At 38.1% G+C, this 72,089-nt stretch overlaps 2 protein-coding genes and 1 long non-coding RNA gene across 5 annotated transcripts in view; all 3 read left to right on the plus strand.

Annotated features, from left to right (window-relative positions):
* Positions 1 to 1,293, plus strand: part of hspa9 (heat shock protein 9) — a 15,316-nt gene extending 14,023 nt beyond the window's left edge. The window contains exon 17 of the mRNA XM_066648842.1: positions 1 to 1,293. This exon is cut by the window's left edge and continues 943 nt beyond it. The gene's annotated coding sequence lies outside the window, so the exon portion shown is untranslated.
* A 5,738-nt stretch (positions 1,294 to 7,031) lies between these two features.
* Positions 7,032 to 32,857, plus strand: fbxo38 (F-box protein 38). Of its 2 annotated transcripts, none has more exons than XM_066649293.1 (21): positions 7,032 to 7,192; positions 11,921 to 12,152; positions 12,883 to 13,016; positions 13,450 to 13,613; positions 14,025 to 14,190; positions 14,293 to 14,568; positions 17,397 to 17,490; positions 17,568 to 17,698; positions 18,022 to 18,192; positions 19,439 to 19,581; positions 19,810 to 19,978; positions 20,061 to 20,168; positions 20,258 to 20,431; positions 20,526 to 21,089; positions 24,048 to 24,148; positions 24,230 to 24,332; positions 27,069 to 27,235; positions 27,452 to 27,597; positions 27,913 to 28,016; positions 28,513 to 28,626; positions 30,182 to 32,857. In XM_066649293.1, the coding sequence occupies exons 2-21, from the start codon at positions 12,019 to 12,021 to the stop codon at positions 30,358 to 30,360; spliced, it is 3,342 nt and encodes a 1,113-aa protein (XP_066505390.1). In that variant the 5' UTR covers positions 7,032 to 7,192; positions 11,921 to 12,018; the 3' UTR covers positions 30,361 to 32,857. The 2 variants fall into 2 exon arrangements, with proteins under 2 accessions (XP_066505390.1, XP_066505391.1); XM_066649294.1 differs by having other exon boundaries at positions 11,996 to 12,152.
* A 9,650-nt stretch (positions 32,858 to 42,507) lies between these two features.
* LOC136673877 (uncharacterized) lies at positions 42,508 to 52,439 on the plus strand. 2 transcript variants are annotated; one of them, XR_010795977.1, is made up of 3 exons: positions 42,508 to 42,665; positions 47,641 to 47,703; positions 50,197 to 52,439. It is a non-coding gene; the product is annotated as an uncharacterized lncRNA (long non-coding RNA). The 2 variants fall into 2 exon arrangements; XR_010795976.1 differs by having other exon boundaries at positions 47,641 to 47,700.
* The last annotated feature ends 19,650 nt before the right edge of the window (positions 52,440 to 72,089 follow it).

A 72,089-nucleotide genomic window follows, 5' to 3' on the forward strand; every position in this document is an offset into this window, starting at 1 on the left:
CATCTGTAGACCAATTAGGTGAGATGCTTAACCAAGGAGGTGGAGAAGCAGCCATGCTTCGGTGCTTAACAGATGTGCACCATGAGAGACAATGCAGAGAGTTTTATATGGCAACAACAATCAAAACAAATGTTTTCAACATTTAGATCCCTTTTACTGCCTGCCCTTTCCTTACTGCGACCATCTAAAAACAGGCAGGAAAGTGAGGAAGGTGGCCTCAGTCTACAGCCAATCAGGAAAAACTCCTTCCTTCCAACACATCTGGCCTTAAAGCGGAAGAGTACTGGGTTAGAAACGTGACCAAATATCAGAATAACTCTAGGTCCGTTAGAATATATTTCCTGCTTGCTGAGGGTGAAAAGCCATTTTGAGAGGTGCATGACATTAGTTTGTCAAGGAAGGTAAAATGTAGCCATTGAGCTTAGATAATACATTTTTTTTCCTGCAGTAAAATTATTCATTTTCCTCATGGAGAAGTTTGGGTCTTTGAAGATTTCAAAGAAAATTCCAAATAAAATTTAGAAATGTGCCTAAAATGTTTTGTTTGACCACTGTGGATTCATTTCAATAACTTTAAAAATTCTGAAGGCTTTTCAGTAACGTTACTTCGTAAAATTGCCTTATGTTTATTCACCGCCTCAAGATTTGGGAACGTAATTTCAGGCAGAAAATGGGGGAAAAAAATACCTGGAATGTCAAGAGGTTAAAAAACAGCATGAAAAAGAATCGTGATAAAATCAAGGTCCAGCAAAAAGAAATTGCGATAAAGTATTTTTGCCATATCGCCCACCCCTAGCTTGAATTCTTAAAATGTGTTGTAAATGTTAAAAATGTAGGGAAAACCTGTTTTGTTTCAGAGCAATTTTGAGATGGTTTGCATTTCTTACACTGTCTTTAATGGGGCTTCTCAGTGGCCCAACTGTATAATGGTTGGGTAAATATTTACTAGTGCAGGATTCTTATCTGAAATTAAGGATTATATAATGCAGCAGAGATGAGAAAATATATTAAATACAACACACTTGATTCTACAGAGATTTAAATGACATCGTTTCTACAGGCTTTGTTAATTTTATACGTTCCATGTTAGAGTTGCACTTAGTAGTTATACAGTTAAAGGCTATAGTCCATGTTACTCAGCATACTTTGTTAGCCTTTCACTGTTCGTCAGCATCACCAGAAAACAACACTTATCACAACAAAATCCTGTCTAATATACAACTGTAATAGCTGAAAATGTGACATTCCTTGAGCATAAATTATAATAAATGTGCAGAAGTACTTTTGAGCTAACCCAGCTAGCTCAGTGTCCGTTCCAAATGCATTTTTAAGGTTCAAATGTTATTTTCCACAAGTACAAATATCAAATATTCTAATATAGAGCAAAGGTGCTTGGTAGTTGCAACTTTTTTTTCCCTTGACTTTATATAGTCTGCACAAGACTTTCATGCTGAATCCTCAGTGATTTTAAGAGCACTGCATTTTCATTAACTGTTTCCTTTTTATTTAAAATGATAATATATCAGCCAAGCCAATGCCTTTGCATCAACAAAACTGGCAATTTATATTGCATCAGTAGAGTGTCTTATGTGTGTCCCCAAAACACGTGTCCTTTTTAGAAATCTTAGAGACTTTTGGGTAATGTTGTGTTTTGAAAAATGGGAAATCATGTCAAACAATATTCATTCATTCATTCATTATCTGTAACCCTTATCCAATTCAGGGTCGCGGTGGGTCCAGAGCCTACCTGGAATCATTGGGCGCAAGGCAGGAATACACCCTGGAGGGGGCGCCAGTCCTTCACAGGGCAACACACACACACACATTCACTCGCACACTCACACCTACGGACACTTTTTGAGTTGTCAATCCACCTACCAACGTGTGTTTTTGGACTGTGGGAGGAAACCGGAGCACTCGGAGGAACACACGCGGACACAGGGAGAACACACCAACTCCTCACAGACAGTCACCCGGAGCAGGAATCGAACCCACAACCTCCAGGCCCCTGGAGCTGTGTGACTGCGACACCGTGCCGCCATGTCGAACAGTAGCACGTTCAAATTCAATGTCTTTAACCTACAAAGTGAACGAATAGTGTAAATTACATCTTTCACATATAAAGGCTACTGCCATTAAATTGTAGTTATTATTACGTTCACAAATTGAAATCGCTTTCTTGTCTCAATTTTATGGCAAAAATGCCGTAAATCGAATGTTACATTTAAACAGCCTATCAGATTTCACCACTCTCTCACTGACTGTGGGGGTCTGTAGGTCAACGTGATTTACTGAATGAAATGTGGCTGTTATCCACGACGCTGAAGTAGGCTTCTTACACGGATTTTCTGTTCCACCTTGAATGGTGGTAATTACATTCTATTCACTCTATAACATATTAACATGACTTCCATACCGTAGAAATACACATTTTTTAATTAATTGCTTAATTCACAGCTATCTCTTTAGTTTCAAAGTGTCTCAAAAATCTGAAAGGCCCATTGAAGGCACAATATAACAGAATTTCAAAATCCTGAATATGAAGAAATTTTTACTGTGGAAATGTTTTTGTCATGGCCCTGGGAACATAGCGTGTGACATGATGGAAACATGAACTTTGGGTATATATGTCCTATGGCATTTTTATTTTTTAATAGTCAGATTATCAAAAATCTGTCATTTCTTTCCATACAAATGCTTGGGCTTTAGGCCTTGTACTTGCAAACTTAGCTTCATCGATACCTTAGCCTCACCGGGCCAGGCTTCCTATCATTGTGCTAATTCTTGCTGCTTCAAAGCACACTTCATTTATATATATATATATATATATATATATATATATATATATATATATATATATATATATATATATATATAAACACAATACACAATTTACATATTTAAAGCTCTCATTTTAAAATGTTGCCAGGCAACCTTACTAATTGCTATAAAATGGCCTAAAAATAATTATATAATAATGTTGGAAATAACCACACCTTTATGAATTAAACTCTACACTTTGGGATATTATATATTTGTCATAAGACATATATCCAAAGTTCATGTTTACACATATTCTATCATGTCCCACGCTATGTTTATAGGGCCATGATAAAATTTCTTCACATTCAGGATTTTCATAGAATGCTATACTGTATCTTTAATTAGCCTTTCGGATTTTTGGGACAGTTTGAAAAAAAAAAAAAAACAATGGCCAATTAATTTTAGCCAAAATCGTGTAATATTTTCACTGTATGGAAGTCATGTTAATATGTTGCCATCTAATGGTCATAGAATGTAATTACTGCACCATATAAGGTGGAACAGAAAATCTTTTATCCTTTGTAAAGCATAAATATCAGAATTGCAGAATATAAGCAAAACGAGTTAACAGTCCAACATCGAATCATGAGAAAAACACTGACAAGCAAACAGAATAAAAAAGCCCAAATGGCAGAGACACCATGGGTCGATACACGAGACGTCAACAACAAAGAGTATTCCGTATGGATCAAGAAATGACAACACACAAAAGACTAAAGAAAACTTAGATCATACATACATACATAGGATCGTACATAGTATGTGTTTCCATTGGCTGCTCTGGTGCAGAGGCCAGAATTTCATTTAAATTTCTCTGAGCAGGGTCAGTGCAGAAGCATAGCCAATCAAAAGCCATTGCTGAGAGAAAACAATACTAGGCAACAATCTATCCAATCAGCATCTTCAAATCTGACCCCTCTGGGGTGCTTCTTTTTGCCCCTAGCAGAGTGAGGTCACAGTAAATTAAAGACTTTTAGGGTTATGAGTGATTACTCAGGGCACAATCCGTCAGTCTCTAGATTCTGTAAGATCTCCATGCATCCATACATCCTCTATTAGTACCAAACATGGGGCATAACAATGTAAATTTTTGCAACAGTTCTATTGGACCAAGACTAGACTCTTCAAACTTTACAGTAATATAAAACCCTACTGTGACACATGCTAGCAAGCCCCAGCAAACTTATTTTGTATTTTTTTGACATGTTCTTCATTACAGGCATACTGTGACTCCATATTTAGTTTATTTTAGATGTACTTCAAGTAGCTGTTGATGCTTCCCCATTTATTGTGCTGTTTGGTGTACTCCCCGATACCCTTGCTGTACCCAAATACAAATCCAAATTGGTAGCATTTTTGACTCTTATAGCAAGAAGACGTATTTTACCATATTGGGGAAAAAAACACATCCTCCTTCCCATACACACAGGGTTAAAAATTTGCTGTATTTTATGAAAATGATATGATAATTCATATATTTTTGAAATAAATAATAAGATTTCCTTCCTCCAAAATCCATCCGAGAGGAGAAATTTTGTGAAAAAACTACAGGTTAAAAAACTTGAACCCAATTCACACGGACACACACACCGTTTTTTTTTTTTTTTTTTTTGTATATAGGTATATATGGCAATATAAAGCACTCTTCTCTTATTAGTATTAATACAGCTGTTTTTTTATTTCCATTTAAATGACTGTCTGTGTGCTGTAGTATTTGTTGAATTGTATTGAGATGAGTGTTCAAACTGACAATGAGACACACATAGCCTCACCTTTAATATTTTTAACCAGATGCCACTGGTTAGATATATTACTGCATCACGATGACCGTGTTATTTCTAGAAAGGGTTTTCAAAACAAAATTTGAATTCTAAATTTAAAACTTGTCTTTATTTGCTGCTTGAAAGTGAGGTTAAGATACAAACAAACTCCAATAATCAAAAATGGCCATTCTGGAAATCCTCAATATAAGGTTAAGGACAATGGTGGTTCTAGCTTGTGTGATGTCCTGTGATGTCACAGAAGCCTGACAGCATTTCTGCATAATATCGTGTAAAAGTTTCTGGTTGTATTCCTTGATCTTTGAACAATATTGTGCATAGTATGACAAAGCATCTAAACTGAAAGACAAATTATTTTTGAACTGTTTGGCATTTCTCTCACAAAGATTGAAGAGAAATAATAATGAGCCTATGTTGCTACTATTAAGCAGTTTACAGCTCAGTGTTAACATATTGATAGTTTCTTATGGTCAAGAAAGGCCATAAACAAATGTTGATTCTAACAGGTATTGAATATCACATCATGTATGTTCTTGTTCTTTATCAAATTGAATGGTATTTGAAGCACTACTATTGCACTGTTTTGGGTTGCAGCGGTTAAACATCTGCAGCATCACTTTAGCAGCAACAGGAAATTGAAATGCAACCTTATTACTGGCTTATCATCTTATAATAGGTGGTGAGTGTATTGGCCTCTCTTTTATTGTGTGTTATGTATTCATCATCCCATGCCTTGTTGTTATATCGGGACCAGGGGACTTATTAGATGTCCATTCCCTTAAAAATATTAAAACCTCCAGGAAGGTTAGTGCTTGGTGGAGGTCTTGACATTTTGCTTGGCTGTAGATGGTTTTGACAGCACTGTAAAACCCATGTATGACATTTGTATCAGCATAGGGCTGAATCTCCTGTGTCTCTTATCCACAATTTATTTGCAAATAAATTTCCTGCCAGTCTGCCTGCCAATACTAACTACTAGTGCTGGTTGAAGGATAATTTAGCATTTCCCAGTGTGTATTATGGTGTTCTTTATCAAAAATGAATTCATGATGTTTTATACTTTTTTTTGATTATGTGAGCTTTATCACAGTCAGACTGTGCTTAAAGCAGAGAATGAGTAATCACAGACCATTTGTGTGAGCCTGCCAAATATTTTGTCTGGCAATCATTGCATGCCATATCTTGTTCTGTCCCATGTGAGCATTCTAATCACCAAGCAAAAAGATCTTGTCTCTTTGGGGGACGTGGCAAAGAGCCAAACCTGGTGAAGTAAAGAAACATTGCCTAGCCTCATTTACAGATAACATTGTTAGGGCATAAATGCTGAGAATTGTGTAAATGCACATCTTACCTGGGGAATTTGAAGGGTCATTAGACCCTGTATTTTTGGACACTATGGAAGTGTACAGCACTGTATCTGAATATCATAGGGGGCTCAGCTTTCCTGTAAGCAGAGCTCCATATGGGCCCAGGCCAGCCCTTTGCAAGGCAAAACACACTCACACCTATGGACAGAGTAGCCAATCCACTTACAAACGTGTGTTTTAGAACTGTGGAAGGTAACTGGAGCACCCAGAGAAAACCCATGCGGACACAGGGAGAACACACCAAACTCATCACAGACAGTCACAAGGAGTGGGGCTTGAACCCACAACCCCAAGACTCTGGAGCTGTCTAACAGCGACACTACCTGTTGTGTCACTGTGCCACCTGCCAGAACAACATTCAAGTACTTTAAAAGTTATTGGCAATTATGTTCTTGAGTACTGGAATGTAATTTCAGCAGTGGAAAATGATGTCAAACAAGAATGTTACATAAAAATAACACATACCCAGTGTTTTACACATACCAATTGCTGTCTTTCCACCATTCCTTATATTACTCACTATAAAGTGCACTATTGTAGTGAACTGAATTTAGGAGGGTTATGAATGATGTCTCATACCACACACAGATTTTTACCAAACAGCACATTGCATTATGAGTATCCACTATCCACCAGTGTCAGCTAGTGTATTGTGCATTATGGGACTGTTTGAGTGCACTGCTACAAAATGGCGGAGCCCCCAAAATAGTGCACTATATAGTGAATTAGGCACAGTTTCAGACACAGTGATATTGAGAAACGACCCTTAAATATTGGGAGGATGACGTCAGGCAAGAACATGAGAACGTAAGGACACCCACGCTCAAAACACACACACACACACACACCCCAAAAAAAAAACATATAGAATAACCACCCAATGTCCACATTCCATGTTGCCAATTTATATATATTTAATTTACATATACATTCTTTCATGAGGTTGAGTGCTAAATTCATTGAGTTGAATTTGGAATCAGACTTTTATTTTGAAACGGTTTGTTACTATTTGCGATCAAACGTTGCCACAATCACAATATTGTTCATACCGTCTGTGAGATTTTAATGGGTTCGTGTTAACACGGACGTCATGGTAAAGCTTGGCTAACTAATGTTAGTTAAAGTTAATACTTGTGGGACAAAAGAAGCAGGTGAGAGTTTCCATCATAACAAAACTCACAGATGTCAGGGGCCTGCTGTCCTGAGTCTATAAGGAAACAGGTAAGAGAAACCGGGTTCTTACGCTTCCTCTGTGGTCTGGATGGGCCCAGCTCTCTTAACCCAACTCTTAACTGTTAGCCCCTCTGTGCAAACTACAGTACAAACAGCACAAACTAGCTCAATTGGTTATATATTACGAGAGACTGCTAGTTATTTGAGCTAACGTTACATTTCAACTAGCAACTCTTGTGTGTTGCATACGAAATGCATAAATGCTTCATCTTACGGAAAACAAAGCGAGCTAATTTAGCGATAGATTATTATAAATATATCATACTGTGTCCTTTGTCTATTTTAACACTTGAGACGCGATATATCAGCTAGCAAGCAAGCTAATGTTATAAATTCTAAAATGTCAGTCAGTTTAAAGACATCAGTTCGTTGGTTTATAAACATAGGCGTCACGGCTAAGTTATAAATGTCTTATTTTGCTAATACTTAAGTTAAATATTTTAGGCAGCAGAAAAATCCTTTTATCAGTCTTTCGTTTGTTGTTGCAGGTAAATTAGCTTAATCCTTATCTCAGCTTGTTTTTCTGGATTATTCTGGTTTTCCAGAAATTTTGGGCATTCTTTCAAGTCTTCTGTCACTGCCAAGCTTTTAGATTACTGAGCTGGAGGTAGTAAGTCTGCTTATCTCGTGTTTAAGGGGAGTCTGGTAATCGTTGTTTTCGTTGTTCAAAAGCTATTACATGTAATTCGCTGTAAAATGATTAATACGCCTGGATAAGACAACGTCAGACGTTCATCAGTCACGCTAATGCTACATTTGTAGATGTGGTGAAAAAACTAATAGGCTGGTTTGCGTTAGGTGTCTTTGGTACGTGTGTTAAAGCTGGTGCGCGAAGTCTCCTGTAGTACGCCAGATGACATCTGAAACTTTAATATATTCATCGAAAAAATAATTTGAAATACTGAAAATCTAACGTTTTCGTGTGTAAATTTCACAATCTATTTCCAGAGTTTTCATAATTATCTTTAAATAAAATTAATGTGTTTTACATTTTAAAAATTCCATGTGGGAAAAATTTAGCTTAAAGATCTGAAGAAGTGCACATCCTCAATAATAAATAGTGCCGTCCTTGTTCCCAAATGAGAAAAGAAACTTCTTGCCATACTAGTTTATAGATTGCAAAATCAGGTAAGTCAAAATTGCTAAAGTACCAAAGTGATGACAAAGACCAAGTATATTAACAAAATGGATGCTGTGCCAGATCTGTATTTAAATCTCACTGATCTAGTCGCTTTCATTGCATGGCTATCTTGTAAGGAGACCGAACTAGATCATATCAAAATTCTTAAGGGCCAGTCTCTCTTTCCAAATATTTTATTCATAAAGTATTTATAATCATACACAAGATATTATGTAAAATATCCTATGCCAATCCATTAGAGCTTCACATAGGGCCCACCCCACACTCTTCCTACTGGCAGCCACATAATTTCTATTGTTCCAATCCTACAGATACACCCTAAGTTTGCTGTGGCCATTTATGATCCGATCAGCAACCAGCTACCCTTAACATCTACAGTTACTTATTGAGCCCATCACATTAGTACCCAAACCACCCACTGCATCACTAACTCTCCACAGGGGTCATCAGGTAGGCACCTCCCCTGTCAGTGCTTCGCTGCATTAAGCACACCTCCAGAAGGCTCAACAGTGAAGTTTGGCATCCTAGACCCATCCCCCTCCAAGCTAGCTTTACAGTCCTACCTTACCATTAAGCATCAACAACCGTAACGTGCCTCACTGGCCTCCCCAGTGGTGACTAAGGCTGTACCTAGCCCCACTGGCACTGTTAATGCATGCCCAGTGCCACCAGTTCCATATGATCTTTATGGGCTAAGTATTTATAACAGTGTATTCAAACTATGGAAAAAACAAATGTACAAAACAGTTTACATTTATTAACTACTGAATTTAATTTTAGAGCATTGACTGGTGCAGGATATCAAAAGTTTAAAATCCAACATTTTACTGCAAATACTTCCCTCTGTCTTGAAATCGCTGGTTCTCACTGTCAACTTTGCTTCCCCCCCACCCCTCCCCTGCAGCCATCATCATATGTCATTCTGTGAATTACTTTGCTAGCCCAGAAAGATGAATGGCGTTGAAGTTTAGCTTAGTTGATTAAAGGAACTCAATGTAGTATTTGTACCTTAAAATTCCAGCTTCTAAATGATTGTAATATTCCTCTGAGCTGTAATAGGGAGAATACAGCCTCTGTAGCAGCTACGTCGGGTTCTCTGCTGGTTTACTATACTAAACAACTTATGAATCATATAGCTCACAGATGGATGGTTGCCTAGCTACAAGAAGAATCTAGCTCGGTTTTCCTGGTATGGACATTATATGGCAGAGAGAGCAAAGAGGAGAAAAAGAGAAAGAGAATGAACAGCCGTACAAGAGTTAATTCTGGACTGAAAATACACAGTTGAGTGAGCTGAAACCAGACCTAAGGACACAAGTTGGAGCAGTAAGTATTTGTTGCCCTTTTTTCATGTGTTGCGGTGCTGGTTAGTGATAATTTTGTTGATAGAAGTGTTATAATCAGTTTTTGAGAGTTACTGAGCAGTGAGTCAGGGTTTGCAGCTGCTACCTTTAGCCGGATTAGCTCACTTTTTCAAGTTAGACATTGATTGTGGTAATAAGTGCTTTTCGCCGGTTGCTGTGTGGATTAAATGACTGATGTTACACTTTGTGTTGTTGGAACACAAGCTTTGTTGAGGACAGTGTTATAATCCGGTTTTGAGAATTACTGATGAAAGAGGGCGAGTGGTAGTGGTTATAACGGTTAGTGTAACACCAAGGTTACACTTTATGGTTGTAATAACACGGTCCAATGTGTATTATGAGCGATATATGGATTTTATCATGTAGTAAACATTATTTTATTTGATTACTCACATTACCCCGGCTCAAAATCAGCTGGAGCCCCAGAGCCGTTTGCTACTTTTGTAAACATCACTCGATGAGTGAGTGAGCAAGAGAGTGAGAGAGGTGTGTGTTTGTCTGTGAGAGACAGGGAGAGTGTGTGCGAGTATTGTTTGGGTGAGTGAGTGAGCGAGGGAGAGAGAGATGTGGGTGAGACTTGATTTCACAATAGTACTGTAAACGTGAATTACACTCAGCAGCAGGTAGGGGTGAACAGGAATAAAAAAAAAAAGCCCATTCTTACATTGTGTTCCTATAACACAGTGGTGCTATATTCTATACGTAAGCACACTGCTGCTACTGTCACATGAAAGAAAAAAACTGCCAAGTACCAGCAGGCCACTAATGATGTATTCATTAACGTGAACCTGCGGGCCAATTGAAATCTTACAGCAGGCCGCATTTGACCCATGGTCCGGACTTTAGGCACCCCTGCTCTAAATGCACACGTAAACCTACAGCGTGCAAAGTTTTTGTTTGTTTTTGTGTGGGTGTTGCTGTTATATGACATATAGGTGGTACTTGAAGGTTTTGTTTTTATAAGGAGCGGTACATGGTCTAAAACAGTGGTTCTCAAACTTTTTAGACCAAGCACCACCCATTATCCAACCAAAACCTCCAAGTACCACCTTGGGGCAGGTGCTCACAGTGGCTTTCTGCACTTGTAGCAATATTTGAAAGAGGGGTGGCGCTGTGTTAAATCTTGGGTTAGGTCTGTAATGATGCGAAGAACAGCCACGTTTTCTTTCAGCCGAGTGTTTTCTTCTACTTTGTCTTTGTGACAGAATTCTCCTTTTTCTCTATTTTTGCCAATGGATTTACTCCTTCTGGGCTTTGGACTTTTTGGTCTCAGCTTGTTTTTCTAGTTTTTGCTTTGCCCTTTTTATAATAAAATTCAAATTGCTCACGTCTGCCTCTAGCCTTTGCATACATCCAGTAAGCAACTGAAACTGGGCTTTCTTTACACAGGTTTCTCAAAAAAACTGGGGGATCTCATTCCCTCCCTGGGGAAAAATAGTGGAGGAACGCTGTGTACCCCATCCACCCGCCGTTCCCTTAAAGATGTAATCAACTATGGTGTATGCATAGCCTGCAACACAAATTAATTTCATTGGGGCATAATTATGAAAACTGAAACATTATGTAATTTACACATGCAAACTTTAGATTTACAGTTATTCTTTAAATTCTTTAATTTTGTGATTTTTCCAGGTCATTTGGCGTACCACCTCTTGCTGCTAGTTTGAGAACCACTGGTCTAAAACATTTGATAGACACAATGCAAAACACTTCAATAATTTGCCTTGTAACTCACTCACGTAGACCTCATTCATTATTCATTCATTATCTGTAACCCTTATCCAGTTCAGGGTCGCGGTGGGTTCAGAGCCTACCTGGAATCATTGGGTGCAAGGCAGGAATACACCCTGGAGGGGGCGCCTTCACAGGGCAACACAGACACATACAGACACTTTTTGAGTCGCCAATCCACCTACCAACGTGTGTTTTTGGACTGTGGGAGGAAACCGGAGCACCCAGAGGAAACCCACTCAGACACGGGGAGAACACACCAAACTTCACAGACAGTCACCCGGAGCGGGAATCGAACCCACAACCTCCAGGCCCCTGGAGCTGTGTGACTGCGACACTACCTGCTGTGCCACCGTGCCGCCCTTCACGTAGACCTATTTAGCAAAATATTTCCACAAAGGGGTTATCTGTTAATAGTTAATAGTTGTGTGTGTGTGTGTGTGTGTTTAATTCTCTCTCATAAACAATTTTTTCAAACAGATATGATGCAGAGCTTATGCCAATGTGGATGCTGAAAAGGATCCCACACAGACGGATTGATCTTATTTTTCTTAGGTCAATATTTTACTACCCTGGATATGATGGGTCCTCGGCGGAAATCTACCAAGATACGGAGTGTTGGTGAAGGAACTAGGACTTGCAACTCTTTGCAGGAGGAGCCCAAAGATTATATGAATGGACTTTCACATGAAGTGCTCTGCCACATATTCCGGTTAGTGCAGAGCACACTTTTTGTTTCTTCTGTCTAATTTCTGATCTTATTGACCTTGGCTATGTTATAGAATCTTTCAAAACATTTTTTTTAACTTGTGTTACCATCCATCCATCCATCCATTATCTGTAACCGCTTATCCAATTTAGGGTCGCGGGGGGTCCAGAGCCTACCTGGAATCATCGGGCGCAAGGCGGGAATACACCCTGGAGGGGACGCCAGTCCTTCACAGGGCAACACAGACACACACACACACTCACACCTACGGACACTTTCGAGTCGCCAATCCACCTGCAACGTGTGTTTTTGGACTGTGGGAGGAAACCGGAGCACCCGGAGGAAACCCACGCAGACACGGGGAGAACACACCAACTCCTCACAGACAGTCACCCGGAGCGGGAATCGAACCCACAACCTCCAGGCCCCTGGAGCTGTGTGACTGCGACACTACCTGCTGCGCCACTGTGCCGCCCCACTTGTGTTACCATGCCAGCTTAAATTAGGGTCATATTTAGGGCAATATCGCTTACTGAATGTCTAATATGATATACACAGACATTCTGTATTGTATTTTATATTTTTATACGCATGCCAGTAAGACCATACTTACTTAATACGGTGTTAAGTACTATGATAGCCCAAGAAAAGGTTTTCAGTGAAAATAACACTATATTCTTGGCGATACTAGTCATATAAGTCTTGTGATATACTACGTTTTTTCTCTTTATAGATATCTCCCTATGCAGGACATTATGTGTATGGAGTGTCTGTCACGGAAGCTGCAGGAAGCAGTAACTCTGTACTTGCGGGTGGTGAAAGTGGTGGACTTATGTGCCAGCCGGTGGTGGGAGTACATGCCTTCAGGTTTGGAAAATACTCATATTTTGTAGTATTTATATAAGATGCTTCACGTTAGACAATAGGCTTGTACCAGTAGACATAGGGTTTCATAGACTTTATCCTTATTATTGGAAATTCATGAATCTTTATTTATACTGCTCTTTGATGGTTTGCATCCAGAGGATGTGTTCCCCTTTCGAGACTTTGTTCCTTTCAGTTGTTCTGCCTCATATTTTGAGATTATTTTTCTCTTCCTCTGTCACCTCGACAATGCACATTAGAAGCTGGTATCTAGAAAAATTGTAAAATTTAGATACATTTAGAAAAATAAAGCTATTTGTCTCAACAACAGCTGTGATAAGCCCCATAAATTAAATGATAATAAACTGATCGTTCAGCAGCACAAAAAGACCAATAAATCCACTTTAAGTAATTCTACTATTTGCTTTTAACACAGGATTCACAGACTCAAGTTTTCTCATGCTCCTGAAGAAGATGCCTGATTTGGAGCAGTTGTATGGCTTGCACCCACGTTACCTGGAGCGTAGAAGGGTCAGAGGTTATGAAGCATTTAGTATTCCTGGTGTTCTTGAAGCTCTTCAGACATGTCCTAATCTTCTGGTAAGTGATAGAGAAGAAACCTAAAGAAACATGATCTGATCGATTACAAGCCTTGTTTCAGTTGTAGTATTTAGTGTATTTCATATCTTTCGTATCACTTCTGTCCAATTAAAAATGCTTATCCCCATTTTTTTGTGAATTTTTAGTTTACTGCACAGCACACAGCAGCTGTCTCACACTGAAAATGTCATGATTAATGGACCAATAGGCACGCTCCAAAAATACTTGGAATAAAATCTTTTTGACATTGACTTCCAGTGTAAGTTAAGAAGGTTTTTCCTTCTCCTGTAAAGTTAATGTTTTGGGAGATTCATGTTTTCATTGGACAGTGATGATATATATCAATCACGTTTTTAATTGGTTTGCTGTTTTTAAGTCTTATTTTACTAATATAAAAATCATTTTTCTAAGGGTGTGGAAACCTCTCATTTGGAATTGGTTGAAGCAATATGGAACTACATGCCACAGGTGCACATCCTTGGAAAATTCAGGAACCGCAACGGGGCCTTTCCTATTCCCCCAGAAAATAAACTCACTATTCCATCTGCAGCTAAAATCCAGACCCTACACCTTGTTGGTAGGTTTTAAACATGCCACAAGGCAGTGTAATACATTGATTCCTTAGCATTCTGAACGTAATGAATGTTGAGTATTTATAGACACCTTATTTGATCCTCAGGAGTCAATGTACCAGAAATTCCTTGTGTGTCCATGCTTAAACACTTGTACATGAAGTGGGTGCGTCTTACAAAGCCTCAGCCCTTCAAAGACTTCTTGTGTGTAAGTCTGCGTACATTTGTCATGAGGAATTGTGCTGGTCCCACTAACTCCTTGAAGTATGTGCCATTAGTGACAGGCTTGGCCTCTGCCCGCAACTTGGAGCACCTGGAACTTGTGAGGGTCCCTTTCTTGGGGGGACTGATACAACATGTGGTGGAAGACAGCTGGAGATCAGGTGAGGACAGCCATCTACTAATGGTGCTTTTCCATTGCATGGGTCTGGCACTAAATGACTCGGCTCGGTACGCTTAAAGTTTGTCGCTTTTCCACTGGCAGGGCCCCCATTTCCCCCGCGAAATGGAGACAGTGATGTTGCAAAACCCTGTCTGTACCAGGAATTGCTAGCTCTGAAAAAAACAACGGCGGCAGTACTCAAATGTGCATTCGCGTGTTGTTCTTGTTTTTTGGACTGAACACCGCCCCAGTTCTCACAGATCAGTTTACTTGTTGCACGTTCTGCTTTCGCTGGAAATTTTCATCAGCCATTGGCCCAAGGAGCATATAAACTTCTTTAAAACACCTCAAGGTAAAGTTACGAGCTGCCGTTGTGAGTCTGATTAAAAATAGATCTGAAAGCTGCCGTAACTTAACAAGGGGCGGTTTGTGCTGGATTTGAATGAGCTCTGCATTTCATGGTGATAGACATGTCTCTCTGGCCATTCAGTGCTTTGCAGGGTTTACACGTCACCATTTAGTACCTACTCTGCCCAGTTGGGCCCCCGAACGAGCTGGGACTGAAAACGTACCCAGTTCCGGGGACCAGGTAATAGATTTGGCCAGTGGAAACGCAAAAGAGCTGTGCAGAATCAAGTAGAGTCGTGTGTAGTGGGGCATTCTTTTGAACGAACAGTTTCTGTTCTGATTTTTATCCTTATTTGAGGCTTCAATACAATGCTTACTTAGCTCATTTGTATCTTCCATTCCACCTTAAATGGTTGAACTCATTGAGCTGGTGGAGTAATTCTGTGTCGCAAACCACATGTGCCTGCACTTTCTAGACTACCAAATGGCCTTCTGATAGTGAAGCACTATTTTGATAGCCTATGTAGTGTGCTAGCATAGGGCTTGGGATAAAGTAGCACTGTGGGAATCTCTGTGGATAAATATTTGCTTTTTATTCATGTTTACTACAGTAACACACAAAATCTAGAACAGTCGATGTATGAGACTTGAGAGAGGTGTTATTGGATATAGTCCCTCGTGAACACCTGAATGTTAATACATGCATGAACACTGATGTTCACTGTTCATGACGCAGCTTTCACTGAAGGAGTGTGGTGTGGTTCTGGTAATGAGTTTACAGTTAAAATAAAGATTTTTTACATGTTTTGTGTTGTTTTGGAGTGATGGTAGTGACATAACTCAGCTGGTCACAGCCAGATCTGTCAGATCAGATTTCTTAAACTTCCTGTAATTGGTCTGAAAGTTACAACCATCCAAAAAAAAAATTTCACACTACACATGAACAAGACCTTGGTTCAGTTTGATAGGGGCCAAGACCCCTTCTTCTAGTTAGACCAAACTATTTGGTTCTTTGGTCCAGAACGTGATTCGACATTGGTTCGGACTAAACTGAAAAGTCTGAAAGTCCGGCGCAAACTAAGCATGTTTTAAAGCACAATTAGTTGACGTCCACACGTGTTTCTCATGCTAACTAGGAGCTTGTTGACATTACGGCTTTACTACAGAGTAAACATGAAATGGCCATTGGTTTCATTATAAAAAATTCTTAATATTACTATTTAATTTATAGTTAAAACTGCAACTTGCAAAACTCAGGTACAGTGTTAACCAAAAGGTAAATCTGACTGTTAGAATCAAAATAAATCTTTATACAAAAATAAATAATTTCATATAAGATTAAAAAGTAATATTAAATTATTGATATAAGGACTTTGTGAAGCGGTTTGTGTTTACTTTGTTATTAAAACAAAATTAAGCATCAGCAAAGGCAATTTCTTAATCAGAGATATTCAGTGTCAAGCAGATACACTAGGCTGAGTTTGGATGGTTGTAGCAAACATATTGGCATCCACTAGAAAAACAGCAGCATCTGCCAAGCAACAACTTAGTTACCACCTGGAATACCATAGCAACTGCCTTACAACACATTAACAACCATCTTGGACATCATAGCAAAAGCTTAGCGACCTGCGATACCATAGCAAATGTATAGCAACACCATAGCAACCACACACACACAGCATCACCAACATAACCTAGTAACACTTTACCTACCATGTGAATAATGTTAGCATCCACCTGAGATAAAATAGCAACCACATAGGATATTATATCAACTGTCTAGCAACCGTGTAGCAGTGCCTTAGCAATCAATTATTATGGCATAGCAACTGCTTAGCTACATTTTAGCAACCGCCTAGGAAAAAAGAGCAAGTGCTTATTGATACTATAGTAACCATCTATCAGCCATATATGAACACCTTTGAAACAACATGATATAACACAGCAACTGCTTGACACAAATTTTCCTTTAGGAAATATATGCCATTTTGTTCCTCTAGGATCAAAAACTGAAGGACATCTTTGTCCCTCTCCCTGTGCTCACTAGTTTCATATTTGTGTTTATGAGAGGGATATTTACACACATGAAGTGTTAAAACGTACTGTTTATGTTTTCCACCTGATGTTTTTGCGGCCTCTACATTTGACATTGGTGTGACGCCATACCATTTAACAACACTTTGACGGAATACCACAACAACTGTTTATTCACACGTGTTTTGAACAAATTAGCAGCCACTCAATATACAATGGGTTCGGCCTAGGATCCAGTTTCAACCACTATATATATATATATATATATATATATATATATATATATATATATATATTTATCTCACTTTTTTACTTTTTGCATTTAGGAACTATTTCTTTTAGGAAATACATATCTTGTTTAAATATCACAAATTTATAAATAAGAATTTAAAAAAATGGTGAAGAATATTATATTATTTTCACATTCATACATTTGTGTTCTAGGGGGATTTCGTAATTTGCACACTATTGTATTCGGTGCCTGTAAGAATGCACTAGAAGTTGACCTGGGCTACCTCATCATTACTGCTGCACGCAGGTAAAATAGTGTTTGCAAAAAAAAAATATATATATATATATATTCTGCATGGCCAATTCCATTTTTTTTTATAACAGGCTACATGAAGTTCGAATCCAGCCTTCATTAACCAAAGATGGGGTATTTTCTGCACTGAAGATGGCTGAACTTGAGTTTCCCCAGTTTGAAACTTTGCACCTGGGATATGTTGATGAGTTTTTATTGCAATGTAAGCATAAACATTTTTATTTCATTAATGTATTATATAAAATAATGAGATTTACCATTTTAGAATGATTGTTAAATATGTTTATGAGGGCACATTTTTTCTTTTTTTAAAAAAGTATTGTCATTTTATTGGTCCTAAGAACAGAATAAGTTTCTCAGGAATAAGTTTTAAATTATTTATTATACATTTTATTTCTTTCCTTAAACAGCTTGCCTTTAACCAAACTGCTTGCAATGCTTTTTATTACCTTGTGGACAACACAGTATGTCTTGCAGATTAAATTCTTTTAAAATAAATAATTATTTGTATATTTCTTTCCATAGGTAAATTGAGTCATACTGAGTTAGTAAAATATGGTCTTGCTGATGTAATAGAGAATCCAGGAATCATCACTGATATTGGAATGAAGACAGTTAATGAAGTTTTTACTTCCATCAAATATCTAGTTATTTACAACTGCCCACATCTTCACAACCCTCACAACTGGATCACAGGTACTCATTACCTTGTTTTTAATATGATGCCATTTAAACAGTAGTTTTACTGTAACACCATGCCAGGGATAAACCTAAGAAGAATTAATTATTCTTCATTCTTTCATTAATAATAAACACATCATCCTGTATAGTGTTGCAGTGGGTTTGGAGCTCAAAATTATTGAGAGAAAGGCAGGAAAATACCCTGGACAGAATGCAAGTCCATCACAGGGCATCACATAGTCACACCCACTCACACTTGCAGACACGTTTGCATATCCAGTCTACCTACTAATGTTTTATTAATGTTTTATTGTTTGAGTAACTAAGGGGCAGTAATTTTAAAATACTGAGACAGTTGATTTTGGGCCAGGCTTTATTTATTTGTTTATATATTTATATAAATAAATGAAAACAATTAAAACATGTATGACATGCAACGATTAATTGACTTAGTCGAGTAAAAACGTCGACCAAATTCGTTGGCAGCTAGTTTAATATTTGAATACTAACTAACTAACTAACATGGTGACTTCATGAGTGTTTCTCTCGCTGACTAGAAATGTTTAAAATGAAATGTAGAATGTTAAAAATGACATAAGACAAAAGCAAATAAATAAATTCAGGGTTTGTACAATATATAATTTGTATATTTATGCATATTTTTAAATTTTGTGCATTTATGTATTACTCGGTATATTTACTTCTGTATTATTTACTATTATTTTTATACATTCCTATATAATTGTTTTGAATTATTTTTTTTCTGTATTTATATTTTTAATTTTGAATGATTCACTTTTTCAATTATTTATTTATTTTGATTTATTAATTTATTTATTTCTGTATTTCCTGCTAAATATATGCTAATGAATGGGGCATGTTTTTCACATTCAGGCTTAGCAATCAAGTCCAGAACAGAGTAGTTGATTCTAATAGAATTGCCTGGGAGCACAAATATGGGGGTGAAATTTGGTGTTGGATATGCTCAGAGAGGCAGCTGCTCACCTCAATGAAATGGAGCAAAAACCCGCTTTTTAAGTGCGATGCCACACCATTTTTCATAGGTCCAATCGCGCCTTCTGTCCTGCGTCATACATTCATTGATGTGTTTGCTGTTTGAATAAAGCTGAATGCCTTAATCATGTGATCTCAACTTAGGAGTTCAGAAAAAAGGAATAAACAAACAGGTGATGTGTGTAGAGGTTTGTTTTTGTGTCTGATTTTTTGCATTTAGTAATAATTGGAACTTTTATTCTATTAGATAATTCTCGCTGGAGCAGATTGGTGGATCTCACACTTGTGCGCTGCCATGCTGTTAAACTTGAGTCCTTTAGCCAGTTTATTGAAATGTTGCCCAATCTGGAGTTTATCTCCCTGGATCAAATGTTCCGTGAGCCCCCAAAGGTAAGTTTTGCATATTCTTCAACAACTTATAGGAAAAGAAATAGACTTCCTTTTATTCTGACTCCAGCATAGTAAATCCAAAACTGATATCTCAAATGTGTTCAGTGGAGTTGAATACAAGAACAGGACAGGATTTGTGAATGTGCAGCCAACAACTGTTGATTCTCATGAGAACGCTATGTGTAGGTCAATGGCACACAGTGACAAAAATAATTTTTTCTCTTTTAGGGTTGTGCTAGAGTTGGTCTGAGTGCAGGGACGGGTATTGGTGTGTCTTCCGCTTTGGTCAGTAATCAGAATCCCAACAACGCCAATGATAACAACAATAATAACCGGAACAATGATGCCAATATTCCTCCACATAATCAGGAAAATGATGCACCCCACAGAGTTGAGGGTATGCTGTACTTATAATTGACCTAACAGTCTGACATGCTTATGCAACAGAAGTCTTGAACTAATGTGTGTATTTTATTCAGAGATCCCTGATGTAGATGGCATGGTGGTAGAGAATATTGAGGCTGAGCCACAGGAAATGGTAGCCAGTCCAGAGGAGCAGGCACCAGTGGAAGATGAAGAGCAAGCAGGTATGGAATATGAAATATTAAAAAACGGGTATATATTGCTTAGGATTTAAATTATCTGCTGTTGCTTAACTTGTGATTTATTCTTCCAGGACCCAGTGGTGTGCAGCCCATCGTCAAAAAAATTCCTGTTGTTCTTTCTGATTCTGACAGTGAGGATGAGGACAGTCCAACCAAGATCCAGGGAGCATTTCATTCTCAGCAGCAATACCCTGAGACAGAAATTAAAAAGAAGAATGGGACTGATGAAGCATCAGGCACAAGAGGTAGTATGTACTCAAAGAACTCTTTTGAAATTTCTTTGAATTTCCCAGTCCAAAGTACAGGTGTAAGTTTGTCACTGATTCCTTATTTTAACAGGCAAAGGCAAAACCCCACTGCGTCGAAGAGGACCTCAGTGTCTCAGCTGTGAGAAAAGCTGTCAGGTAACTAGTGAGCAAATCAAAGCAGACATGAAAGCAGCCAGTGAGGCCGAGGATAATTCTAGAGACAAAAATAGTGGGGATGCTGTCCATGCCAACGGGGGGTGTGTGTGTTCCATCCACTGGAGAGAGGAGTCAGTAAATGCAGAGAGGAGAGGAGGATCTGCGTATCGACAAGAAGGCACAATGAGGACTTCTTGCACTTGCAGTAGGGCTCACTCAGCCTCTCAGAGAAGCACTCACTCTAACCTCAGCCATCAGTCAGATGGAGAAAGCAGCAGATCAACATGCCATAGTCTTGATCGGAGAGTCCAGACAGAGTCCAGACACAGGACTGATCCCCACAGAACTCTTATCTCACCAGAAAGGAGTAATGACAACTCTGCTGGGCTCCAAGTTGAAATGACACCTCAACAAAGAACTTCAAGAGACATGTTTTCCAGGCGGCCTATTACTCGTGCTTGCAGCAGGTTGTGCTCTGTCCCTCTGGTGTCTGAGTCAGGTAAGGACAAAAGAAACACTATAACAGCTTCTTGTAAGAAAAAGTGCTTATAGTAACACTGAAACTCGTATGTTCTACTGTTATAATTTAGGTTCCAAATTAAAATAAGACTACATTTATGAAAGTTTAACCATAAGTAGTTTAAAATGTCTTTATTAAACGTTTATTAATGATAAGTTGCTAAATGGTCATTAAAAAATAATTTTTAATACACTGATAGGAAGGGCAACGTTGACCTCTTTTGTTAGCCTAATAGTGAAAGTTTCAGAAAACTTACTGAAAATGTCATGGTAAAGAATAGGCTGAGCCCTGAGAAATATTTCTTAAATTAAGGTGCACCATGTTATCATTAATGTCTAAAAAAGATATTCTATCTAGTGTGTAGTCTAGTGGGTAGTTGATTCAACTTGGTGATTAAATGGATAAATGTATTAGCAAATACGTGCTGATGCTGACAGGCTTAATGTTGACTGATGGAGATGACAAAGTAAAGTCAGTTTTCTACAAGATCTGAGGTTTTACAGAGTGGATGGATGTTGGTTCACTTTTTGGCAGAAATCAGGTCACAGTTACCCTTTCTATGTGTAAAAATAAATAATTGTTAATGACGTTTAACATGTTTACAAAATAACATAAATAAACAGACTGTTTATTTTTATAAGTGTAGTTATATTCTAAAATGATATCTGGTACCATAATTTATTTTTATCAAAACCTGAATAAAGGCATTTGAAGCTGTTAAATGGTACCACTCTATACTTTACATTATTGTACTGTATATAATAGATTCATAGGATGTACAAATATTTAAGTACACATATTTCACAACAAGTCACAACTAGCTATTTCACAGCAAAACATTTTTATTTTTTTAAATCTATATTTTATACACACATACAGTGGTATTAAAAATTTGGGGACCCCTGATAATTTTCAGGATTTTCCTTTATAAATCATTGGTTGTTTGGATCAGCAATTTCAGTTATATCATATACATATATATACACACACACACATATATATCTCATATAGCAGAAGAACACAATGATATTTGAGAAGTGAAATGAAGTTTATAGGATTTACAGAAAGTGTGCAATAATTATTTAAACAAAATTGGGCAGGTGCATAAATTTGGGCACCCCAACAGAAAAATTCCATCAGTATTTAGTAGATCCTGCTTTCACAGAAATAACATCTGTGTTCTTTTACCGCCATGCATAACTCAACTTTAGTTCATCAGTCCATAGCATCTTATTCCAAAATGAAGCTGACTTGTCCAAATGTGCTTTAGCATACCTCAAGCGACTCTGTTTGTATTGTGTGCGCAGAAAAGGCTTCTTCTGCATTACTCCCCCATACAGCCTCTCCTTGTGCAAAGTGCCCAATCGATGCACAGTGACACCATCTGCAGCAAGATGATGTTGTGGGTCTTTGGAGCTGGTCTGTGGTTTGACTATGACTGTTCTCACCATCTTTCGCCTCTGTTTATCTGAGATTTGTGTTGGCCTGCCACTTCAGGCCTTACCTAGAACTGTGCCTGTGGTCTTCCATTTTCTCACTATGTTCCTCACAGTGGAAACGGACAGCTAAAATCTCTGAGATAGCTTTTTGTATCCTTCCCCTAAACCATGATATTGAACAATCTTTGTTTTCAGGTCATTTGAGAGTTGTTTTGAGGCTCCCATGTTGCTCTTCATAGAAGATGAAAAGAGGAGAAAAACTTGCAATTGACCACCTTAACCCTATCTCATAATTGGATTTACCTGTGTATGTAGGTCAAGGGTCAATGAGCTTACAAAACAAATTTTGTGTTCCAACAATTAGTGCTAAATGTATTACCATCAATAAAACGACAAGGGTGCCCAAATTTATGCACCTGCCTAATTTTTGTTTGAATAATTATTTCACACTTTGCTGATCCGAACAACCAATGATTTATAAAGAAGAAATTATGATAATTGTCAGGGGTGCCCAAACTTTTTCATACCACTGTATATACAATAAGTTCTAGCCCTAATCATCGCCTATGAATTATGTTCTCTTGAACCAACCACAGACTCAAAAGTGTCCGTAGGTGTGAGTGTGTGAGTGAATGTGCGAGTGTGTGTTGCCCTGTGAAGGACTGGTGCCCTTCCAGGGTGTATTCCCACCTTGCGCCCAATGATTCCAGGTAGGCTCTAGACCCACCGCGACCCTGAACTGGATAAGCGGTTACAGATAATGAATGAATGAATGAATGAACCAACCAGCCACAGATGGCTGTGGCAGCACCATGGATTTAACTTGTGATATCCCAATGAATGTTCTGCCAACAAACATATATTTAGCACCTAGTTAACACATCTGATTAACACCTTTAATGTTCAGTATTAAAAGCCAGTTACTTCTCAGAAATAAAATCATTCCTATTACAAAATGACTAATTTGTAAGTAAGATTACACTTTATTGATCCCAAAGGAAACAGCTGTGTTTTACAATACTATAAATAGTGTACAAAAAATACATGCATTTATCAGAATAAATAGAACAGTGTTACAAAAGTAGGGATCAAAGTCAACAGCAACATCCATCTAGGGAAGGATCAAAATCCATCAAAATTTGAGCACTTGATTGTAGAGAAAATTCAGCTCCCTCTTCCGCCATGCGATTCAATTATGATTGTTAACAGAAGCATTAAAATTTCTCATCTTACAGATTTAAAGCTAGAACCATTTCCGATATATTTCTTATAGATTTCTACCTGCTGCACCACAGTTTCTGCAGGATGTGTTGTGACTATGCTGTGTCAGAAGAACGCAGGTTTAGTTTTATGTTTCTCCAAAGTTAGTGACAAAAAACTAAGAAACTTACTCCCATATGGAGCAAAAAAGAAAAAAATGAAGTATCTAAAAAGATAAACATTACAAACCATAAATAATGCATGAAATATTTAACTGTATTTACTACAATCCATGCAGAGCTTTCCAGAACAAAGCCACGGGTAGCAGTGAAAAGGAAACGCACAGCAGATAAGTCAACCAGCACAAGCGACCCAGTAACTGAGGATGACCACATACAGGTGGGCTAAATACACTACATGAAATGCAGGACTTACTGCATTTAATTAACTGTAGAACTCAATTAATTTCTTTGTTTCAAGGTACTTGCACTAAAATCCAAAAACCTTGTTGGAATCACACTCATGAACTGTGGCATTACAGACCTGGTTTTGAAGGACTGTCCTAAAATGATGTTTATTCATGGTGAGTTTGATACATCTAATGAGAGAAATTGTTTTCTAATGTGAAATTAATTACTTGCATAATGCTAAGAAGGTATTGTAAGTTATCATTGTGGCTATAGCTATACATTTAATTTTTTTGCAGAACCTTCACTTTAAAGCCAATGTTCACTCATTTTTAATGTTTTTCTTATAAGCATGGTCTGTGGGTCTTATGATAAAATGTTTTCTGAAATGGCACAGTGTGACGCAGGCTTTTGTTGAGAGATTTTTAAAAAATGTATTCTGCAGTTTTGTTGAATTCTAATTGGGCTGGAATTAAATTGGCTTTGAAATATGCTTGAGTCACATGACCTTACAGGTGACAGTAACTCTCTAGGATTGACGTAACTTAGGAGTTTCTTTATGTTGGTCAACATTTGCTGTACAGGAGCAGCATAGAACGTGGATCATCTGTGCAATGATATGTAATGGGTCATCTGTGCTTGTGCCCCTGCACTGGCTTCCTGTGAGATTCTGAACTGAATTTTGATTTTACCGTTTGTTTTTAAGGCTTTACATTTTATGGCACCTACTTATATATCTGACATGCTCGGTGTTCACTCTTCCTCTTGATCCTTGCGTTCGTCAAATCAGTTGCTGTTAGCTGTTCCACATTCTCAGCTGAAATTTATGGGTGATCTGGCATTCTCTTGCGGCACCGAAACTCTGCAACTCTGCTGCACTCCCAAATAAAACAAAGTGATATTTATCTGGTGTGATGAGATCTATGAACATGCAAAATATGAACTCCTGAACCACACCCAAGACCTTGCTCTATGTAATTTATTTTTTTTTTGCGAGTTTGAGACCTGTGCCAAATTTCATGAGTTAAAAAAATTGAAAGTAGTCATTTGGAACCTTTAGACTACATACAAGCATTATTAATGTTCCATTTTAATTTGCTGTGTACAAACACACACATTCTAATAAAATAATCAATGACCGTAATCACAATAATGAATTGACACATTGACTGAACGAGAACCTTACAAATGTGACCAAGCTACTGCCTCTATACAAGAAGCTCTGTCTAGTGAGCAATGTGTCAGTAACATCTTCCTCTTGTAAAGCATCTTTTTTCAGCAGTCTTTTTTTTCTATTTTTATTGAACAGTTAATAACAAAAACAAATCTAGCTAAAGAGAACAGACAAAAAATAAATGAATAAAGTAAATAAGTCTTGGTTAAAGATTGAGGACATTTTACATAAAACACTTCACAGCTCTAGTTTGATTTCTTATCAAGAAAAAAAATTTAATTTTTCCAAATATTGTTCACAATTTTCAGAGGAATATTTGAGGGGGGAAAAGTTAGTCTCTCCATAATATAAAGTTTGTGTATTATGTACATGCATTTGAGACAGTTGGTGGTTTCTCATTTTCTCAGAAGTCTTTTGACCACCAAGTTTAAAATAAGGCAACACTCGGAATACATAGTCACAGTGGTCAAATGCAGTCCTAGGTATTAGTTGACCAAATAGGCAAAGCACGTCTATTGTTAAAGAATATCTGGAAATACCAGAGTGAGTTGACTTTATGGTCATAATGTTCCAGTTTATATGCATACATTGTCTATAACAGTGTTTCTCAAAGCGTGGAGTAGGTATTGCAGGTGGAAGCGTAAGGAATCTGAAGAAAAGAGCATTTCTTTATTAATGAGCCTGTCTATATTAATGTCTGTCTTTTTTGCCTAAAAAGCATACTCAGTATAAAGCACCCACTCACAATGGATTCATTAATAGCCCTTAAACATAGTAAAAGAACATTAGATTGAACCCCAGAAAATTGGAGCTTGTCTGGAACCAAAATATTCTTTTATTCACAATTTTATTTATTTATTTATTTATTTTAAATTCGCCACCAAGATTAATGCGTTTTGGCATCGAGTCAGACACCGTAGGTATTTTTTCACCTGTTCAAATATAAAGCTGCTCCAATCATCAGCTTCACAGGTACAACAGATAACAATGCTGCTTGTATAACTGTTACGGAAACAGAGGAAGATCTATGAGTTAGTCAACATTAGTATTAGCTGTGTTCAGTAAGTGAGAAAGCACTCTAAACATGCAGCAAGTTAACGTTAGTCTCTGGCCTTGTCCCCAACTGTACACTGCTACACTGAATAGTATTGGATTCTGTGATGTTCATAAATGCAGTATTTTACTGCTTTATCTGCAGGAATCAGCTTATAGCTAGCTAATATTTTGGGTATGGGGTGGGCTTTGACTCAGCGTATATGTCCCCCCTAGTGCTGCCATGATGCCAAAATTATGACTTCCGATACAGTACCTGCCTAAATATCTTGATATCAATACTGAAACAATACCATTGCAAAAACCTAAAACTTCAGGAAAAGCAATGTACTTTCTCCACAAGCTGAGGGCAGTTGGCAAAATTGCTGGTATCTGCTTGTTAAGTGTGATGTCACACATGATGTTTTGTCATTTCTGGGTCCAGTTGCACCATTGGTCATGTCATACATTCATAAGGCGATATGGTACAGGTGGGGCGCAGAAATGCCCCTTTGTTTGAGGTGGGGAATGATAGAAAAAGTTTGAGGACCACTGCTCTATAACATGGTAAAATGTCTTTAGGTTTAACATACATTTTATATATTAAAATGAGTGGACTGTGGCTTTAAAGAAAATATATGAAAAAATCTGTATCAAGTTTTTTTTCACTTTTCCTAAATTTTAATTGCTTCTGCCATTTATCCAGCCACACGCTGCAGGGTGCTGAAACACCTAAAGGTAGAGAGTGCTCCCATTGTGAATCGATTTGATTATGCCCAGTGCAAGAAGCTGGACATGGAGCAAGTTCTAGATCAGATCTTGCAGATGCCGCCTGAAAGAAATCGCATTATCTACATGCGTCCTATGCAACAGGTCAGAATCTATTGCATTTCAATAGCAAACATGTAAAACGTGTTCTCATTAACAGCTAATTTTGTTCTTTTTTTAAATTGCTTTTTCTATAAATATCCCTGAATATTTTAATTTCCATAAAATGATTTAACAGTGTCCTTTAATCATTTTAAGGATAGCTTAAACTGTTGGTTTTGATATGTCTTGAGCTATGTAAATATGATTTGTCTTCTCCAGATTGACACGCTGGCTCTGGAGAGGAAACTGTTTAGTGGTCCTTACCCATACCACATTGCATTTATTCATGAGTTCAGCAACCCCCCCAATGTCCGGAACAAGGTGCGAGTGCGAAGTTGGATGGATACTGTCGCCAACATCAGTCAGTATGTACATATGTTCACATTTGTTACTGAACCAGTTGGACTTATCACTGGGCTGTCATGAATTGGATTATTTATTTTTTTTGTGCAAAGCAACAGAGCTACAGAGTTTTTCAGCCGAATGTGTATAGGGTGTTTGAGGTACCACATTTTCAGCACCATGGTATTTAGTTTCCTAGGGCATTGCAGTTTGTGGAAAAATTAACAAAACTTGTAATTTGACATGCTTCATGCTTATTCTGTCAAGTACACTGTACACAGCTGTGTGAGAATGAGTGCAAGCAACCTTTTTCATTACAATTATTTTTTGTCCAACAGAGAACTAATAAAGTATGAATTCTTCCCGGAGGCAACAAGAACGGAAGATGATATGAAAAAGTATCCCAACTACCCTTGGGGCAGGGACATCTACACCATTGAAGGTATATGAAGAGTGTGTGTGTGTGTGTGTGTATATATGTATATATATATATATATATATATATATATATATATATATATATTACTTGAAAGGTTTCCCCCGCCCTCTCATATACTAATGTGCCACAAACAGGAAGTTAATTTCACCAACTATTCACATTTTATTAAGGTGTATCCATATAAATGGCCGTGTGTGTGTATATGTGAATGTATGCGTGTGTGTATATATATATATGGGGGGAATGATAGATGACATGAAAAGTAAATTAAATGATTATCTTGACAATTGATCACAAGCTAAAATTTCATGTTTGTGATTAACTCAAATGGATACTAGGGCTATGTGTGATTGGAATAAATACCAAGTTATAATCAACTTTTATAAGAAAATAAAGTTTAATATCATTTTTAAACATTTTAAACAGTTAATTTGAAACAAACATTATTATTGTGGTAATAAGTGTTTTCTCCTGATTTGGCTCTTCTTTTCCTCGTTAGGAGTTGTAGATGGTGCTCCCTATTCAATGGTCACAGATTTTCCATGGCTACGCTCTCTACGTGCAGCAGTTCCCAACAATTATGCTCGTTATGATTTTGAAGATGATGAAAGCTGTAAGTTTGGGAGAGGCAGTATGGCATTACTGTCGAGCTTATCCATCCATCCATTATCTGTAACCGCTTATCCAATTTAGGGTCGCGGGGGGTCCAGAGCCTGGAATCATTGGGCGCAAGGCGGGAATAGGTGGAGAGGACGCCAGTCCTTCACAGGGCAACACAGACACACACACATTCACTCACACCTACGGACACTTTCGAGTCGCCAATCCACCTGCAACGTGTGTTTTTGGACTGTGGGAGGAAACCGGAGCACCCGGAGGAAACCCACGCGGACACGGGGAGAACACACCAACTCCTCACAGACAGTCACCCGGAGCGGGAATCGAACCCACAACCTCCAGGCCCCTGGAGCTGTGTGACTGCGACACTACCTGCTGCGCCACTGTGCCGCCCCCTGTCGAGCTTATGAGTTATTTTAATTAAACAAACTAAAATGTGCATTCCTTTATTTATAACACTCATTCTCAAAGTTTACTCTTTATTTAAATGTAAATTTTTTAAAATAAATTCATGTGTAGGCATCCTGTTTCACTAACACTTAAAATAATAATTAAGACTATAAGAAGCATACTAAATGGTGACGTGTAAACCCTGCAGAGCACTGATTGGCCAGAGAAACATTTCAATCACCACGAAATGCAAAGCTCATTCAAATCCAACACAAACAGCACCTTGGAAAATCGCTAACAGCAGCTTTCACATTTATTTTTATCAGACTCACAACGGCAGCTCATAACATTACCTTGAGGTGTTTTGAAGCGGTTTATGCGCTCCTTGGGCCGATGGCTGACAAATTTCCAGTGAAAGCAGAAAGTGCAACAAGTTAAAACTGATTTGTGTCGACAGCGCCTAACTTTATAGCAGTCATTGTTCTGGTTTTGAAAGCCAGCGATTCCTGTATGGTTACTCACTGAGCCCAGCCCAGTACCCAAACCACCCACTGCATCACTAGCTCTTCCCAGGGGTCATCAGGTAGACACTTCTCCTCGTCAGTGTTTCACTTAATTAAACCCACAACACCTCCAGAAGGCTCAACAGTGAAGTCTGGCATCCCAGACCCATCCCCTTCCAAGCCAGCTTTACAGTCCTACCATTACCATCAGCAACCATAAATCCACATTGGCCTCCCCGGTGACTAAGGCCTAGTGCCCCTAAATATATGTATGATTTATTCTTAATATTGTACATTCCTTTGAATTGAACAAATAAAGAACATTTATTTATTTATTTACCACTCTGTTTTCTGATCCTTGTTCAATGTATTCATTACCTCATAGGATCAAGACAGTACAAAGTTACTGCCAACATTGCATTTATGTCAAGTTATCTATAAGATTCTGAGGTGCATCAAACATTATTCAGCATTTAATCTGTCATCATTTGCCAAAACGAGAAATAATTTTTGTTAATCTATTCCTTTTATCATGAAATGTTAACACAATGTAAAGCGCAGCTGCTGTTGGCATATGGCATCAAGTAGACTTCATATATCAGTGGTGATGCCCATTTATGCTTTAAAATTTTAATGTCTTACTGTTGTCTTTCACAGCGACCATCTACGCCCCACGACGTAAGGGCCAGCTTTCAGCTGATATCTGCATGGAGACAATCGGGGAAGAGATCTCAGAACGCCGTCAGATGCGGCTAGGCGTGTTCCAGCGCGTGGTCGTCATATTCATTCACTACTGTGACATGCATGGAGAACCTGTGGATGATGACTACATTTAAAATCCTTTAGCGGGTCAGAAGTGCATGAACAACGTTCAGAGGACTCCTCTCCTACTTTGGCTGGACCATCATTGTCCTCTTTCTCTGGTTATGCCTTCTGGAAACAGAAATGGCAGTTTCAGTTGTTTTTATTTAAGTAAAGACATGATCTTACGGAAACTGATAAAATGATTGCTGAAGGTGTCTGGTGAGATCATTGGTGAAAATTATTTCCTCTAGCTCTTTATACATGTGTGCTTCACATGGGAGGGCGATGTTAGGTAGCCTAACACAGTCTCTTGCTTCAAACCTGTCAGATAAGGAGCACAACATGACGAGCTTCATGTTTTTGTAAACAGTTGTGCTTTTGCATATGTTAGTGAATTTTGGTGGTATTAGAGTAAAAATGCCCCCCCCCCACCCCCTTCTTTTGCCTTTTCTTCTTACTCACTGTTTATTTCTGTGCAGGCTACTCTTTTCTGTATGTTTAAAAAAAAAAAGGAAAAAAAAAATGGGGAAAAAAACAACTTTTTTTTGTCATTATGGAGTAGCAATATTTCAGTGCCGAATTCTTACCTCCTACCTCTGCTGATGAGGCAGAGAGACAAGCTCTGCAAAGCATCTGTCCCAAACTAAAAGTAAAATCTTATAAACCACCAATCTTCTCTTTTTGCATACGTCCTTCATTTGTGATCCCCTTCCCCCACAATTTACACATTGTACATACTTGCATAAAAGATCAAATATTATTTTTTTTCTAAGAATAATCTTTTGGTAAACATTCTTCTCACATGAAAGATGAACAGAAAAAAAGATGTCACTTGAAGCAAAGAAGACAGCTCATGTGAGGCTGAGTAGTTATGTGGGTGTCTCCCTTTACTAATGCTACATGCTAAAAGCTGCAGGTACTTACATTTTTTTATGTTTATATAAAATAAAAAAAAAGAAAAAGTCACATAATAAAACAGAATAATCAATTTTGAATAATGCTGCTACATGTTCCATGTGTGTGGTGGTGATGATTATATTTTATTTATTTTATACACTATATAAATAATATTAGTCACCGCATTTCAACACGTATTGTCCATTTCATCTGCTCCACTTACCATCTACAGTATTGTGAAAAAGTATTTTTCTCCCAGTTTTTTTTGTCAAATCATCAATCCAATTTCAATATAAGACCGCACATTCCAATTATTGAGGATAAAGATTCATTTCAAAATTAAATCATCCATGTGAAATGTTTATTGCCCCTAAACCTAATATCCTTTTTACCTCTTGACAGTGTCAACTGTATTTAAATATTGCAATTACTTGCAATGAGTCTTACATCACTGTAGAGGACTTTTGACTGAATCTTCTTTAAGGAAATGTTTTTATGTGGCTACACTGGAGTGTTATAGAGCATGAACTGCCTGTTTAAGGTTTACCACAGTATTGCAATGGGATTCAGACAGGAGTTTGACTCAATCACTCAATTTTTAATATTGATTCTTTTGAATTTTGCATAGGTGGACTTGTTGGGGGTGATCTGGATTATTGTTCTGCTGTATAATTAAATATTGTCCTGTAAGATGTTCTTACAGAGAGGAAAATTCATGATTCCATCAACTATGTTAAGTCATCCAGGTCCTACGAAAACAAAGCACCCCCAAAACATCACATTACGACTACCATACACGTTTGATTCTTAGTATGATGTCCTTATTTTGACATGTGGTGATAGCTTTACATCGGATGTAACTGGCTTGGAGAAATGGAGGGCTGACCGCTCCTGATAAGGTTTATCACTGTTCCAAGTTTTCTCCATTTGTGGTTAATGGCTCTGATTGTGGTTTGTTTGAGTCCCAGAGACCTAGTAATGGCTTTGTAACTCTTTTCAGATTCGCAGAGTCTCTCGAGTGTGGCGTCATGCTGCATCAGAGATCATCCAGCCAGGCAGGTTCTATTTAAGTGATATTTGAATTCAGCAAGTCTCGCAGTAATCATGTCTGTGTGTCACTTTAATTTGGCTAACTAGGTTGATTTATTTTATTTATTTTTCCTCTTGGGCCTCTTGAGTGTTATTGTTTCAATAAATGTATTATTTATGTTGGTATTTTTGGTCCAATTATAAAAGTAATTTGAAGACCTTAAGGATTCAAATGTACCAAATGAGCAAAAATACTTCTTCACAGCACCAAAAGTGCACTTGGTGTTTCTACAAATTCAGACTGTTGTATCTGTTGCTGCACATGTCAGATTATTCAGAGCGCAGGTAATATCTGGGTGGTGTGTTATTCTTAGCACTGCAGTGAATCTAATATGGTGGTTGTGTGTTAGTGTGTGTTCCGCTGGAACAGATCAGATCAGTGGATCGGACACAGTAATGCTATTGAACTTCATATAAGTCAGTGTCAAATTTATTATTATTATTATATATTTATTTGTCAGTCATTACAATACATAATACATATCTATTCATGTACAAATTAGAATAATCCAGCTTCCTTTATACATATATGCCCACATACACACTTGTACACACACACACATGTTTAGAGTTTCCCAGAGATTAAATTCTTTAATACATACATTATGAGTGTTTTGTCTTTTTAATTTCTTTTCACTAGAAACGAAAAACTGCTATTTGGTCATTTTACATCTTGTTTTCCACAACTTTGATTCAACCTGTCAAATACCACACCACATAAACCTACATTTAACTACATCATTATAATCAGAAATAATATAATATGTAGATTTTACATTCTTCTCAATGTTTAATCCAAAGCTTTCATCTTTTCAAACACCTCTTTCAATTTGTCTCAAATTAAAAAAAAAGTGTTCCAGAAAGACTTCCTCCTGACACAAAAGCATCGAACATTTTGTGGTTTTTATAAAACTCCATTAAACTAAAAGACCAACAGGTAATCTTCTCACTGCAGTTATCCAAAGGGTTTTTAGACATATGTTATTTTCCTCTTTGTCAAGATTCTAAACTCAAATACTGTCCATAAATTTGATCACTTATTAATTTCATTTGTGGAATTCATCCATGGGATGAATTGGGAGAGCTCTCAATCACTAGCTTAGAAGAAGAAATACACACCTGGACAAAATTGTTGGTACCCTTCGGTTAATGAAACAAAAACCCACAATGGTCACAGAAATAACTTGAATCTGACAAAAGTAATAATAAATAAAAATGCTATGTAAATTAACCAATAAAAGTCAGACATTGCTTTTCAGTCATGCTTCAACAGAATTATTTTTAAAAAATGATGGTACCCTTAACTTAATATTTTGTTGCACATGCCGTCTGGAAAAGGCACCCTTCACATCTGAGACAACAGGAGCAGTTTGCTCATGAGGAGTGGGCCAGAATACCTCCTGAGAGGTGCAGAAGCCTCATTGACAGTTACAGGAATCGTTTGATTGCAGTGATTGCCTCAAAAGGTTTTGCAACAAAATATTAAGTTAAGGGTACCATCATTTCTGTCCAGGCCTGTTTCATGAGTTTACTTTTCAAAATAAATCTGTTGAACCACGGTTCAAATTCAGTGTCAGTTTTTCATTTCTTCATTTTCATATAATTTTTATTTATTATTACTTTTATCAAATTCAAGTTATTTCTGTGACCAATGTGGGTTTTTCTTTCATTAACTGAGGGCTACCAACAATTTTGTCCATGTGTGTACTTTATCCACTATCTCTACTTTTAACACATCCATATCAGTGAACACACACAGACCAGCTGGCAGCCAACCACAGCAAGACACAGCAACTGTGGAATTGTTAGAAGTTAAGAATTTTAGCCATGGATATTAAGGGGGGAGGAAATGCTGTTATTTTATTCCTCTTTTCAATTCTTCCATCCATTGGTGGGTGGAAACTTTTCTAAGGCTATTCCTAGGGCCATGTTGAATTATTCCATAAGGAAAAGGTATGTTGATCTTGTCAAATAGAATAAATATATTCACTGACACTGAATTCTGTTTAATGTTTGAAGTTACTTTTTACTTTATGCTGTCTAAGCAGGAAGGGAAGAGATTTGTGGTTGGAGCAGACCTCTGTAGCAGTCTCTACAAACCTGCAACATGTCTGGATGATCTACTCTAAAGCCTTTCCGTGAAAGTGACAGTAAGTCTAACCAGTCTGCCATGCTGTTTTTTTCCTCCTCAGAACTAATCTATGGAATCCTGGAGTGGCTAAAGTGTTGTGAAAATTAAGAGAATTTGGGTCTTAAATTATAAATCAGTTGCACGACAATGGGCAGTTGCATTGTTCCTGATTGTGGGATTAGATCATTGATCTAATCGTATTTTTAGAGGAGTGAACAAGTTAAACAAATGAAGCCACAATGATATTTGAAGACACAAATAAAATAAATCGTGCTTTGTGCTTTTGTGGCCTTTTTTTCTTTCTTGTAGTTGATCTAAAACATGAAAGCATATTTACTAGGCTCTAATTATGTTATGGTCTATTTTTTTTGCCATTTCCAACATGCAGCTGTAGGGTTCTTGTTTTCAGTGAAGATACAGTGATTACTCTGCAGTGCTTAAATCAAGAATATCAATAGCTTGTTACATTATGAGAACATATTAGTACAGTATATGAAAATCTGTCAATCATGTATCATCAGATGCATGCACAGGTCCTGACGTTCCTGGTTTGCCACATTTGATGTTAAATTATGCAAATAAATATGTACAAGTGGCACAGTGGTAGTGTTGTTGTCAGACAGCTCTGGAACCTGGAGGTTGTGGGTTCCAGTCCCACTCCAAGTGACTGTCTGTGAGGAGTTGGGTGTTTTCTCCCTGTGTCCACGTGGGTTTCCTCCGGGTGCTCCTGTTTCCTCCCACGGTCCAAAAACACGTTACAGATAATGAATGAATAAAATTTGCACATGAATGCAGTTCTTTTAACTGTGAGCTGTGTTATAATGAATACATCAAACTTTTGCATATGACATTTGTAAATAATCCACAATTTGCTCAATTTTGTTTCTGTTTTGGAACCTGTTTTTATTTAAGTTTCATATTATTTTAAACAATTTTTATTACATTTATTTTATTTAAAATGTTTTTAAAAACATTGTCATTATTTTATTTGCATTTTATTCAGACTTCATTGTCAGAGAATGGCTTGAGTTCACTACCTATTTATAATTTCCTCCTTTTTAAATTATCCAGCCACATAAAAGACACCATATGCTCTCTATCTTGTGATTTAAAAAAATCATCAATATATTTTCATATGTTTCTTAACTGTGTAACACATTCATGTTTGCAGATAGGAAATATCCCTGGAGAAATGGGTGGAACATGGTTGAGCTACTTGCTTAAACCAAAACAAGCTGCAAAACTAGGGCAGTTGTATTTTTTCCACTGTCAAACAGACACTGGATGTTCCAGTTAAAGCCTAAACAAGCTTCAGCCAGATTTCTTACATGAACTGATGCTTGACCATATTAATCCAATATACTTAGCGCCACACTGGCTGTCTGCCAAATCCTGAATAGTTGAAAAAAATCTGCTGTAGATGTAAACGGCTGTCATCTTTTCCAAATGGGAACCTGGATTGAATTGATATTGTAGTTCCAGCCTCAATGGCTTATCAAGCCTCCCTGCCTCCATTCCCTTTGGTATAGTCTTGCATTGGCCATGCCACCATGCTGTTCTCCTTTTCTGTTATTATGTTCCATGGTGCATCGGTTCGTGCCACACACTAATTCATAAGGGGGCCTCTTTAACCAGCCTTATTAATCATTCATTCATTATCTGTAACCAGTTATCCAGTTCAGGTTCACGGTGGGTCCAGAGCCTACCTGGAATCATTGGGCGCAAGGTGGGGAATACACCCTGGAGGGGGCGCCAGTCCTGTGGAAGGAAACCGGAGCACCCGGAGGAAACCAACTCGAACATGGGGAGAACACACCGAACCCACAACCTCCAGAGCCCTGGAGCTGTGTGACTGCGACACTACCTGCTGCACCACCGTGCCACCCTTTGAATATAGAATATTTCTTATAAAAAGACAAAAAGTTAATGTTTTAGTTAATTAAACCTGTAACAAAATTAATTTGTGTTAAATCAGATATTGACAGATGATGCATCCCAGACGAGAACTTTGTTGTTGATGCCATTTTCAAAATGCTCTAATGCTTTACTATAACTATTAAACCAAGAGCATTTATTTTTTCATTTGCTTCCTTTTACTGGTGAAAGTATATGTGATATTTTTTGGGGGGGTTGCACAAGGTCTCTGGTTAAGAATATATCAAGCTCTGATGATGGCTGTTTTTTTTTTTATCACAGCACACTTTTATGCAACATTTTTAAATCAATTTAAACAGTCTTTCTTTAAAATAAATCTTTAAATACACAGAGCAAGTTAGTGTCTCATTAGCCAACTTATATATTCCCATTCCACTGTAAAATTGTGCTGCAGGTAAAAAGTATAACAGCAGTGCCATTTTAAGGTGTAAGATATTGGTTAGCTTCCATTTTTAACAGCTTCACTTTCTGTACATGTAAACAAAGATTCTTTCCTAAACATTGCCTTTTAAGGCTTCTAGGGGACCTTCAGGGGATCAGCCGGGGGAAGTATGTTTTATATTGAGTTAAGCCAATGAATAGCTCTGGCAATGATGAACTACACTAACATTCTGTCATTTGTTATACTGTTCAGTTTTCACTCAGCAACTGTCTAAATTCTTCTCTGGCTTTCCAGGCTCAGGAAGAAAGCCTTGCATATCAGCCTGTGTGTGTGTCCTGCAAGGAGGAAGTATAAAAAACTAAGCCTGACCCATGTTTAACAGAGTGCATACCTGGATGTGTCTCTCTCTTTCATACTTGAACATTTCCAGTAGTTCTCTTAGTCGGGCAAAGCGTAGGCTTTCTCTAAGATTGATTTAAACAAAAATACATAAATAAATAAATGTATAAAATTAATGTCTTTTGCTTCCCAAAACAGATAATATATGATGATGATAATGAGTGTATATGTAGGTGTTCCTAATTTGTTGATCTTTCAGTTTGTCTCTCTCTGTATAAATGTGTGTGTGTGTGTGTGTGTGTGTGTGTATGCACATGCACTGAACGGTCAAAAGATTACTAAGACTGTAAGATTGTAGACTGTATCTACAATCACTGTCCATTTTATCAGCTACACTGACGATGTAGGAGCAGTTTTTGAAGCCCTCAGTCTCACTGCTGAACTGAGGGCAGTGCACCAACTAAAAATATCAAGTCAACAGCGTCTTGTTTGTGGTGACCTGTGTCCACTGATGAAGATCTTGAGGACAACTACACAATTTGTGCAAAAGCTCATGAGCTACTGGCTCTGACTTTGCATCTAAATGTGGACCAATAGAGGTAGGTGTGTCTAACAGTGGACAGTGAATGGACACAGCGTTTAAGAACTCGAGCAGCACTGCTGTGTCTGATCCACTCATACCAGTGCAACACACATGGTCACAACACCATGTCAGTGTCACTGCAGCGCTGAGAATGATTCACCAACCAAATTATACCTTCCATTAGATATTACACATCCAGTGATGATAAGCCATGTCTTTTTTTATGTATATTACTGTGATTACTATGTTTTTTTTTTTTTTGTAGTTTTTGGAATTAATCTTTATAAATGTCTGTGGTGCATTCAAGATCCCTTCTGTTAGAAAACACCCCATCGAGCAGTTTCTCCATTCTCAAGTCCCCATCCATTATCCAGTGTCTGTTCTATCTCTTGTCACTTGCTCTGTTCCTGTGTCCAATCCTGCCCCTGTCACTATCCCTGGCCTCATTCCTGGCAAAGTGTGTTGGCCCCTTTCCCTGAGTCCCTGTTTTAGTCTGTTTTCTGGTCACTTCCTCTATGAAAAGTTCTTGAATTCTTTATTGTACTGTAACTTGTTCAAATGGTGGCACAGCAGGTAGTGTTGCAGTCACACATCTCCAGGGACCTAGAGGTTCCAGGTGACTGTCTGTGAGGAGTTTGGTGTGTTCTCCCTGTGTCCGTGTGGGTTTCCTATGGGTGCTCTGGTTTCCTCCCACAGTCCAAAAAATACACGTTGGTAAGTGGATTGTAAATACAAAAGTGTCCGTAGGTGTGAGTGTGTGAGTTAATGTGTGTGTGTGTGTTGCCCTGTGAAGGACTCCAGGGTGTGTTCCTGTGCCCAGTGATTCCATGTAGTCTCCGGACCCATCCACCGGACCCTGAACTGGATAAGCTAGATAATAAATGAATGAATGAACTTCAAATTAATCCAAGGTATTGTCAGTTCATTTACAAACCCATTTCCATAAAATGTTAAGGTATGTCAAATAAATATAAACACAAGCTAATGTTAAAAAATAGAAAAGTGTCCTGTGGTCCCAAAAACATCCTTTTGGAACTCTGGCATGGCGCGTCCTCTGGGCTAAAGAGGAGAGGGACCATCCAGCTTTTTAGCGCAGTTCAGAATGTCTGTCATAGTGCAGATTGATTGTTCAGGTTTTGGTGTAACATTCTACCATCCAGGCGTTGGTCAATGAAATATACGGCTATGATGATAAATGATAAAAAATGCTCCTAGACCTTAGAAAAACCACAGTTCATGACAAAACTTTGTTTAACCTGCTCCAGAAAGTAGTTGGCTTCCAACTCAAAGCTAGGCAGTTCCAGATGAACTTATTTAAGGTATTGCACAGTTTAAAGAAACCTACTCATGTGTTTATAGATGGTTGACTCATCTTTAATGTGATTCAATATATTGATATTGACACCTCAGTGCACCAGCAGACCTAGAGGAAACCGTCCAGCAGCTAAAACCGTCTACATGCATATTACACGTCTTGCCTATGCACTTCATGAAGGAAGGGTCACAATAGATTAAATGAAAATCACTGTGCAATATAATTATTAATTCATTCATTGTCTGTAACCCTTATCCAATTCAGGGTCGCAGTGGGTCTAGAGCCTACCCGGAATCACTGGGAACAAGGCAGGAACACACCCTGGAGGCGGCGCCAGTCCTTCACAGGGCAAAACACACACACACACATCTATGGATATCAATCCACCTACCAACGTGTGTTTTTGGATGTGGGAGGAAACCAGAGCACCCAGAGGAAGCACATGCAGACAAGGGGAGAACACACTAATGTCCTCACACCTGGAGTAGGACTTGAACCCTTATTTTGTGGGACCCAAGAGCTGTGTGACAGTGACACGACCTGCTGCACTACCACACCCCACAAAGTAACCAGACCTGTCCTCTTTTTTGGGACCTAATTATGAGTCTAAATCACCAAAAATGTCCTGGATTTTGCTGTTGCAAGCAGTCCCCATCCCAATTCTTGCCCGAAACCCTTCAGTGAAGTGTGGACTTTGATGATATTTGATGATGTTTTCATAGGTGAGCAAAATGGGCACGAGAGTTCAAACGTTCAAAGGGTCAGAGCTGAGAGCAAAATTAAGTGTGGTTGGATTCAGTGGGGTTCAGTACAGTGTTCTACTAGTCTTGAACAGAAATGTGTGGAAAGTTAATGTAATTCATCATGGTCTCCTTTTGTGGAGGCATTTCTGAGGCCCACAAACCTTTCATTTTCTACTCTATACTTTACAAAAGTGATAGTCATCTCCTCCCTATAACGACACGTCACACGGACAGATCTGATAAGTAAATTACATCTGCGTTTTGTTAAATTTTAACTTTACATAAAAACAAAATGCGGTGCTTGTTTTTAGTAACGTTAAAAAACATCACCATCAATATGCAATCATGTGATTTCTGCTCATGATTTGGATTATTCATGTAAATGTGTTGCTTGAATGTCATTTCAGTACAGGGCTTCTATTTAGTATTTTGGTATGAAAATAAACTACTGTTAGTTTTACATGATAATAAACAGTCAGGAACTGACAAAGTTATTATTTAGAGCCAAATGTTGGATGAAATGGAATCTGGCCACAAATTACATGTTTATTAGTTGTCTTGTTAAAAAGGTTCCTGGGGGCAACCAGGTATTGTTCTGCCCCATGCTGCCATCAATGCCCAAGTGTCCTCTTTTTTAAAAACTATATATGGGCACACTAGATTAAAGGAAAATCACTGTGCAATATATAGCCAATTAATCTATAAGTGATTTGAGCGTGTAAAGGGTTTAAGCAATATAAAGCCTTCATCAGTTATTAAATGGAGGGATACAAAAACTGCAGTAATGTCTTTTTAAAATCTCTCACCTGCCATCAATTTACCACCTAAAAACTCAACCCTGTTCATAAAATGTATATATGTAAGAGTTATTTCCCAGAAAAAAAAACCCTGAATGCCTTAACAATGGCTTTGATGTAACTCTAAATGTTCCCTACATTCAGTATTTTTTGAATCTGTGAACATGCTATTAGTCCCCATTTTTGGATGGATAATACATAATTTAACATCTGTCACATGTTTGATTTGGGAGGGTGGGGTATAATTTAGGATGGTTTATTGTTTTGAAATACTTTAGGGATCGGGTCAGATTCATAAAATCTTTCCTAAAAACGTACGAAGGGCATTAAAATAAACACTAAGAAGTTTATAAAATGTTCTTAAATGCATTTTTTCAAATACAATCTTAAAAATGTCTCAGATTTTGTCTAAAGCAAATCATAATTTTCTTACTCATTTTTTTTCTATGGACATTTTGGAATAAAGACTATTACGCTGCATTTTACAGTTTAAAAATGCCATGGGCCATATTTAAAATAAAAAATTTGGCCATTATTACCTGTTGTCTGTTAAATCAGTGCAGCTGATAGCAAAATGGACAAAAAGAAGAATCAAACTAAGCTTTCAAAAATTGAAGTAACCAAAAATATAAGTGAAGGTGATGTAAATAGCAAACTGAGAAAAACCAACACAGATTCATGTTTGCCCTTTTTTTTCCCAATAAATAGAAACTAACTAAGACCATTACCATCTCCACTTATAATCTGGTTAAAATAGAAATTTTTGATTGTAGTTCAGCTATTTCAATTTTAGAGGCTTGTCTGGACTATACTCAACTTTAAGCACAAGGCTTTTTAAAGAAAATAGTTAAGATCATATTATTTTAATTCTAATTCTTAGAATCTTACAATCCCTTCTTAAGTGAAAACTTAAGAAAAATCAGACAATTAGGTTCATCTTTACTTTTATCTTAACTATGAAAAAAAAACATATTTATGAAGAATTTCCTTCTTTTGTGAATCTGCCCACTGACTATCTTCAAGAATTTTTCAGTTGTACTGGACTTATATGGTACCAGCCATATTTGCTTATCTGTATTATCACTTTTCATTTTGGCGCTTAGGTTCTTTTCTATACTGTCTTAAGCCTTTTTTAATGAGATTTTTTGTCTCATCTGATTAATAGTCCCAATGATGTGTTGTGAAGTCAGTGATGGCCCACAAACACTTTCAACACAGCATCTTTAAGTTTCTGTACGTTAAAACAGCAGATGGTCCCAACAATTTGCTTTTCAGTTCAGCTGTTCAGCTGAACATTTCAACTAATTAAAGCAAATATTAAACAGATTTTTTCCATTTCATACAAATGTTTTTCATTAATCTACTTTGTCTTACTAGGTGTGTTAGTACATGTCAAAGTTTATCTTTAACTAATATTTGATAATATCCTCCTCTGTATTAAAAAAATCCGACCTCTAAATGAATCTTTGTTTTAGTTGTTTGTTTGTTTATTAATTTATTTTTTAATAAAACCAAAGTTAACTCTTCCGTATGTGTGTGAACAATCCTCGTGTTTGTAGACTGGAATGGGAAGGAGCACTCTGTTTTTAATGGTTTCCACATGGGCTCACACAGTCAAGGCTGCCAAGACCGGAGCATGGGCAGAAATCTCCAAATTTAGAAGAAATATGAAAATTGTCAAACGTGCCTTCCTTAGTGGGGAGAAGAGGCCCAACCCCAGCCTGAGCCCTCCTCCTCTTCCTCCTCCTCCTCCTCATATTCCTCCTCTGCCTAAGCCCTCCTCTCCCGACCTTCTCCTCTTCACACATTCGCAGGTCACAGGCTGGGGTCATGAAGTCTCTCCAAGCAGCCAATCACATGGCCTGGAGGATTTCCTTTTCATGCTACTCTTGTGAGCCAGCCTTTTGTTTCATATAAGGTAAAAAGAAAAGCCTTTGCTTTCCAAGTCATGTGTGCTTCAAAAGCCAGGCTTTCACCAGGAACCCCGTTCAGACAGTCAGACTCTCAGAATGGAAAGGCAGCAGAAGAGGCTCTGATATACCCCTTTTATCATCTTCATCTCAACTATGTTAGTGTACAGCCTAGGTTTCATGACAACCTACAAAAAGATCCCGTCTAAGTCTGAGGTAAGTTTGTCTCCTCTTACATTCACATCACTATCACTTAATTGCTAACCAACAGAGCTTTAGAGATGGTAAATGAACTAGGAATTTATCAGTATTCAGTATCAGTTTATTTTATCGCTCTTTTTGCTGTTTGTTTAAAAAAAAATCAAACTCAGTGATTAAGCAAAAATGCATCACATTAGGTATATTAAGATGTTATATAGAAGTTATTAACAAGAATTAATTGATAAAGCTGTGTCCTGAAGGCTGCAGCTTAAGGTTATGGATAATTTCATAACTAGTCACTGTCCAAAGATAAATCTGTGTCTCAATTTTTATAGATTTTTTGTTTACTACAAATCAGCAGCAGCCCTTCATATTGAGTGAAAATTTCATGATGAAGGGACCAATATAAATACTCCATAATTACTTGGAATATATTTTTTTTACCTTTTCCTTCTTCTGTAAAGTTACTATTTTGGAGTTGTAAGTTTGTCTATGGACAGCAAAGCTATGTGCTATTACCAGTAAACACATTCACATTCCTCTTAAGATCATTCCTCTTTTTTACTACTTTAGACAGCAATCTAAAACTTGAAGTGTATCTTACAATTCAGATATAAAAATGAAATATGTCAAGATTTTATACTTTTTTATTGTGCTTCTCTGATGAGCAGAAGTTACATGTAAAAATCTATAAAAAATTATCCTCTCATTTTGTGTCTGGAAAAGAAGAAGAGTGTCAAATGATATGATCTTTTGCGTATTACAGTACGGTAACATATTCCATTGTTACTAACACAAACATCATACACTTCAACATATAAAACCTAGTCATTCATTTTTGTGGAACAGAAAGCATCCTGCAATGATTTCGTAATGTTTTACTAATCTTGATTTGACAGATTAATAGATTTGGTTGGGATTAGGGATGGAGTCCTCAAACTGGTATTTGTGAAGAAGGAAGAGGAAGTAGATTATTTGTTTTCCTAGGATTCAGAGGTCTGGGATCCAACATAGCCAAGTTCTTTCACATGACCCAGATGCCCCTGGCTTCTCTGGCCTGTCCCCTGTGTTACTGGCCCTCCTCCCCAAGTCCCTGGGGACCCCTGATCCCAGGGTCACTTTCACATGAACTATAAGGGGGAGTGGATTCTCACAAGGGACCTATCAAAACTCTTAATTATACAAATAGCTTTAGGCAGTTTTCACATTTAAAAAAGAGTGTTTTTCTTTGATTGACAAAATATCCATCCAGCCAATATACGTTATGACTACTTGCACTTAAAGAACTGTTTTAGAAAAACAGATTAATGTTTTTATTTGACAAAGATGGAGTTGTTAGCATTATTGTTGTTTCATTTATTGTATTATTCCTAGCAAAAATGCCATCTCAAAGTCAGTTTCTTTGGTCTGATAAATAAAGATTAATTTGAAAGACATCTTAAAGATACCCAATTCCAGCCTGTGGTGATAATCACTTTTTTAAAAAAGTGTTTTGCCAGCTTTATATGTGACAGGACTGAATGTAAAGTGCTGACAAAATACTCCTTAAAAGTATCAAGAGGCTGGAATATGGCAGCTTTTTAAGATGTCTTCCAAATGAATCTTTATTTATCAGACAAATGAAACTAACTTTGTCAGAATTTGTTCAATGGATTCAGGATCCTAGGAAACTAGGAAATCCTAGGAAACTAGGGCAGTGGGGAGAACTCGAGCAGACGGGGAGGGATAGATCTACCAAAAGCCAGCACCCCTCCACACACATACACCACACAACCACCCCATCCCTGACATTTCCTGTTGAGATTATTTAAGGAGATGTGAAGAAATGAAAGGGGACCTTAAAAGGCAATGTTTGGGTGTGTAAGAGCGCTTGCCCTCCTTTATCAGCACAGTGTCTGTGTCTGTATAAACAATGTTTATGGCTTGTTGGCTTGTTGAGGTGACCACTTCAGCCTGAGCCTGGTCTGCCAGGACTGAACACTAATAGCTTGTACCCCCCACCCCACCATTTCTTTCTCTCTCTCTCTCGCGCTCTCTCTCTCTCTATATATATATCTATATATATATATATATATATATATATATATATATATATATATATATATATACCTACACACACACACACACACACACACACACACCTACAGGGTGTGTGGAGTTAATATGGAAAACGAGTAGAAATAACAGCAATTGCAGAACCATGGTTCTCTGTAAAAACTTTTCTGCCATAAAATTAAAATGACCCCTTTATTTCTACTCATTTTGCATTTTATTAACTCCACTTACCATGTAGGTATGTGTGTGTGTATATATATATATATATATATATATATATATATATATACACACACACACATATTTTTTTACATTGATGAACAAAACCTATTTGGATGGTAAAAAAAATATCCAGCCAACAGTATCCTGTGGGTAGTGTTCTGTAACCGCTGATGAAGGATTAGATGACGACTAATATAAACTGTGCAGCAGCAGATGTGCTACTGTCTCTTGAGTTTGCATCTACAAAGTAGACTTTGTGGTTATGTATGACTAATATGGTCAGTTAGTGGGAACAGTGTCTAAAAACTCCAGCAGCACTGGTGTGTCTTAACCACTCATCCATGTGCAACACACAACACAGACAAACATGCCACCAACATGTCAATGCTACTGCGTTGCTGAGATTGATACACCATCCAAATAGGTTTTGTTCATTAATGTAAAAAAATTAAATATATATATAATAATTATATATATATATATATACACACACACACACACACACACACATACCTACATGGTAAGTGGAGTTAATAAAAAGCAAAATGAGTAGAAATAAAGGGGTCATTTTAATTTTATGGCAGAAAAGTTTTTACAGAGAACCAAGTTCTGCAATTGCTGTTATTTCTACTCGTTTTCCATATTAACTCCACACACCCTGTAGGTGTGTATGTTATATATATATATATATATATATATACATATGCAGAAGTATGCAGAGCAACAGTTGGAATACAGTTTGTCATTTTAGAACTAAAATGTGCATGTAAATGGTACATGGAGCTCATAAATTAAAAATGAGTGTGCAAACAAGGAAATGGCGTTAATGTTATGGGTGACACTTTTCAGAGGGTTGGCATAGTGGTGCAAAAAGAAAACATTCGTAAAGTAAATTAACTGCCTCTTCATACGTGTATTTTTAAATAAATTAGAGCACTCTTAACAATAAATCACAATATCAGAATCCGGTCTAAAACATACAATTTTATATATATTTTTAAATCAGTGGTACTTTTTAAGAGCAGCACAGTGGCACAACAAGTAGTACCATTGTCAAACAGCTTCAAGGTCTTGGGGGACTGTGCTTAAAATCCTGCCTCGGATCTGTGAGTAGTTTGGTGTGTACTTCCCGTGTTTGCATGGCTTTCATAAGGGTGCTGCAATTTTGCCTCTCATTCTAAAAGCACATGCTGGTAGGTGGACTGACTATTCAAGTGTCCATAAGTGTGTGTATGTGAGTGAACATGCACTGTGATGGACCGATGACTTGTCCAGGGTGTGTTCCTAGCTTACCCTGAACAGGATAAAGCAGTTACAGAAAATGAATGAATGAATAAACTTTTCAAAGACCTTAAAAGGCACTAGTTGGCCTTTAAAGTGAAATAGAGTTCCATTCAGATGTAGGGAGGTTTTGTTCTTATCAATGAATCATTCTGGAGATATAAGGTTTTGACTTGATACTGACTACTATATATAGAAACATAAAAAAAAAGTTAGGCTATTAATCACTATGAGGAAATTCATTCTCTGCATTTAACCCATTCATAGTAGTACACACAAAACACATTACTGAGCTGAAACAGTGGGCTGCCAACAACAGTGACCAGGGAGCAGTTTGGGGGTTAGATGCCTTGCTCAATTGCACCTTCCATTCTCAAGCTCGCCTCTCTGTCCTTAAAGCCACGGCTGCCAAACAGATATAACAGCAAAGACTATATAATTATGTGATAATTTCATCATCATGAGTAAACTAGTAGAAATGATCTGTACTGTTCATTCATCAGTATTATTCACATAATGTATTGGGTGGTTATAGTAACATGTCTGGCAGGCATAATGCATGAGGTGTAAGTCATGTGTATAAGTATCCTGTAGGCATATGCAATGTTTTGTGACAATCTCACGTGGCAGTTTAATTGTTTAAAATTATATTCCTAAGTTTTTTAAATGAGATATGTTTTGTTTAGCATAAACTGTTATAGGCCACATCTGTTTAAATTCATACAGCAATGCCTTCTGCACAGCAGGGTGGGGTTTGACTCCCAGCTAATTGTAGAACATCATACTATAGGCATACATATAAGACAAGACTCTTAATGCTGCATTAACTTATACATGTAACATAAAATCATACATGTACATAGGACTTACTAATTATATCTTCACTGTAGTAAAAACAATCAGAAAACTTCAGCTTTAATGCAGTTCAGTGATCTGGGTTAATGACATCAGACCTTTCACAATGACCAAGCCTCCTTTTTTTTCCAGGCTCGTCTTCCACCGTCACATCTTTTTGCCTTTTATGTCAGGCTCCAGTAGATGTGACTAGAAAAGGGAATGTATGTGAGCTGGACAAGGCAAGAGGGAGAGAGGCAGCGGGAGGGGGGGAGGCCACACTGAGCAGTGACAAACTATCTGCTTCCACAATCACTAGCTGTAAGAGACTCAAAGAGTGTTTATCAAAACCCCAGCTACATTTTCCATTATCCCAAAATAAAATCCTTCAGAATTCCTTATATGGACTCTGGGAGGTTCCAGATGAGGTATTTGAGACAATCTAATGCTCTCAGTTCTTGGAAAAGACTCTAAAAGGACTTTTCCCGCCCCCCTGTACACTCTTCTTCTTTTTCTTTCTTCTTCTTCATACTCATACTCTTACAATAACAACAATAATTCTCGAATGATGGTACTGATATATTTTATTTTTGCCCAGGAACTGTGTGGGGAGTCCTGATACAGCCTGGAACAGTCATCAGCTGGGAGTGGATGCATGGTAGTAAGGAGAAACTTAACAATCAAGATAACTAAAGCTTCATGTTACTTTAAAATGTTATAGGATAAAATGATTTGATAAATCAAATATATGTATAATTCTTTTGCATAAAACCTCTCCACAAGGGGGTGCAATAAGCACAAAAATACGTTTGATATGCTTTAAACTAGGCAGGCTATATTATATAGTACATCATTTCCAAATCTCTTCTAATTTATGAATTATTCTACTTTAAAATGCATCACTTGCTGATTAAAGTAATTTAATTAATTTAATACATCGTTTTTGTTGTCTCTATAGGTACATTTGCAGTCACTGCCAATTAAAAGAGATTTTCAGAACAGTTGCAGCATGCCCAGTGCCAAATGTAGGAACCCCAAGACATTTGAACTCTATTTTTCTGGCTAAATGCAATAAAATCCTCACAGCAATCTGTAGTGTTAGTTATTTAGTTTGTATTTAATGCCATATCTGTCCACAGGGCCACATTCATGGCAAGAAAGGTAGTAAGATGTTATTGTTTTACTAATAGAATTTTATTTTACATACGCTGAGGCTGCCATCTATTCAAGTTCATTATATGTGTTAATTAATTTTCGTTACTGACAGGAATTTTTGGGAGTGCTGATGCTACCTAAATAATTCTGTTATGGGCTTTGCACAATCTGTAGTGTAAAGTCTACACCAAAGAGTAGGTGCTGAGAGTGCAAAAATCTTAGTGGTGGGAGGTGTGGTATAGTTTGCATATGGCAAAGAACTGACAGCAAATCTTCTGAAAGACAGGAAATAAACAGTAAGCTGCTAACCCTAAGTTAAAGCAGAGCTGCAGCAGTTATTAGGAAATACTGAATGAACTGCACTATCAGGGGTTCAGTTGGTTTGGTGTGAGCTTGTGTTTTCTGGGCCCAAGCTCATCTTAGATGGTCCAAAAGTGGAAATGTGTGCTGTGGTCAAATGAATCCACATTTCAGGTTGTTTTGAGGAAAAAAACGGTGTCAAGTTCCTCATGCAAAATATTTAACGAGCCAACCTGAATTTTATCAGCGAAATGGGCAAAAGTCCATGTGTCTCGTTTTGGGTTGCATGGGGATGCCCAAGACATGACTATCATACCTACAAAAGTACCACTGATGCATAATTGGGGTTTTATAGGGACATATGCTGCCATCAAGGTAATATCTTTTCACAGGTAGTCCATGGTTCTTTCAGTAACATGCTACAGCATTGTGGCTTTGTAAACACAGACTGCATTGATGGGCCAACCAAGAACTCATGATCAGTAAGAACAGGAAAAATTACAACAATCGGGAGTTGTATTCTCAGTTCCCTAACAATTCAACTTTTTTGAGTGTTAAAGAAATCAGATTCAAAGTTAACTTTTAAAATATATTTACCACATGTGATAAAAAAAATTCATTTTTGATAATATTGATGTCCTGTGGTAAAATGAAAATTGGGATTTAGAAGTTTAGAAGAGCCAGGTGTTTACCGCTCCATCTCCAAAAAAGGTGGGATCGTTCAAAATGTAAATTCAAATTCATGCCGTGATTTGTAAATGTCTTAAACTCTATATTCAACTGAAAATAGTAAAAAAGAAAACATCTAAAATGAAAATTTGATTTTTTTTAATGACTACTGTGAATTTAAGGACACAATATAACATGTTTGAAAAGTGTTATAAAGTTGTGTAATGGTAAAAACAAACGAACAAACAAAACAACAACCGCCACAAAATAAAAAAAATCCATCTCACTAATAATCAGGTTAACTGGAAACAGGTCAGTAACATGGGTATGAAAAGATCATGTAAAATCCCAATATACTTCTCTCCATCTTTATACCTTCACGCGTATGGAAGTCACCCATGCTGTGGATGCACCGCTACAATAAGAACCCTATACTAAGGCTCTTGAACCTTTCACTGGAGAATTTGATGTCCATTTTTCCTAAGCTTACAAGCTTAAACATGGACTCATCTAAGCACAGTACACATTTCCTCTGTCCTCTGTATCTGTGATTTACTGTGATTTACAGAAAAATATATATATCAGGCTCTGCCCAAAATTATGACTGATATTTCTCCTGATTCCTTAAATATATTTCTCAATATTATATATGTTAGATTGTAATTCACCTCAATTCTTTGCTATCTTGCATTGAGAACTCTTTATTTAGAGTGGTACACTGTTCTCTGGTAAAGTCTGACACAAGATGTGAGTCACAATCTTTGGCTCCAAAGACATTTTGGTGAACATTTGGTAGATGCTTAATATTCCAAAAGAGTGTAACTTTATACAATTTCTACACCCTATATATTCTATATAGTTTCACAGATTTTGTTTTACTCTTATGGTGAAGGAGTTGTGTATATTATGTTTTTATGTAAATAAATATTATTATTTTATAAATAATGTAATATATTTCATTTTGAAAAATGCTATATATTTAGCTTATATTAAATATTTCAAATTGTTTTCTCAACCTTCTCTTGCACAGGCAGGTCAGAGGTGTAATGGGATGATGCAGATGTCATCTTGAAATCTGTGGTTGTTAATCATTGTTCTTGGTGAGATCTCAGTCCAGGCTGAAAGACAAGAAGAAGGAGGTTATGGCCTGCAAAAAGAAAACTCCTAACTGTGCCTGTGCCAGTCCTCAGGCCCAAGGTGCAGTGCTGCATCTCTGGTCAACTGGGAGTCTGAGATGAAGCACTGTAGCTCAGGAATGGGGGCAATCCTACAGCAAGCAGTAATGTTTACTTTGCAATGCCAATTTGTCAAGTGAAATTCAGTGTTAGTTACTGCTAGTGTTGCCTCAGTGGTGATATTTCATATTGATTTACTTTGGTTTAAGATTGCCTCTCTTCCCTGTCCCCGGGGTCCAGTTTTCCCAGGAATCCCTTGGAAGATCACAGGGGGGATTCCTGGAAATACTGTTCTTGGGGGTGGGGTTAGACAATGTGAGTGCCTGAAATCAAAAAGACAGATTTGTTTAAGCATATCAGTACAACACACTCATTCATCATATCATGTATATTAATCACATGTTCAGAATAGCTTACAGGTTTTTTTCTACAATAAATAAAAACTAGTGTTTTTCTTGTTTTAACAAATACTTGTATTAAAGAAGGATAAATGCTTCCAGTCAACATTAACATTTAAATTGTTGAGATATTCAACTACCCGATATAAAAGTATGACCGTGTAAAACCATTGGCAACAGTCAATTCCACAGGATAACGCATTTTATGCTGTGAAAACCTGACCCAAAAATGTTTAAAATATTTCTGTGGAGTGACATGCATGACTAGCACTATTTTAGAAATTACAAAAATTTAGTTTTAAAAAATTGTTTAAACGATTGTAGGTAAAATGACTGTAGTAAAATTTTGGCTAACTTTTTCTCAGCATTCATTTATGTGTCAGACACCAGAAAATTCTATTATAGCCTACTAATGTTACACCAAAAAAAACCTAACCTCTCCTGATGTTATGTAATTTACACAAGGTATTTGCTGAGGGCCAGTATTTGCAGCTCTCAGATCATGTGTTGAAACTCATGTGCCAATATGTGTAGACAAGGTTTACTTCATTTATGACATCATCACTGTCCAATTAAAACATGTCATTTTTTGTTTACTACATCATTTGGACAAAGTGGCTGTCCTTCATATCATGTGACAATCTCATGATCAATGGACCTATAGAAATGGTCCAATATTACTTGAAATAACATCTTTTTACATTCATTTACATTGAAAGTTAAGAAGCTTTTTTCCTTTTGCTGTAAAATTACTATTTTTTGGAGATAAATATTTTAATTTGGACAGCAACAATATGTATCTTCTATTTTGTTTTGGTTGGCATCTGTGTTGCTGCATTTTTTAAATATGCAAAGGATTTTCATATTTATAGGTGTTGGGTTTTCAGAGTCAAAAACAACATCAAAAAGTTATGTCATAAATCCCTGTTAATCACAGTATTTACTAATTCCTGAAAATGTTTGTGTAATACTTTCCATTTTTAATGTAAGGTATCTTTTCAGATTATTTTGTGTTGAGAAATATGCATAAACCAGTTGCTCTTTGACCTATTCTAGTACACTTATTATAACGATTTTGAACTCTAAATGTATTGTAAAGTCACTGTGAAGCAGAAATCACTATGCATTCAAGTGATGTATTTTCAGTTAAAACAGGACATTTGTCTGGGATGTAAAGAGTGGTTTTACTGGAAGGTGAATATCTGGTGTTGGAAAATAGCAACCCAGCCAGTACATTTTAGGGTCCACATGGATTGAAAACGGACTAGCTGGGATTAGGTTGGGCATGTTTTTTTTATGCAGACAGTGCAGTCACTCTTTATATATGACCCACATGCGTCCACAGTTGCCTTCATTTAGAGAGATTTCGCATTTTCATGTGACCTGCCTATGCTGGCCCCATCAATGTCCCTGGATGGCATCCCTGTGTTGGACCAGCATTTAACCCATGGATAAAACATGCTGGTACCCACTGCTAATTTGGACCCCACATGGGTGTATTGACTGCAGATATTATTACTCGATGTAAGTTTTTCAAATCCTGTAGGCTCCTGTCTACATAATTTGCATCTGAGAATTAAAACAATATGGAAAAGTCATTACAGTTTGATTATATATTATAAAGAAGCAAGACTTTTGTATTTTAAATGATATGGTTCATGAATTGTATATAATATGTACAGAAATAAAAAGACAATAGATTTGGATTTTGATTTCATCTTGTCCCATAAATTTAACATCAACAAATGGTGGAGGTGGTGCAGCAGGTTGTGTCAGTCACACAGCTCCAGGGGTTTGGTGTGTTCTGCCCGTGTCCGCGTGGGTTTCCTCCGGGTGCTCCGGTTTCCTCCCACAGTCCAAAAACACACGTTGGTAGGTGGATTGGTGACTCGTGTGTGTGTGTTGCCCTGTGAAGGACTGGCGCCCCCTCCAGGGTGTATTCCTGCCTTGCGCCCAATGATTCCAGGTAGGCTCTGGACCCACCGCGAACCTGAACTGGATAAGGGTTACAGATGATAAATGAATGACCTCAACATCATCTAGGGACATCTTATGTGAAAGACATTTAACAAATCATAGCGTGAAGGGAGATCCAAGGTATATGAAAAGTACAGAACCTATATTTTCTTAATATACATAGTAAAAATACATTTTTAAAAATATTTCTCTAAAATTACATAAATGTAGCACTCTATGAATAAAGGCTTCAAATTTGTAGTTCACAATTGTAATTAAAATGCACTAAAATTCAGAAGACGTACCCTCACCATTTGCTAGCTCTCCAGTCTTTGCGTGCTCTAACCCAGTCTAATGTTTACCAAGCCCCAGTGGCCAACTTATGCTAGTTTTTCTTTCTCACTCTGCTTGTGGCTGAGGCATCTGGAGATATTTTTAGACAACAGAAGGTGGGTTTCCATCCGAAACGTTCGCATATGTTTTACGTAATAAAGAAATATCGGCAGGAAAAAAAGCTAAATGAGTCGTGTTTCCATCCACTGTACTTTTGCGAATAAACTAAACTATTCAGGGACGGCATCGCGACGAGGGAGAGATCTGAGATGTAGTTTATAGCAAAAAACACATTTTATATTAAAAAGCTTGATTATATATATATATATATATATATATATATATATATATATATATATATATATATATATATATATATATATATAAAATATTTGTTTTTTTTTTGTTTTTTTGTTTTGGGCGTCTGTGTCATTTGTGTGGTATGGAGCATGTTCTTAATGTTTTGAGACTCCGGTAAAGTTGGTTTCATATTCGCATATTCAGATTTCTTTCTTCAATAGCTCTCAAACGGTGCATGCAAATGACTTAATACTTGCAAAGTATTGTTTTTGGGATCCAAGACAAGCAACTACAACTCAGTTTATGTCAGAAATGTTTGCCATTTAAAAAAACACGAAATATATTGTTTTCTATGGGCTGTAGCCATCTCCGCGAGAGCTAAGGGACCGTTTACAAACTACACTACACAGTAAAAATGAAGGTGACGAACCTCACACATGATGTATACTACATCTCTTACCTTGATAAATGTAACCATTACTGGCCCGTAGTGATGTATTTGTATATAGTATCAATAGTCAATATCAATAAAATGTAGTATATGATAGTATTTGATACTTTGAAGATATTGTTTCTAAACAAGTTGTATTTAATCAAGTACAACCCATATGACATGCTACACCTTATTTTGGCAAATTTAACCATTACTGGCCCGTGGTGATACATTATTCATTACAAATTCCAATAGCTTTTGAACCTTTGATGATATTGTTTCAAAACAAGTTGTATTTAATCAAATGCCACTGACATGACATACTACACCTCTTATTTTGGCAAATTTAACAATTGCTGGCCCATGGTGATACATTTTTCAGTATAAATTTCAATAGCTTTTGAACTTTTGAAAGTTTCTTTGGAAAACAAGTTTTATTTAATCAAGTGCAACCCACATGACATACTACACCTCTTATTTTGGTAAATTTAATCATTACTGGCCTGTGGTGATAGATTTTTCAACATAAATTTCAATAGCATTTGAACCTTTGATGATACTGTTTCAAAACAAGTTGTATTTGATCAAGTGCAACCCACATGACATACTACACCTCTTATTTTTGTCAATTTAAGCATTGCTGGCCCATGGTGATACATTTTTGAGAATAAATTTCAATTGATTTTGAATGTTTAATGAAATTGCTCCGAAATAACATGTAGCTGTTTGAATAAAGCAATGTTAATAAATAAAGCAAAATTTGGCAGAATATTTCTGTACTTATATACACACAAAACTACATGAATAGTTACAATTTCGTCTGAAAAAACACAAAGGGGTACCCATTAGTATTTTTTTGGGTGAAAAATGTGACCCACTCAGACCTTCATCAAACTCACACAGTGTGTCTTGGAGGTCATGACAAAAACAGTGGTGTGGTTATTTTCGCTCCACCACTTTCCAGAGCTGAGATATGGGGACCCCATCTAGTCCATAAAATGTATAACTGTGTAATTATCATATCTCAGCTTTGGGATGAGATAGGCTGAAAATAATCACACCCCTGTGTAAGCCAGGGCATCCTTAATCAACAACATGAGTTTGGAAGAAATCTGAGGTGGTCAAAAATTTCGTCTGAAAAACACAAAGGGGTACCCCTTAGTATTTTTTTTGGGTGAAAAAGGTGACCCACTCAGATCTTCATCAAACTCACTCAATGTGCCTTGCAGGTCCTGACAAAAACAGTGGTGTGGTTATTTTCGCTCCACCACTTTCCAAAGCTGAGGTATGGGGACCTCTTCTAGTCCATAAAATGTATAACTGTATAATTATCATATCTCAGGTTTGGGATGAGATAGGCTGAAAATAATCACACCCCTGTGTAAGCCAGGGCCTCCTTAATCAACAACGTGAATTTGGAAGAAATCTGAGTCGGTCAAAAATTTCGTCTGAAAAACACAAAGGGGTACCCCTTAGTATTTTTTTGGGTGAAAAATGTGACCCACTCATATCTTCATCAAACTCACACAGTGTGTCTTCGAGGTCATGACAAAAACAGTGGCGTGGTTATTTTCGCTCCACAACTTTCCAAAGCTGAGATATGGGGACCCCATCTAGTCCATAAAATGTATAACTGTGTAATTATCATATCTCAGCTTTGGGATGAGATAGGCTGAAAATAATCACACCCCTGTGTAAGCCAGGGCCTCCTTAATCAACAATGTGAATTTGGAAGAAATCTGAGGTGGTCAAAAAGTTAGTCTAAAAAAACACAAAGGGGTACCCCTTAGTATTTTTTTTGGGTGAAAAATGTGACCCACTCAGATCTTCATCAAACTCACACAATGTGCCTTGGAGGTCCTGACAAAAACAGTGGTGTGGTTATTTTCGCTCCACCACTTTTCAAAGCTGAGATATGGGGACCCCATCTAGTCCATAAAATGTATAACTGTGTAATTATCATATCTCAGCTTTGGGATGAGATAGGCTGAAAACAATCACACCCCTGTGTAAGCCAGGGCCTCCGTAATCATCAACGTGAATTTGGAAGAAATCTGAGTCGGTCAAAAATTTTGTCTGAAAAACACAAAGGGGTACCCATTAGTATTTTTTTTGGGTGAAAAAGGTGACCCACTCAGATCTTCATCAAACTCACACGATGTGCCTTGGAGGTCCTGACAAAAACAGTGGTGTGGTTATTTTCGCTCCACCACTTTCCAAAGCTGAGGTATGGGGACCTCTTCTAGTCCATAAAATGTATAACTGTATAATTATCATATCTCAGGTTTGGGATGAGATAGGCCGACATAAATCACACCCCTGTGTATGCCAGGGCCTCCGTAATCATCAACGTGAATTTGGAAGAAATCTGAGTCGGTCAAAAATTTCGTCTGAAAAACACAAAGGGGTACCCCTTAGTATTTTTTTTGGGTGAAAAATGTGACCCACTCAGATCTTCATCAAACTCACACAATGTGCCTTGGAGGTCCTGACAAAAACAGTGGTGTGGTTATTTTCGCTTCACCACTTTCCAAAGCTGAGGTATGGGGACCTCTTCTAGTCCATAAAATGTATAACTGTATAATTATCATACCTCAGGTTTGGGATGAGATAGGCTGAAAATAATCACACCCCTGTGTAAGCCAGGGCCTCCTTAATCAACAATGTGAATTTGGAAGAAATCTGAGGTGGTCAAAAATTTTGTCTAAAAAAACACAAAGGGGTACCCCTTAGTATGTTTTTTGGGTGAAAAATGTGACCCACTCAGATCTTCATCAAACTCACACAATGTGCCTTGGAGGTCCTGACAAAAACAGTGGTGTGGTTATTTTCGCTCCACCACTTTTCAAAGCTGAGATATGGGGACCCCATCTAGTCCATAAAATGTATAACTGTGTAATTATCATATCTCAGCTTTGGGATGAGATAGGCTGAAAACAATCACACCCCTGTGTAAGCCAGGGCCTCCGTAATCATCAACGTGAATTTGGAAGAAATCTGAGTCGGTCAAAAATTTTGTCTGAAAAACACAAAGGGGTACCCATTAGTATTTTTTTTGGGTGAAAAAGGTGACCCACTCAGATCTTCATCAAACTCACACAATGTGCCTTGGAGGTCCTGACAAAAACAGTGGTGTGGTTATTTTCGCTCCACCACTTTCCAAAGCTGAGGTATGGGGACCTCTTCTAGTCCATAAAATGTATAACTGTATAATTATCATATCTAAGGTTTGGGATGAGATAGGCTGAAAATAATCATACCCCTGTGTAAGCCAGGGCCTCCTTAATCAACAACGTGAGTTTGGAAGAAATCTGAGTCGGTCAAAAATTTCACCTGAAAAACACAATAGGGCTTCCCCTTAGTTTTTTTTGGGTGAAAAATGTGACCTGTTCAGATCTTCTTCAAACTCACACAGTGTGTAAGGCAGGTCCTGTTAAAGACAGTGGTGTGGTTATTTTCGCTCTACCACTTGCCCAACTGAGATATGGGGACCTCTTCTAGTTCATAAAATGTGTAACTGTATGATTATCATATCTCAGCTTTGGGATGAGATAGGCCGACATAAATCACACCCCTGTGTATGCCAGGGCCTCCGTAATCATCAACGTGAATTTGGAAGAAATCTGAGTCGGTCAAAAATTTCGTCTGAAAAACACAAAGGGGTACCCCTTAGTATTTTTTTTGGGTGAAAAATGTGACCCACTCAGATCTTCATCAAACTCACACAATGTGCCTTGGAGGTCCTGACAAAAACAGTGGTGTGGTTATTTTCGCTTCACCACTTTCCAAAGCTGAGGTATGGGGACCTCTTCTAGTCCATAAAATGTATAACTGTATAATTATCATACCTCAGGTTTGGGATGAGATAGGCTGAAAATAATCACACCCCTGTGTAAGCCAGGGCCTCCTTAATCAACAATGTGAATTTGGAAGAAATCTGAGGTGGTCAAAAATTTTGTCTAAAAAAACACAAAGGGGTACCCCTTAGTATGTTTTTTGGGTGAAAAATGTGACCCACTCAGATCTTCATCAAACTCACACAGTGTGCCTTGGAGGTCCTGACAAAAACAGTGGTGTGGTTATTTTCGCTCCACCACTTTTCAAAGCTGAGATATGGGGACCCCATCTAGTCCATAAAATGTATAACTGTGTAATTATCATATCTCAGCTTTGGGATGAGATAGGCTGAAAACAATCACACCCCTGTGTAAGCCAGGGCCTCCGTAATCATCAACGTGAATTTGGAAGAAATCTGAGTCGGTCAAAAATTTTGTCTGAAAAACACAAAGGGGTACCCATTAGTATTTTTTTTTGGGTGAAAAAGGTGACCCACTCAGATCTTCATCAAACTCACACAATGTGCCTTGGAGGTCCTGACAAAAACAGTGGTGTGGTTATTTTCGCTCCACCACTTTCCAAAGCTGAGGTATGGGGACCTCTTCTAGTCCATAAAATGTATAACTGTATAATTATCATATCTCAGGTTTGGGATGAGATAGGCTGAAAATAATCACACCCCTGTGTAAGCCAGGGCCTCCTTAATCAACAATGTGAATTTGGAAGAAATCTGAGGTGGTCAAAAATTTCGTCTAAAAAAACACAAATAGGTACCCCTTAGTATTTTTTTTGGGTGAAAAATGTGACCCACTCATATCTTCATCAAACTCACACAGTGTGTCTTCGAGGTCATGACAAAAACAGTGGCGTGGTTATTTTCGCTCCACAACTTTCCAAAGCTGAGATATGGGGACCCCATCTAGTCCATAAAATGTATAACTGTGTACTTATCATATCTCAGCTTTGGGATGAGATAGGCTGAAAATAATCACACCCCTGTGTAAGCCAGGGCCTCCTTAATCAACAATGTGAATTTGGAAGAAATCTGAGGTGGTCAAAAATTTCGTCTAAAAAAACACAAATAGGTACCCCTTAGTATTTTTTTTGGGTGAAAAATGTGACCCACTCAGATCTTCATCAAACTCACACAATGTGCCTTGGAGGTCCTGACAAAAACAGTGGTGTGGTTATTTTCGCTCCACCACTTTCCAAAGCTGAGGTATGGGGACCTCTTCTAGTCCATAAAATGTATAACTGTATAATTATCATATCTCAGCTTTGGGATGAGATAGGCTGAAAATAATCACACCCCTGTGTAAGCCAGGGCCTCCTTAATCAACAACGTGAATTTGGAAGAAATCTGAGTCGGTCAAAAATTTTGTCTGAAAAACACAAAGGGGTACCCCTTAGTATTTTTTTGGGCGAAAAATGTGACCCACTCAGACTTTAATCAAACTCACACAGTGTGTCTTGGCGGTCCTAACAAAAACAGTGGCGTGATTATTTTTGCTCCACCACTTTCCAAAGCTGAGATATGGTGACCTCTTCTAGTCCATAAAATGTATAACTGTATAATTATCATATCTCAGCTTTGGGATGAGATAGGCTGAAAATAATCACACCCCTGTGTAAGCCAGGGCCTCCTTAATCAACAATGTGAATTTGGAAGAAATCTGAGGTGGTCAAAAATTTTGTCTAAAAAAACACAAAGGGGTACCCCTTAGTATGTTTTTTGGGTGAAAAATGTGACCCACTCAGATCTTCATCAAACTCACACAGTGTGCCTTGGAGGTCCTGACAAAAACAGTGGTGTGGTTATTTTCGCTCCACCACTTTTCAAAGCTGAGATATGGGGACCCCATCTAGTCCATAAAATGTATAACTGTGTAATTATCATATCTCAGCTTTGGGATGAGATAGGCTGAAAACAATCACACCCCTGTGTAAGCCAGGGCCTCCGTAATCATCAACGTGAATTTGGAAGAAATCTGAGTCGGTCAAAAATTTTGTCTGAAAAACACAAAGGGGTACCCATTAGTATTTTTTTTTGGGTGAAAAAGGTGACCCACTCAGATCTTCATCAAACTCACACAATGTGCCTTGGAGGTCCTGACAAAAACAGTGGTGTGGTTATTTTCGCTCCACCACTTTCCAAAGCTGAGGTATGGGGACCTCTTCTAGTCCATAAAATGTATAACTGTATAATTATCATATCTCAGGTTTGGGATGAGATAGGCTGAAAATAATCACACCCCTGTGTAAGCCAGGGCCTCCTTAATCAACAATGTGAATTTGGAAGAAATCTGAGGTGGTCAAAAATTTCGTCTAAAAAAACACAAATAGGTACCCCTTAGTATTTTTTTTGGGTGAAAAATGTGACCCACTCATATCTTCATCAAACTCACACAGTGTGTCTTCGAGGTCATGACAAAAACAGTGGCGTGGTTATTTTCGCTCCACAACTTTCCAAAGCTGAGATATGGGGACCCCATCTAGTCCATAAAATGTATAACTGTGTACTTATCATATCTCAGCTTTGGGATGAGATAGGCTGAAAATAATCACACCCCTGTGTAAGCCAGGGCCTCCTTAATCAACAATGTGAATTTGGAAGAAATCTGAGGTGGTCAAAAATTTCGTCTAAAAAAACACAAATAGGTACCCCTTAGTATTTTTTTTGGGTGAAAAATGTGACCCACTCAGATCTTCATCAAACTCACACAATGTGCCTTGGAGGTCCTGACAAAAACAGTGGTGTGGTTATTTTCGCTCCACCACTTTCCAAAGCTGAGGTATGGGGACCTCTTCTAGTCCATAAAATGTATAACTGTATAATTATCATATCTCAGCTTTGGGATGAGATAGGCTGAAAATAATCACACCCCTGTGTAAGCCAGGGCCTCCTTAATCAACAACGTGAATTTGGAAGAAATCTGAGTCGGTCAAAAATTTTGTCTGAAAAACACAAAGGGGTACCCCTTAGTATTTTTTTGGGCGAAAAATGTGACCCACTCAGACTTTAATCAAACTCACACAGTGTGTCTTGGCGGTCCTAACAAAAACAGTGGCGTGATTATTTTTGCTCCACCACTTTCCAAAGCTGAGATATGGTGACCTCTTCTAGTCCATAAAATGTATAACTGTATAATTATCATATCTCAGCTTTGGGATGAGATAGGCTGAAAACAATCACACCCCTGTGTAAGCCAGGGCCTCCTTAATCAACAACGTGAATTTGGAAGAAATCTGAGTCGGTCAAAAATTTTGTCTGACAAAACACAAAGGGGTACTCCTTAGTATTTTTTTGGGTGAAAAATGTGACCCACTCAGACCTTCATCAAACTCACACAGTGTGTCTTGGAGGTCATGACAAAAACAGTGGTGTGGTTATTTTCGCTCCACCACTTTCCAAAGCTGAGATATGGGGACCCCATCTAGTCCATAAAATGTATAACTGTATAATTAGCATATCTCAGCTTTGGGATGAGATAGGCTGAAAATAATCACACCCCTGTGTAAGCCAGGGCCTCCTTAATCAACAACGTGAATTTGGAAGAAATCTGAGTCGGTCAAAATTTTCGTCTGAAAAACACAAAGGGGTATCCATTAGTATTTTTTTTGGGTGAAAAATGTGACCCACTCAGATCTTCATCAAACTCACACAATGTGCCTTGGAGGTCCTGACAAAAACAGTGGTGTGGTTATTTTCGCTCCACCACTTTCCAAAGCTGAGGTATGGGGACCTCTTCTAGTCCATAAAATGTATAACTGTATAATTATCATATCTCAGGTTTGGGATGAGATAGGCTGAAAATAATCACACCCCTGTGTAAGCCAGGGCCTCCTTAATCAACAACGTGAATTTGGAAGAAATCTGAGTCGGTCAAAATTTTCGTCTGAAAAACACAAAGGGGTATCCATTAGTATTTTTTTTGGGTGAAAAATGTGACCCACTCAGATCTTCTTCAAACCCACACAGTGTGTAAGGCAGGTCCTGTTAAAGACAGTGGTGTGGTTATTTTCGCTCTACCACTTGCCCAACTGAGATATGGGGACCTCTTCTACTTCATAAAATGTGTATTTGTATAATTATCATATCTCAGCTTTGGGATGAGATAGGATGACATAAATCACAACCCTGTGTATGCCAGGGCCTCCTTAATCAACAACGTGAATTTGGAAGAAATCTGAGTCGGTCAAGAATTTCATCTGAAAAAACACAAAGGGGTACCCCTTAGTATTTTTTTGGGTGAAACATGTGACCCACTCAGATCTTCATCAAACTCACACAGTGTGTCTTCGAGGTCATGACAAAAACAGTGGTATGGTTATTTTCGCTCCACCACTTTCCAAAGCTGAGATATGGGGACCCCATCTAGTCCATAAAATGTATAACTGTGTAATTATCATATCTCAGCTATGGGATGAGATAGGCTGAAAACAATCACACCCCTGTGCAAGCCAGGGCCTCCGTAATCATCAACGTGAATTTGGAAGAAATCTGAGTCGGTCAAAAATTTCGTCTGAAAAAACACAAAGGGGTACCCCTTAGTAATTTTTTGGGTGAAACATGTGACCCACTCAGATCTTCATCAAACTCACACAGTGTGTCTTCGAGGTCATGACAAAAACAGTGGTGTGGTTATTTTCCCTCTACCACTTGCCCAACTGAGATATGAGGACCTCTTCTAGTTCATAAAATGTGTAACTGTATAATTATCAAATCTCAGCTTTGGGATGAGATAGGCTGAAAACAATCACACCCCTGTGTAAGCCAGGGCCTCCGTAATCATCAACGTGAATTTGGAAGAAATCTGAGTCGGTCAAAAATTTCGTCTGAAAAACACAAAGGGATTCCCCTTAGTATTTTTTTGGGTGAAACATGTGACCCACTCAGATCTTCATCAAACTCACACAGTGTGTCTTGGAGGTCATGACAAAAACAGTGGTGTGGTTGATTTCGCTCCACCACTTTCCAAAGCTGAGATATGGGTACCCTATCTAGTCCATAAAATGTATAACTGTGTAATTATCATATCTCAGCTTTGGGATGAGATAGGCTGAAAATAATCACACCCCTGTGTAAGCCAGGGCCTCCTTAATCAACAACGTGAGTTTGGAAGAAATCTGAGTCGGTCAAAAATTTCGTCTAAAAAACACAAAGGGGTACCCCTAAGAATTTTTTTGGGTGAAAAATGTGACCTCTTCAGATCTTCTTCAATCCCACACAGTGTGTAAGGCAGGTCCTGTTAAAGACAGTGGTATGGTTATTTTCGCTCCACCACTTTCCAAAGCTGATATATGGGGACCTCTTCTACTTCATAAAATGTGTAACTGTATAATTATCATATCTCAGCTTTGGGATGAGATAGTATGACATAAATCACAACCCTGTGTATGCCAGGGCCTCCTTAATCAACAACGTGAATTTGGAAGAAATCTGAGTCGGTCAAGAATTTCATCTGAAAAAACACAAAGGGGTACCCCTTAGTATTTTTTTGGGTGAAACATGTGACCCACTCAGATCTTCATCAAACTCACACAGTGTGTCTTCGAGGTCATGACAAAAACAGTGGTATGGTTATTTTCGCTCCACCACTTTCCAAAGCTGAGATATGGGTACCCTATCTAGTCCATAAAATGTATAACTGTGTAATTATCATATCTCAGCTTTGGGATGAGATAGGCTGAAAATAATCACACCCCTGTGTAAGCCAGGGCCTCCTTAATCAACAACGTGAATTTGGAAGAAATCTGAGTTGGTCAAGTATTTCATCTGAAAAAACACAAAGGGGTACCCCTTAGTATTTATTTGGGTGAAACATGTGACCCACTCAGATCTTCATCAAACTCACACAGTGTGTCTTCGAGGTCATGACAAAAACAGTGGTATGGTTATTTTCGCTCCACCACTTTCCAAAGCTGAGATATGGGGACCCCATCTAGTCAATAAAATGTATAACTGTGTAATTATCATATCTCAGCTATGGGATGAGATAGGCTGAAAACAATCACACCCCTGTGTAAGCCAGGGCCTCCGTAATCATCAACGTGAATTTGGAAGAAATCTGAGTTGGTCAAGTATTTCATCTGAAAAAACACAAAGGGGTACCCCTTAGTATTTTATTGGGTGAAACATGTGACCCACTCAGATCTTCATCAAACTCACACAGTGTGTCTTGGAGGTCCTGACAAAAACAGTGGTATGGTTATTTTCGCTCCACCACTTTCCAAAGCTGAGATATGGGGACCCCATCTAGTCCATAAAATGTATAACTGTGTAATTATCATATCTCAGCTATGGGATGAGATAGGCTGAAAACAATCACACCCCTGTGTAAGCCAGGGCCTCCGTAATCATCAACGTGAATTTGGAAGAAATCTGAGTCGGTCAAAAATTTCGTCTGAAAAAACACTAAGGGGAACCCCTTAGTATTTTTTTGGGTGAAACATTTGACCCACTCAGATCTTCATCAAACTCACACAGTGTGTCTTCGAGGTCATGACAAAAACATTGGTGTGGTTATTTTCGCTCTACCACTTGCCCAACTGAGATATGAGGACCTCTTCTAGTTCATAAAATGTGTAACTGTATAATTATCATATCTCAGCTTTGGGATGAAATAGGCTGAAAACAATCACACCCCTGTGTAAGCCAGGGCCTCCGTAATCATCAACGTGAATTTGGAAGAAATCTGAGTCGGTCAAAAATTTCGTCTGAAAAACACAAAGGGGTACCCCTTAGTATTTTTTTGGGTGAAACATGTGACCCACTCAGATCTTCATCAAACTCACACAGTGTGTCTTCGAGGTCATGACAAAAACAGTGGTGTGGTTATTTTCGCTCCACCACTTTCCAAAGCTGAGATATGGGTACCCTATCTAGTCCATAAAATGTATAACTGTGTAATTATCATATCTCAGCTTTGGGATGAGATAGGCTGAAAATAATCACACCCCTGTGTAAGCCAGGGCCTCCTTAATCAACAACGTGAATTTGGAAGAAATCTGAGTTGGTCAAGTATTTCATCTGAAAAAACACAAAGGGGTACCCCTTAGTATTTTTTTGGGTGAAACATGTGACCCACTCAGATCTTCATCAAACTCACACAGTGTGTCTTCGAGGTCATGACAAAAACAGTGGTATGGTTATTTTCGCTCCACCACTTTCCAAAGCTGAGATATGGGGACCCCATCTAGTCAATAAAATGTATAACTGTGTAATTATCATATCTCAGCTATGGGATGAGATAGGCTGAAAACAATCACACCCCTGTGTAAGCCAGGGCCTCCGTAATCATCAACGTGAATTTGGAAGAAATCTGAGTTGGTCAAGTATTTCATCTGAAAAAACACAAAGGGGTACCCCTTAGTATTTTTTTGGGTGAAACATGTGACCCACTCAGATCTTCATCAAACTCACACAGTGTGTCTTGGAGGTCCTGACAAAAACAGTGGTATGGTTATTTTCGCTCCACCACTTTCCAAAGCTGAGATATGGGGACCCCATCTAGTCAATAAAATGTATAACTGTGTAATTATCATATCTCAGCTATGGGATGAGATAGGCTGAAAACAATCACACCCCTGTGTAAGCCAGGGCCTCCGTAATCATCAACGTGAATTTGGAAGAAATCTGAGTCGGTCAAAAATTTTGTCTGAAAAACACAAAGGGGTACCCATTAGTATTTTTTTGGGGGTTAAACATTTGACCCACTCAGATCTTCATCAAACTCACACAGTGTGTCTTCGAGGTCATGACAAAAACAGTGTTGTGGTTATTTTCGCTCCACCACTTTCCAAAGCTGAGATATGGGGACCCCATCTAGTCCATAAAATGTATAACTGTGTAATTCTCATATCTCAGCTTTGGGATGAGATAGGCTGAAAACAATCACACCCCTGTGTAAGCCAGGGCCTCCGTTATCATCAACGTGAATTTGGAAGAAATCTGAGTCGGTCGAAAATTTCGTCTGAAAAACACAAAGGGGTACCCCTTAGTATTTTTTTGGGTGAAAAATGTGACCTCTTCAGATCTTCTTCAAACCCACACAGTGTGTAAGGCAGGTCCTGTTAAAGACAGTGGTGTGGTTATTTTCGCTCTACCACTTGCCCAACTGAGATATGGGGACCTCTTCTAGTTCATAAAATGTGTAACTGTATGATTATCATATCTCAGCTTTGGGATGAGATAGGCCGACATAAATCACACCCCTGTGTATGCCAGGGCCTCCGTAATCATCAACGTGAATTTGGAAGAAATCTGAGTCGGTCAAAAATTTCGTCTGAAAAACACAAAGGGGTACCCCTTAGTATTTTTTTTGGGTGAAAAATGTGACCCACTCAGATCTTCATCAAACTCACACAGTGTGTCTTCGAGGTCATGACAAAAACAGTGGTGTGGTTATTTTCGCTCCACCACTTTCCAAAGCTGAGATATGGGGACCCCATCTAGTCCATAAAATGTATAACTGTGTAATTAGCATATCTCAGCTTTGGGATGAGATAGGCTGAAAACATTCACACCCCTGTGTAAGCCAGGGTCTCCTTAATTATCAACGTGAATTTGGAAGAAATCTGAGTCGGTCAAAAATTTCGTCTGAAAAACACAAAGGGGTATCCATTAGTATTTTTTTTGGGTGAAAAATGTGACCCACTCAGATCTTCATCAAACTCACACAATGTGCCTTGGAGGTCCTGACAAAAACAGTGGTGTGGTTATTTTCGCTCCACCACTTTCCAAAGCTGAGGTATGGGGACCTCTTCTAGTCCATAAAATGTATAACTGTATAACTATCATATCTCAGGTTTGGGATGAGATAGGCTGAAAATAATCACACCCCTGTGTAAGCCAGGGCCTCCTTAATCAACAACGTGAATTTGGAAGAAATCTGAGTCGGTCAAAATTTTCGTCTGAAAAACACAAAGGGGTATCCATTAGTATTTTTTTTGGGTGAAAAATGTGACCCACTCAGATCTTCATCAAACTCACACAGTGTGTCTTCGAGGTCATGACAAAAACAGTGGTATGGTTATTTTCGCTCCACCACTTTCCAAAGCTGAGATATGGGGACCCCATCTAGTCCATAAAATGTATAACTGTGTAATTATCATATCTCAGCTATGGGATGAGATAGGCTGAAAACAATCACACACCTGTGTAAGCCAGGGCCTCCGTAATCATCAACGTGAATTTGGAAGAAATCTGAGTCGGTCAAAAATTTCGTCTGAAAAAACACTAAGGGGAACCCCTTAGTATTTTTTTGGGTGAAACATGTGACCCACTCAGATCTTCATCAAACTCACACAGTGTGTCTTCGAGGTCATGACAAAAACATTGGTGTGGTTATTTTCGCTCTACCACTTGCCCAACTGAGATATGAGGACCTCTTCTAGTTCATAAAATGTGTAACTGTATAATTATCATATCTAAGCTTTGGGATGAAATAGGCTGAAAACAATCACACCCCTGTGTAAGCCAGGGCCTCCGTAATCATCAACGTGAATTTGGAAGAAATCTGAGTCGGTCAAAAATTTCGTCTGAAAAACACAAAGGGGTACCCCTTAGTATTTTTTTGGGTGAAACATGTGACCCACTCAGATCTTCATCAAACTCACACAGTGTGTCTTCGAGGTCATGACAAAAACAGTGGTGTGGTTATTTTTGCTCCACCACTTTCCAAAGCTGAGATATGGGTACCCTATCTAGTCCATAAAATGTATAACTGTGTAATTATCACATCTCAGCTTTGGGATGAGATAGGCTGAAAATAATCACACCCCTGTGTAAGCCAGGGCCTCCTTAATCAACAACGTGAATTTGGAAGAAATCTGAGTTGTTCAAGTATTTCATCTGAAAAAACACAAAGGGGTACCCCTTAGTATTTTTTTGGGTGAAACATGTGACCCACTCAGATCTTCATCAAACTCACACAGTGTGTCTTCGAGGTCATGACAAAAACAGTGGTATGGTTATTTTCGCTCCACCACTTTCCAAAGCTGAGATATGGGGACCCCATCTAGTCAATAAAATGTATAACTGTGTAATTATCATATCTCAGCTATGGGATGAGATAGGCTGAAAACAATCACACCCCTGTGTAAGCCAGGGCCTCCGTAATCATCAACATGAATTTGGAAGAAATCTGAGTTGGTCAAGTATTTCATCTGAAAAAACACAAAGGGGTACCCCTTAGTATTTTTTGGGGTGAAACATGTGACCCACTCAGATCTTCATCAAACTCACACAGTGTGTCTTGGAGGTCCTGACAAAAACAGTGGTATGGTTATTTTCGCTCCACCACTTTCCAAAGCTGAGATATGGGGACCCCATCTAGTCAATAAAATGTATAACTGTGTAATTATCATATCTCAGCTATGGGATGAGATAGGCTGAAAACAATCACACCCCTGTGTAAGCCAGGGCCTCCGTAATCATCAACGTGAATTTGGAAGAAATCTGAGTCGGTCAAAAATTTTGTCTGAAAAACACAAAGGGGTACCCATTAGTATTTTTTTGGGGGTTAAACATTTGACCCACTCAGATCTTCATCAAACTCACACAGTGTGTCTTCGAGGTCATGACAAAAACAGTGTTGTGGTTATTTTCGCTCCACCACTTTCCAAAGCTGAGATATGGGGACCCCATCTAGTCCATAAAATGTATAACTGTGTAATTCTCATATCTCAGCTTTGGGATGAGATAGGCTGAAAACAATCACACCCCTGTGTAAGCCAGGGCCTCCGTTATCATCAACGTGAATTTGGAAGAAATCTGAGTCGGTCGAAAATTTCGTCTGAAAAACACAAAGGGGTACCCCTTAGTATTTTTTTGGGTGAAAAATGTGACCTCTTCAGATCTTCTTCAAACCCACACAGTGTGTAAGGCAGGTCCTGTTAAAGACAGTGGTGTGGTTATTTTCGCTCTACCACTTGCCCAACTGAGATATGGGGACCTCTTCTAGTTCATAAAATGTGTAACTGTATGATTATCATATCTCAGCTTTGGGATGAGATAGGCCGACATAAATCACACCCCTGTGTATGCCAGGGCCTCCGTAATCATCAACGTGAATTTGGAAGAAATCTGAGTCGGTCAAAAATTTCGTCTGAAAAACACAAAGGGGTACCCCTTAGTATTTTTTTGGGTGAAACATGTGACCCACTCAGATCTTCATCAAACTCACACAGTGTGTCTTCGAGGTCATGACAAAAACAGTGGTGTGGTTATTTTCGCTCCACCACTTTCCAAAGCTGAGATATGGGTACCCTATCTAGTCCATAAAATGTATAACTGTGTAATTATCATATCTCAGCTTTGGGATGAGATAGGCTGAAAATAATCACACCCCTGTGTAAGCCAGGGCCTCCTTAATCATCAACGTGAATTTGGAAGAAATCTGAGTCGGTCAAAAATTTCGTCTGAAAAAACACTAAGGGGAACCCCTTAGTATTTTTTTGGGTGAAACATGTGACCCACTCAGATCTTCATCAAACTCACACAGTGTGTCTTCGAGGTCATGACAAAAACATTGGTGTGGTTATTTTCGCTCTACCACTTGCCCAACTGAGATATGAGGACCTCTTCTAGTTCATAAAATGTGTAACTGTATAATTATCATATCTAAGCTTTGGGATGAAATAGGCTGAAAACAATCACACCCCTGTGTAAGCCAGGGCCTCCGTAATCATCAACGTGAATTTGGAAGAAATCTGAGTCGGTCAAAAATTTCGTCTGAAAAACACAAAGGGGTACCCCTTAGTATTTTTTTGGGTGAAACATGTGACCCACTCAGATCTTCATCAAACTCACACAGTGTGTCTTCGAGGTCATGACAAAAACAGTGGTGTGGTTATTTTTGCTCCACCACTTTCCAAAGCTGAGATATGGGTACCCTATCTAGTCCATAAAATGTATAACTGTGTAATTATCACATCTCAGCTTTGGGATGAGATAGGCTGAAAATAATCACACCCCTGTGTAAGCCAGGGCCTCCTTAATCAACAACGTGAATTTGGAAGAAATCTGAGTTGGTCAAGTATTTCATCTGAAAAAACACAAAGGGGTACCCCTTAGTATTTTTTTGGGTGAAACATGTGACCCACTCAGATCTTCATCAAACTCACACAGTGTGTCTTCGAGGTCATGACAAAAACAGTGGTATGGTTATTTTCGCTCCACCACTTTCCAAAGCTGAGATATGGGGACCCCATCTAGTCAATAAAATGTATAACTGTGTAATTATCATATCTCAGCTATGGGATGAGATAGGCTGAAAACAATCACACCCCTGTGTAAGCCAGGGCCTCCGTAATCATCAACATGAATTTGGAAGAAATCTGAGTTGGTCAAGTATTTCATCTGAAAAAACACAAAGGGGTACCCCTTAGTATTTTTTGGGGTGAAACATGTGACCCACTCAGATCTTCATCAAACTCACACAGTGTGTCTTGGAGGTCCTGACAAAAACAGTGGTATGGTTATTTTCGCTCCACCACTTTCCAAAGCTGAGATATGGGGACCCCATCTAGTCAATAAAATGTATAACTGTGTAATTATCATATCTCAGCTATGGGATGAGATAGGCTGAAAACAATCACACCCCTGTGTAAGCCAGGGCCTCCGTAATCATCAACGTGAATTTGGAAGAAATCTGAGTCGGTCAAAAATTTTGTCTGAAAAACACAAAGGGGTACCCATTAGTATTTTTTTGGGGGTTAAACATTTGACCCACTCAGATCTTCATCAAACTCACACAGTGTGTCTTCGAGGTCATGACAAAAACAGTGTTGTGGTTATTTTCGCTCCACCACTTTCCAAAGCTGAGATATGGGGACCCCATCTAGTCCATAAAATGTATAACTGTGTAATTCTCATATCTCAGCTTTGGGATGAGATAGGCTGAAAACAATCACACCCCTGTGTAAGCCAGGGCCTCCGTTATCATCAACGTGAATTTGGAAGAAATCTGAGTCGGTCGAAAATTTCGTCTGAAAAACACAAAGGGGTACCCCTTAGTATTTTTTTGGGTGAAAAATGTGACCTCTTCAGAACTTCTTCAAACCCACACAGTGTGTAAGGCAGGTCCTGTTAAAGACAGTGGTGTGGTTATTTTTGCTCTACCACTTGCCCAACTGAGATATGGGGACCTCTTCTAGTTCATAAAATGTGTAACTGTATGATTATCATATCTCAGCTTTGGGATGAGATAGGCCGACATAAATCACACCCCTGTGTATGCCAGGGCCTCCGTAATCATCAACGTGAATTTGGAAGAAATCTGAGTCGGTCAAAAATTTCGTCTGAAAAACACAAAGGGGTACCCCTTAGTATTTTTTTGGGTGAAACATGTGACCCACTCAGATCTTCATCAAACTCACACAGTGTGTCTTCGAGGTCATGACAAAAACAGTGGTGTGGTTATTTTCGCTCCACCACTTTCCAAAGCTGAGATATGGGTACCCTATCTAGTCCATAAAATGTATAACTGTGTAATTATCATATCTCAGCTTTGGGATGAGATAGGCTGAAAATAATCACACCCCTGTGTAAGCCAGGGCCTCCTTAATCAACAACGTGAATTTGGAAGAAATCTGAGTTGGTCAAGTATTTCATCTGAAAAAACACAAAGGGGTACCCCTTAGTATTTTTTTGGGTGAAACATGTGACCCACTCAGATCTTCATCAAACTCACACAGTGTGTCTTCGAGGTCATGACAAAAACAGTGGTATGGTTATTTTCGCTCCACCACTTTCCAAAGCTGAGATATGGGGACCCCATCTAGTCAATAAAATGTATAACTGTGTAATTATCATATCTCAGATATGGGATGAGATAGGCTGAAAACAATCACACCCCTGTGTAAGCCAGGGCCTCCGTAATCATCAACGTGAATTTGGAAGAAATCTGAGTTGGTCAAGTATTTCATCTGAAAAAACACAAAGGGGTACCCCTTAGTATTTTTTGGGGTGAAACATGTGACCCACTCAGATCTTCATCAAACTCACACAGTGTGTCTTGGAGGTCCTGACAAAAACAGTGGTATGGTTATTTTCGCTCCACCACTTTCCAAAGCTGAGATATGGGGACCCCATCTAGTCAATAAAATGTATAACTGTGTAATTATCATATCTCAGCTATGGGATGAGATAGGCTGAAAACAATCACACCCCTGTGTAAGCCAGGGCCTCCGTAATCATCAACGTGAATTTGGAAGAAATCTGAGTCGGTCAAAAATTTTGTCTGAAAAACACAAAGGGGTACCCATTAGTATTTTTTTGGGGGTTAAACATTTGACCCACTCAGATCTTCATCAAACTCACACAGTGTGTCTTCGAGGTCATGACAAAAACAGTGTTGTGGTTATTTTCGCTCCACCACTTTCCAAAGCTGAGATATGGGGACCCCATCTAGTCCATAAAATGTATAACTGTGTAATTCTCATATCTCAGCTTTGGGATGAGATAGGCTGAAAACAATCACACCCCTGT

Source organism: Hoplias malabaricus, chromosome 17 (assembly GCF_029633855.1).
Source record: "Hoplias malabaricus isolate fHopMal1 chromosome 17, fHopMal1.hap1, whole genome shotgun sequence".
Classification (NCBI taxonomy): Eukaryota; Metazoa; Chordata; class Actinopteri; order Characiformes; family Erythrinidae; genus Hoplias; species Hoplias malabaricus.

What these genes read in the sequence shown, in the direction of transcription:
- fbxo38 (XM_066649293.1), top strand. Translation starts at nt 12,019, where the DNA reads ATGATGGGTCCTCGGCGGAAATCTACCAAGATACGGAGTGTTGGTGAA. An exon ending in CCAGACCCTACACCTTGTTG is followed by an intron (nt 14,191 to 14,292) that starts GTAGGTTTTAAA and finishes TTTGATCCTCAG; the next exon opens with GAGTCAATGTACCAGAAATT. An exon ending in TGCACCCCACAGAGTTGAGG is followed by an intron (nt 19,979 to 20,060) that starts GTATGCTGTACT and finishes TATTTTATTCAG; the next exon opens with AGATCCCTGATGTAGATGGC.